This window comes from Arvicola amphibius, chromosome 5 (genome assembly GCF_903992535.2).
Source record: "Arvicola amphibius chromosome 5, mArvAmp1.2, whole genome shotgun sequence".
Lineage (NCBI taxonomy): Eukaryota > Metazoa > Chordata > Mammalia > Rodentia > Cricetidae > Arvicola > Arvicola amphibius.
The window spans coordinates 133528068-133600156 of NC_052051.1; the positions used below are offsets into that span (position 1 = coordinate 133528068).

At 41.6% G+C, this 72089-nt stretch overlaps 1 protein-coding gene across 1 annotated transcript; it reads left to right on the top strand.

The window, feature by feature from the left end:
- The first annotated feature begins 17246 nt into the window (after positions 1 to 17246).
- On the top strand, positions 17247 to 36552 carry Isoc1 (isochorismatase domain containing 1). The gene is made up of 5 exons (XM_038331035.1): positions 17247 to 17558; positions 26306 to 26425; positions 26549 to 26752; positions 28968 to 29084; positions 33877 to 36552. Exons 1-5 carry the CDS (start codon positions 17247 to 17249, stop codon positions 34021 to 34023), a joined length of 900 nt encoding a protein of 299 aa, XP_038186963.1. The 3' UTR covers positions 34024 to 36552.
- Positions 36553 to 72089: the final 35537 nt, after the last annotated feature.

Sequence of the window (72089 nt, forward strand, 5' to 3'; positions counted from 1 at the left end):
TAGCTTCAACATTATCTGCATACTGGGACAGCTGCCAGCTATCCCGTAACAGACCCAAGAAAACAAGTGGTTCCTAACAAAGTTTGGGAGGGAGAGGGATTTGTTTCTGCATAGCCACCTTAATTTCTCTGCTTTCCTTTCAGTCCCATGATGCTCTTGCACCTTCCTTATGGCTTGTACCTTCAGGGTCTGTCTGGGATGCTCATGCTAACTCTATTATTACTGCATTTTCTGTAGGCTTAACTTGATTAAGGTAGTTGGTGTTCAAGACACTTGTAGAATACACATGCTTGTGTTGGTGGGATTGGGTTTTGTTGCAATACATAGAATTAATTTATTGAACCTATAAGAGCTGTGTGGTACAACTGATTGAATTAAGAAGCTCAGTGGCTTTTAATGTAATTTTTTTGGTTTACTAAAAGAATTGTTTAAACTTTAATAATAGGAGAAACAGTTTTAGCAATATTAGAAAAAGGCAAAACTGTTGTCCTTACGCATGTTTTAAGAAGAAATTGCCTCCACTGTGGCAGTAAACTAAATATTTGAACCAGTTTTCCCAGCAAGAAGATTAGAGAGCCCGCATAAAACGCATTGCACATTTCATCATTCCTGGGTATATACCTGAAATAATCTAATCAGCAAACAAGGTGTCTCACACTTATTTTCATTGTGGTAGTATTCATAGGTGCCAAGGTATGGAATCACTTCCTGCCCATCAACAAAAGAAGAGATAAAGACATGTCATTTAAAAAAATATGGAACTAGATTACCACATTATGTGAAACAAAACAGTCTCACAAACATAAGTATTGTTTGTTTTTCCCATATAAAAATCCTATGCAAATACTTGGAATTAAAAGCAGGGCTATTTGAAAAGGGAAAGAGTACCAGTCAGAGAGGAGGTGGGACCAAGAGTGGGAAATGGGTGCAAATATGATTGAAGTTGATTGCACATGTGTATGAAGAGGTCATATAAAGCATTACTCTATTATTGTATACAAACTAAAATGTATTATGTATATTTAAAGAGGTCAGATTCTTAAAGTGATAAACATCTATTGGATAAAGTGAAAGAAATACCAAAAAATGAATCAATCAGGTGGGAGTGGTCTATGCCTTCAATTCTAGTACTCTGGAAGCAAAGGTAGGCGAATCTCTGTGAGTTCAAGGCCAGCCTGGTCTACAGAGTGAGTTCTAGGACAGCCAAGGCTTCACAGAGAAAAAACCCTGTCTCAACAAGCCAAAGATGATGATGATGATGATGGTGATGGTGATGGTGATGGTGATGGTGATGATGATCATGATGATGATAATAATAATAATAATTGACTCAAGCAGTGGAGGTTCTTCATGCCTGGGATCTTTGATAACACAAACATAGTGATAGGAAACCTGAGTAGCATTGCTGAAAGAATTCTTATTTATGATGCAGAAGCTGAGCTCCAGAATCGACCTATTTTGAAGATCCTCGAGAACCCACAATGCTTTAGGTCTGAAAAAAAATTATAGGATCAAGAGTGAACTGAAAGTGTATCAGTCTTGCAGAGACTGTAGGATAACTTAAGATGAGAAAACTCCATCTCTAGTACAAAGTGCATTTATAAACAAATGGCCGGCATTTGTTTATAAATAGTATTGCTATCATGTGATTCAGAATCTATAATCTTGCCCCTTGTTCTTAATATGTTCTGTGCCCTTTCTGTCCCTTTTCTACTTTTGCAGTTTTTTTTCCCCTCTTCTACTTCTCTTTGTTTGTTTGCTTTTGTTTTCAACTGCTTGTTGATGTATAATGCGCGATCAAACACATTTATACTTTTAAATGTATAATTTGATGTTTAAAAAGTTTACGTTAGTTAATCCCAGCACTCGGGAGGCAGAGGCAGGAGGATCTCTGAGTTCGAGGCCAGTCTGGTCTACAAGAGCTAGTTCCAGGACAGGCTCTAGAAACTACAGGGAAACCCTGTCTCGAAAAAAACCAAAAAAAAAAAAAAAGTTTATGTTAGGGTTGAAGAGATGACTGAGCAGTTGAGAGAACCTGCTGGTTAATCATGAGAACCAGGGTTTGGAAATCATGAACCAGGATTTAAACCTTAGCATCTATGGCATGCAGCTCACAAACACCTGTGATTCCAGTGTCAAGGGATTCAACACCTTCTTCTGGCAGCGTAGTCTCTATCTATCTATCTATCTATCTATCTATCTATCTATCTATCTATCTATCTATCATCTATCTATCTTCCCTGTCCCAATTTCTTCCCATTCCCTTCACCCTTTTATAACCTAATTCCCACTTTCAAATTCTGTGGTGCTGACTGTTTTCATTCTATGTGAGGTCATGCAGCATTTGTTCTCATGTATCTAGATTATTCCACACAGCATCCTGCCTCTCAATTCCCCCCATGTTCGCTGTACTAATGTACTTACCCTCCAACAGTGTAGAAGGGTTTTCTTTCCTGTGCATCCCATTGAATGCTTGTTATCTGTCTTGTTCTGTTACAACTACTCTAACAGCCAGGAGATCGCTTCTCATGGTTTTAGTTTGAATTGTTCTAGTGCTTAAGGACATCATACATTATACTGTGTATTTCAGTTCTGTGTACATCTTCTTTTGAGAACTGTCTGTATTGATTCTTTAGCTGTTTTCTTGCTACGGAGTTGTTTGAATGGAGATTTAGTAAATTTCTGGACCTAGGTTCTCAGCACTTTCCAAATGGCACACGGGTCACACTTGGAGACTCTTGTCTCATTTCTGTTTAAAAGTTCCTTTAGCATTTTTCTTTTTAACTGCTTATTCTCTTTGGTGTATACTCTCCTGTGCCACAGCTTACTGCATTATTTTCCAATATTATTTGTTATCAAATAGTCTTTTTGTACACTGTGAAGATGTGTTGCTCTCACTGGTTTAATAAAGAGCAAATGGTAAATAGCTAGGCAGGAAGAGGTAGGGTGGGAATTGCAGACAGGAAAAGGGGGAGATATAAGGGTGGAATCACCAGCCAGAGGCAGAAAAAGCAAGATGTGTAGAAAATGAGTTAACAAGCCATAAGCTGCGTGGCAACACATAAATTAACAAATATGGGTTAGTTTGAGTTATGAGAGCTAGTAAGTAAGAAGCCTAAGCTATTGGCTGAGCATTTATTATTAGTAATAAGTCTCTGTGTGGTTATTTGGGAGCTGGCTGGTGGGACAGAAACGTCTGTCAACAATTATTTCTCCTAAAGTATAATCTACATATTGAAAGATCTCCATCCATGTGCTCTCATTTAGAATCATTTTTGAGCAGTTGTGTTATTAGTTACCGAAAAAAGTTGTGGCATTTTCTTTCAACCAAAGTTTTCTATCTTTGTGAAAACTCCCTTTCTCTTTGTAGAACTATTTCTGTAACGAGAATTTCCAGCTGGTGTAAAACACATAGATGTCAGAATCACAGGTAACAAATTCCAGCCCAGATAGTCAGGAAGAAACCGTGGTGGGATGAGGAGAGAGATGCATTAAGTGAAGAAATCCTAGTGTTCAAGAAGTTAAATCTGAGCCGGGCGGCGGTGGCGCACGCCTTTAATCCCAGCACTCGGGAGGCAGAGGCAGGCGGATCTCTGTGAGTTCGAGACCAGCCTGGTCTACAAGAGCTAGTTCCAGGACAGGCTCCAAAGCTACAGAGAAACCCTGTCTCGAAAAACCAAAAAAAAAAAAAAGAAGTTAAATCTGTGATGGGGTTCGATTTTGCAAACTTTCTCACCAACAAACAAGGGTATGATAAATGTTAATGCTGTCCTATTCTACTGATAAATAGATGTTACATGGACTATTAACTTCATCAGGCTAGTTTGGCACTTGAAGAGAGTACTGTTGTGTCAGCCTTTTCTAGGTAGAACCAAAATGTAATTTAGGATGAATGGAATGCCAGGCTGTCTCCAGATCCTACTCATTAGTGAGGCAACAGGAGAACAGACAGCAGCAACAAAGCTTAAACCATTTTTGACCATTCTTAAATTCTTGAGATGGACTCTTATTTCTGTTAGAACTTTTCTTTTCTTGTTGTTGTTAGATCTCCATGTCAGGAGTAGCATTAACAAAACTGAGAAAGTTGTGAATTTAGCACAGTGGTTCGATGTATTAAGCTTTCTGCCACGACTTGGATTCTGGGGTCATCCTCCTTGGAATGAGGAAAGATACTTCTGTGCATGATAGTGAGAGTGTAGACCTACTGAACCGATCTGTTGTGACAGTAATGATGTTTGGTGCCACTGTACTGCTTTCTAAATATGTTCAGTTCATCTCTTTCCTTTAATATCATTAAAGGTTTGCATTTTTAAATCCTCTTAAAATTATAGGTGGATGTACAATTTGCTTTGATCAAGCAAGTAACAAGCATGCATTTAATACTCCTTTACTTCCAAATATCTGTATTGGGTAAGAGTGTCTTAAGACCTGGGCTGAATATATAATATAACCAATCAAAAATGTTGAGTTACTATTTGGGACACTTAGAACTATTATTATTGATTCTATTTTATTACAATGTAACCTCCTAGGTCTCTATATGTCCAGTCTTTTGTGACTCCCTGTTTGTTACCTACCTTACCTCCTTCAAGCTGTGGTGTGTGTTTGAGTCTATGTCTATGCCTCAGGCTTGTGAATAGGTGAATAGGCTTCAGAGCTCCTAAGTAATCAACACATAAATAACCACTGCTATCTATTCTTAAGATCAACTCTGATAGATGTCATGGCACTCAAAGAGAATTCATAGTGACAATATGAATCATCTCTGTGTCATTTGGGAATGACTCATATTAGCTAATGACTGGCCTTCCAAGTACCGGCCATATGTTTTCGTTGTAAATACTATTAGCTGATGAACTAAAGAGATTATCTGAATGAGCAGATGTTTAAGCCTAGATGAGCGGTATGAAGGCTGAACAGCTGGCAGCATGTGGCCTTCAGCTGCAGGGAAGGTGAACTGTCAGAGGCTCGGTGGCTTCTCATTCTTTGATTAGCAGAATAGATATTTTCTCCTGGAAATCCCTTTGGAGAGTCCCATGTATTATTCACAAAAAACATTATCTAGGAAAAGATTAGTATTTCCCATCAGAATTACTAAATATTAGCTTGGGTTTTTTTTTACTTGTTATGCAATATATCAAAATAGACAGTAGCATAATGCCTGAGGATATACATAAATGTAAGAATGGCTTTCTCTGGGACATCGGATGGGATCTTAAAAAGGATTCCAAGTTTGTCATTAATATTCCATTATTTTAAGAAAGCTTTAAGTAACAGAATGAAGGTAAGGGGAAAACAGTAAAATAATCACTTGTTTCAAAACTAGAAACAAAAGGAGGAAGACCACAAATGGCTGCTCAGATTTTTGTATAGAACAAGTTAACCTTATATTCTTTATATCTTCCCTGTGTTTTAAACTTGTATTTGGGAAATGCTTCCCAAAGTATTGTATGAATTCAGTGCTTCAATGGCCGTTGCATGTTCTAGTGAATGTGTGAGTCTCCACCAGATACCTTGACAGACTTGAACTGAAAGATAAAATGACTACTAACATCTTAAGAGTCCCGGTCTATGAAGGCCAGAGGGCAGTCCAGCCCAAGGCACCCTGTCTCCCTGAAGTCTATGTTCTCTTGGTACTGGGTCTATAACTTTTTCTGTTATATCATAATCTATATATTATAAGCATACAGAATTTTCAGGCTCATTTCTTTTGAAGATCTGACTGCACAGACAGTAATAAATCAAAGATCCATTCTTATTGTGGACATATAACTAGACTTATTCCAAGGTCCTCTTCTTAGTCTAGTTAGGTATGTGATGTTTTCTCACCACTGGCCTCTGAGTGCTCACTTGTGGACAAAAGTGTTGAGCATGGCTTCATCTGTGCTTTTCCTCCTTTGCTTTACCAGATGTAAATGAAGAGGAGGACATAGTAAACCCTGTATTTAAACCAGCACATTAGAAAATCCTCCTTATCAGTTCTGTTTCATAGTGAGAAATAAAGGTCTATTGTGTTTAGATATTTGGGTTTAAATATCTACAACTCTTTAGCCTAGACAGACCTGCACCATAGAGCTCATAGTTAAATATTATAGATGTTTTTAAAGATTCCTGCTATATCATTCCAGGTTACTTTTTGTAAAGACTATGTATATATCTTTACATTATCACCAGAAATATATGAGAGCGTGTCTGATTCATTCATTAACGTAAGGTCTTAAGCTGGTTTGGTATTTGATATTGTGTTGTTATCTGAACATATCCCTACAGCATTTTTAACATCAAATCTGAGCAAAGTAGAGAATGGATTTGAGGAGTGAAGGAGAATGTGGTTCAGCACAAATAACATCAATCCAGGGAACGCTGTCAGCTCAAAGCTGTCAGCAACCCCCCCCCCAACACACACACACACACAGGCTGTGGTGACAGACACAGACTGTTTGATGAAATAGTCTGGCCTTAGCAAGAAGTCAGATGCAGTGGGCAAAGGCTGGAGGGAATGGATGGTTCAGGGCTCCTTAACTTAAAAGATGTGAACTTGCTGGTAAGAATTCTAGAAGTTTGGGGTCATAGACCACGTAGTTTAGAAACCCCTTTTCAGGATCTAGGGTTGGCGAAAGAATCATTGAGTGTGCCGACTATTGGGATACAAGAATCTACCAACCTCTTCTAGAAGGTTTGTGTTTATAAGCAAAAGCTAATAGGAAATAGCTGCAAAGGCTCATTCACTGCCTGTTGCCAACTCAAGCATGGCATCCTTTTGATGGATGGGTTAAAAGTCCATTAAGTTCAGCAAACACCTCAAGCACACACAGTTTATACAACACACGCTTTCCCTGGATTACTCCAAAAGCCCTGCACTTACAATGATTCTGTATATAAATCAGGGTAGGACATGAAGTCCTACAAACAACGGGAAAGTAGCGGAATTCCATGCCCTCAGAGGATGGTTTAAAGAAGAAATTCTTTTCAGTTGACTTCTATATTGGTGCACTGTATGGGTCTTCTTCTATAGAAACTAATGTGTTTTTTTTTCATGTACCCACCCCCCATGTGGCAGGTGGCTTTGAAGTTCAGAGTTTCTGAGCTCAGATACAGGCACCGCTGTTTACCAGTCATGGTCCCGAGTGAGTTGTATGATGATGCTCTGTATCACTTTCCTCTTCAGCAGATAGGAATAATCACGTCTTACAGAAGAGGTCAAGCTCCAGGTGGAGAAAATGATGAGGGAAGCAATTTTCTTGGTGTTGTTACCCAGATAGCAGTGATATGTTACAATGATACAAAACTAATACTAACACGTGGAGTCATGCCAGCAAACTCTTCAGTGTTTGTTTTATTTCACTAAAGTGGTCAGAATTTGACACCCTTAAACACTGAGAACTAGACAAACTCATGGACTATGGACTGTATTTCCAGGGGACTTAGCCACGGAAACATAGGAAAGTGTCCCAGATAGAAGCTTATTGTGATAAGAGACGTGAAGGGAACACGCATGTCAATGTGATATTCCATCTTCCATTGGCAGGGGTTTCCACCAGAACAAGCGACGTCGAAGGACCACTGCGGTGCTAGAGGGTCACAGACGCCGCTAAGTCCTTCTCCTCCTGCTTAATTAAGGAGTATGATTTATATGCCAAACAATATACTTCCTGGTTAGGTCTTGTAAGACATTCATGGAAACCTTGGAAACAGCAGCCCTAAACAGTGTTTAGAATTAATTTTGACCTCCCAAAGCCTAGAGCGTGCATGGAAGAGATGATAGTCCACAGCAGTGACCAACAGCCTTTGGAATCAAGTACAATGATTCCCTAGGGAGTGTCTCAAAAGCACTTCTATTTATATAACTCCAAGTGGGCCATGGGACATTCTTAGCTTCAATCAATCTCCTTCCTCCCCTCCCCCTGCCTCTGTGTATGTGTGTATGTGTACACACAGATGCATTTAAGATGCCATCATTGCCTCAGTTTACCATATAAATCAAATTGAGTCATTCATAGAGGTACTTAGACTTGGGCCTCCTTCCCAGTAGTCAATAGAGAACATCTCAAAAAGATGACGCTAAAGTGCTGAGTTAATTAGAGGCAGTGGTTTGAAGGCCAAGGAACGCACAGATTTTGTGTACAATGTGTTCTATTGGGTTTGCTGTTTGCCCCAGCTACTAATACTGTTTGCTCTTTAAAAATAAGGTTTAGGGCATTGTGTGATTGGCATGACAGGGTTGAGTTGATTTTATGAAAAGAAAAATGATGAAGAATTAGGATGTTCCCATCAATTTTTAATAAGCTTCATTCAATCTGGATAAAAAAAAATCTTGCTTATGAAAGTAAATGTCGGCATCAAAAACATACTAACAAAGAAACTTTATTTTGCCAAGTTTAAACATAGAAAGGGAATTATCAAAAACCACTTAAACTCTTCATGGCACAATTTTAACATTTAGTGCATGTGACAGATTAACTATAAAGGGGGCGCCCACAGAGACCATGTGGCACTAGTCCTCCACTACTTCTAAGAAATAGGGTGAACATGTGACCTGCTTCTGGCAATGACACATCGGGGAAAGTGTGCCAAGAGGTTTATGGAAGAGATGTTCTCAATTTAGTGACGATGAAGAAAGGGTTCTTCCTATGTGCTTCCCTGCCTTCGGTCATAGAGCACATTGTGTGCTGCTTGGAGCTTTAGTGGGTACTGTGGGTCTCAGAGAAAGAGTCACAGTATTGGAGAGCTGGTGATCTGGAAGTAAGACATTGCTGAGCTGCTACTTTCCCCCCTCCCCAGGACACCTCGCTCTTCTGGATTCCTAATTAGAAGTAAAATAACAAAATTTCACTCACCAGAAATTCTGTTTTTGACAAACAAAAGTATGTACAATTGATTCAGTATATGCCGCGCACCGCGGCCCCGGTCTGCACTCTATGCGTTAGACTCCAGTTCCCGAGCTTCTGGAAAGGGGCTGGAGGTTAAGAATACACGTGCAATGCCGGGCGGGGGGGCACACGCCTTTAATCCCAGCACTCGGGAGGCAGAGGCAGGCGGATCTCTGTGAGTTCGAGACCAGCCTGGTCTACAAGAGCTAGTTCCAGGACAGGCTCCAAAGTCACAGAGAAACCCTGTCTCGAAAAACCAAAAAAAAAAAAAAGAATACATGTGCAGAGACAGACCAACACACAAACCCTCCAACACTGGTACCAAAAGCCCATCTTTAATAGCACCATGGAGGCTTAAATACACTGCAGTCAATGGCCAACAGGTGAAAATCCCATTCTCTCATCCTCTAGGCAAAGCACAGCTTTTAGAAACTTCAATTAGAAGGCTCTAGACAGGGAAGAGAAGGCTTCTAGAAGAGAAGCTGAAGGCCAGGACTGAATTAGTCCCAAGAAATATATACAAATAAACTCATCAATAAAGTACGTTTACATAGATGATGGTAAGATATAACTATATCACCACCCTGTTTTATAGAACTAAATATTATTTCATATGACTCAAACCAGAAATTTAAAATGCTTGAAGTCAAAAGAAAAATTAATTGACTTTACACATAAATTCATTTGTTCAGGGAGTATTTGTTAGGTTCTCATGGTTTTACAGGCATGGGCTGCTGAATACTTGGTTGCAAGACTTGGATTAGTTTTCCATCCTATCCTGTGTACACATAAATAAACTCATGATAAGAAGTTGAATAGTGAATAGCAAACAGAAAATAAGCATAATAGTTTTTAATGAAAGAAATCTACTCCAGACAGACCTAAAAACTGAGAAGGTGCCCAGCATAAGAAAATCTTGTCGAATGCCTTCTTAGAAGAGCAAGCACAGGGCTTTGGAATGCCGCAGCTCTTCAGGAATCCACTGTGGCTCAGCAATGTAAAAGAAGGAGTGGAAGAGGGAGAAGAGGGTACGTGCATCTGTACCTAAATCACACTGCAGGACCAAGACAAGGCAGCCGATTGCTTTCCATTTTAAAGATACTCGGAAGCAAAGGAGGGACTTAAAGTAGAGAAGCAAGATTCTCTCATTTAAGCTTTCAACAGCTCGCACTGTTGTGCTGAGTGTGGATTAAGAGACAGGAGCTCAGAGAGAAAACGACTCAACAGTAATCCAGAGAGCGTAGATAACTCTTGAGGACGGCGGCTGCAATGGGTTGAGAAAAAGCAATACCTGAGGAAACCTGTTAGGAAACAAGGGAGTTGGCTGATGTGAAAGGCATAAATGAAGGCTGACTCAGCAGCTTCCAGCTGCATCACGCGTTATAGGTGGCAGTACCTTCTAATGTGGGGGAAGCCTTTGGTGATAAACGTCCACCGCTCTACTTTGAACACAGTACATCTGAGAAGTTCTGGAGCGATCTGAGAGAGGGTGAAGGGTGAAGTTGGACATGTGAGGATGCGTGGTTGCTGTGGCTGGTGAGTTACGGGGCTCAATCGTGTCACGTAAGTTTAGCGGGTGAAGGAAGGGGACAAGCTTCACTGGTGCTGTCAGTGTTGACATTTAAGGTAGATAATGCAAGACCAGTGAGGTAAACAAGAAGAAAAAAAAAGTGAAGATAATGAGATAGAAACTCAGGAAGCTACCGTGCAATGGCAGCTGTGGCGTAGTCCTTTCGCAAAGCATGAGTGACAGGAGATGTCCTGGATACACAGGAAACCTTAGGAAGCTGGGTAGACAGATGGCAGTCAACCATGGTCTTGACGCTGAGCTTTGCAACTAACTTGAGTACCGGTTACTACCGTGAGTGATGCAAGTGACCCGAGGAAGGCAGGAGCTGGGCTGGAGTGAGGTGAGCAGCAGCAAGTGGAAAAAGAAGCTGAGTCACTTTCTGAAAGTTTGTAGCTCTAGTAGACCAGGCTGGTCTCGAACTCACAGAGATTCACCTGCCTCTGTCTCCCGAGTGCTGGGATTAAAGGCGTGCGCCACCACTGCCCGGCTTGAAAGTTTGTCTTTGAGGAGCATAGAAAGACGTTGAGACTTGGGGGCCAAGAGGGCAAGATGCATGATCCCCTTAAAAAGAGGTGCTTGGTGAGGTAAATCCAGTGGCGAATGAGACCGTTGGGTGCAAAGGTGCACAGTGCGGTGAGTGTAGCACAAAGGCTGTGGGGAGGTGGTGTGATGGTTGTAGTGGTGGGGGTGACTGTGGCAGTGGGGGGGCAATAACGGTGGTGGTAGTACTGATAGTACTGATGGTGTAATAGTGGTGGTGGTGATGGTGGTGATGGTGGTGGGGTGATGGTCACAGTAGTGGTGGTGGTGGTGGTGGTGGCGGTGGTGGTGGTGGTGGTGATGGAGGTGTTGGTGATGGTGGTGGTGATTGATGTGGTATTTCCCTCTGTATGCTGTGACTACCATTAATGAATAAGGAAAATGCTTTGGACCTATAGCAGGGCAGAACTTAGGTAGGTGGAGAAAACTAAACTGAATGCTGGGAGAAAGAAAAATGGAGTTGGAGAGAAGCTATGGAGCTGCCGGAGACAGATGCTGGGAACTTTAGCTAGTAAGCCACAGCCACGTGGCAATACACAGATGAATAGAAATGGGTTAAATTAGTATGAAAGAGCAAAAAAGAAGCTAGAGCTAATGGGCCAAGCAGTGATTCAATTAATACAGTTTCTGTGTGATTATTTTGGGGAGAAGTGGCCAGGAAACTAGCGGCCCTCCTCCAATGGGTGGTGGGGAGTGATGATGGTGGTGGTGATGGTGGTGGTGGTGGTGGTGATGGTGGTGGTGGTGGTGGTAGTGGTGGTGATGGTGGTGGTGGTGGAAGGATCCACAGTCCAAATGAATCCTCTGATAGCATCAAGGTTGTTTTCTTCAATCTCTCAGGCAGGAAAATAAGAACACAGTGTCCACATCGGGGCTGTGCTGACTTCAAAGGCTCTGCCAATCTTAAATGACATTCACAAAATGCATTTTATCAAAGGTGGTATGCCCACCTACATCTGAGCAAGAACACAGTGACTCAGAATTGCACACAAGTAACAGCTGAAGTAGCAAAGGAAAGTCAGACCTAATGATTGAGTGGAGGAGTCGTTAAACTGCCTGGAGATGGGTGATTTCAAGATCTTAAGATAAATCTCATAGACAATAACACGTTCCAGTTTAGGAAAGCGTTTATAAATTCTCTTTTTTTCCTCCCCATTCCAGGAATCCATTTATTGAAAAATAAACCCGACCAGCGCTGAACAGAAACATCCTGACACAATACATGGAAATGCTGAAATTCAAAACACAATAAATTACAAACATCTTTCTCTCCTCTCAAAGGATGGGCAGGGAGAAGTGAATGTACTAAAATAGAAATGTGTCTCTGAAAGCAAATTCTTTGAAAAGAAAATATGACAGCTAGGAATAGCAGAACAGGTCAGAATTACAGCTGCCTGAACACAGTGACGGATGACTATGGCACCCTGAGACAGGAAGGCAGTGAACCCTTCAGATTAGTATACAGTCATGTGTCACTGAAGGATATTATTAAGTCAACGAACTCCTGTGCTTTCTGATTTTAAGATCAGTAACCTGCTTGTATCTTTATGCACACCCTATTAGTTACTTTTCTGTTGCTGGGACAAAGAAAGCACTGAGGTTACTCATTTGCAGACCTCCTGCAAGTCTGCAGTGGTGACCCCTTCTCCTGTGTTGTACCCATTAGCATGAGCTCAACGAGGTTCTGGGTTGCAGTGGTAGGTGAGAGAGCTCCATCTTATCCCAGCTTCACTGTCCATGTATCTATGTGTCTGTCCCTTCTTCATTCCCTCTCTGCCTCTAGCCAGGGTACCAGGATCCAAAGGGAGCATGACTCGGCATTTACTGTTTTGTCTTCTGTTTCTAATGACTGAGAAGGAAAACCCTTTGTGCCTTTAATTTGCACCTTTCAGACACCTAGTGGTGTTAACCACTTTTTTCTGTGCTTTTTGGACATTTCTTTCTTTAGTCAAGTGTCTGAATCTTTTCTCTAGTTTCAGTGGTATAGTTTGCCTCTACTATTGAGTTACAGGAGTTACTCATATACTCTGATTTTTCTCTGGGTATGGTTCGCTTTCTTTAGTAGTTTCTCTCTGAGGATCACCACTATGAAATATAAAAATAGTTGCTGTGCATTGTGCTCATTCCCATGTGTGCATTCCCATGCCTCTGTTGCAGGTCTTCTTGATTCCTTATCTGTTCTTGGGTCTGACTAGTTGGGCAAGCCATTTATGCACCTCATATTCTCAGCTCAGGAAACTTCTTTCCCCATGAACTATATGACCAGGTCACAACCCAAAGTTTTGCCTACTGGGAGGGATGCCTCTATTCCTATCTTCAAGACTTACGTAAACATACTGAGCCAATATGTTTGTAAACCATGTGCTATGTTTCCCATGCATCCCTTTGGGACCTTCGGATGGGACAGAAGGGGATGGCATGAATGTCTGGGTTTCCTCTTCATATGCTGCATATGTAGTTTATTTTTTTTTTTCTTGTGCTGAATGTCAAATATACAATTTCTTCTTTTTCATGGCCTAGTTTACTTCATATCTTCTTGGTGCATCTGATGAAATCATCTCATGATAGATGATATTATTTTTTTGTCATTCGATGGCCTATCCCCTCCATATAAATCCCCTCTGAGGATTGATGTCATGTTGTCATGTTCCAGTTTCAAAACTAGTGGTACTGGATTGTGATTCATGCTTAGACTTGCCATAGATGTAATGATCTAGCAATAGCACTCTTGGTTAAATACTGAAGAGATTAAAATCAGCATACCACAGAGATAGTTGCACATCCACATCTATTGCTACAATATTCATCATAGCCAAGCTATTATAGGCAACCAAGACGTTTTAACTCAAGAGATGAGCTAATATCTTACAGGCATACATAAAATGTGGGGAGAGTGTGTGTGCACGCACACATACATGTACACACACACATACTCACACTCCACACCACACATTGAGAATATATTCAGTTATAAAAAAAAATGAAGTTCTGACACCTGTAGGAAAACATATGAAACTTCAGATCACTATGTTCAGAGAAATAAACAGGCTCAGGAAGACAATTATTAAGTGTTTTCTCTTATATGTGAAATCTAGAATTAATTTATATAAACATCTGTGTGCACATATACATACATATGTGGCAACGGAAAGAGAAAGGGGACTATGGGGGAGGGTCTGAACTTTAGAATCTAAAGGATGGGGAGAACAAGAAAGGTGAATGAAATAGGTGAGACGTGAAAGAAGAAGGCAGGACTGTTTGGAAGAAGGGAGACCAGCAAGGATGGAGAAAGAAGACACAGTGTGTGTGTGTGTGTGTGTGTATAGGGGTGAATAAAAACTACGTGCAATGATACACAGAGATGAAAATGTCCCAGTGAAATCTGACAACTTGTATGCTAATCACACAGAATAATAAAACAGAAAGCAAAGTGGGGAGGAGGTGGAGCTGGGATGCAGCTCAGTAGTACAATTCTTACCTAAAGTGTAAAACCTTAGGTTAGATCCCCAATACAGGCAAAAATAAGCCCACTTATAGTAAGAAGTATTTACTCTTTGAAGCTCTGCTACTAGCTGAATTGCTGAGTTCTGGCCGTCATTCTCAGTTTCTTGTCTTCCCACAGTAGGGACTTAAGACTCTTAATGCTGTCGACAAAGGCCTCTGACTCTTAGACTCCACTTCTAATTACCCATTTTCTTTTTTTCCTAATGCACCAGTCAAGCGTTGATATTGTCACTCCATTCCTTTATTCTTATGATTACTTGCTCCATATTTTTCAGTGCTTGGTACAGCTGCCACTGCATTCATTCCTGCTAATATAATCCCAGGTCCCTGTTGATAAAAGTGTGAACAGTGCTGGGGGCTGCTGGCTGTTCCACGGACATTGGCTGCGGTCATCATCTTCCCCCGAGACCCCACTGCAGGAAAAGTGGCATGCGGAACACTTACTAGAAAACACTATTTGTCATTCTCTCTGCTGCAGTCTTGTGAGCTCCAGTGACAGATGGTAAAGGATTTCACGTTTCCTCATAAGTGACCTAAAATGCCTTTATACACTTTACCCTCTGCTTGTCACTTTGGATAATTTCTACTAATCTTTTGCTATGGGGGTGATCCTCTTTCTGCAGCCTACACCAGACTTATGTCCAGACTATCCAGGGGCATTTCATTCAGACAGGGTTTTTGTTATCTTATTTTTTTTTAACTCATTCTTGCTCTTCCTTTGTTGCTATCACTTTCCTCGTGATCAACCTCTCCTCCAATTTCCTAAATTTGCTTATAACTTCTTAAAGTTCTGCTCTCTTAATTTCATCATCTGCATTTCTGCAGGTCCACATCTGTGTACGAGAGGGTTTTCATCCATAGTGTGTGCAAGCAGAGGAAATGTAGTAACTGACAGAAATGGAGCCACACAAGCCAAAGATCATCACCACTTGTGTCAGAAAAAGATGATGGTGGTTTGGTCTCGGCCAGTAGCACTGGTAGGGATGCAGTCTTGGGATTTGGAGCATCAGGTCTCACTGAAGAGGTTAGGGGAGAGAAACAAGACAATGCTAAACAACAACCTATAATTATACTCTGAATAAAATAAATTGCTATTTATTTAGCTATAACAGGGGAAGGCAAATGTTTAAGAGGAAGTAAAATCAAGAGTTCTTTCTGCCCATCATGTTCCGTGTGAGATTATCTATTCCAATCCCAACCCAAGATGTTCAACAGATACTTTCCCGTGAGCTGGAATTCAAGACAGGGGCCTGTGTGATACCATTTTAAAGTGGTGGGTCTTGACTCCCTTGGGGTCACATAACAGATATTTAAATTATGATTCATAACGGTAGCAGAATGAGTTATGAAGTAATAATGAAAATAATCTTGTGGTTGGGGGGGTCACTATAGCATGAGGAACTGCATTAAAGGGCTGCAGTATTAGGAAGGTTGAGAACCACTGGGTTAGCATTTTAAGCAATAAGAGGAACATAGTTGGAGGGGGAAATATGAAAACTATGGTATGTAAGAGACTAAGATTATGATTGCAAAGAAAAGAGTAATCAGGGTCTCAAGTGTTGCTGATTAATAGAAAAAGCAAGAATCAAACAGTTCATGTATTAATTCACTGAGGGGGTTGTTTTGGAAGTATATTAACATTTTAATCAATGCTGCATAATCTAATTTCTTGAATGGCTCAGAATTTAAATTCTGATAAAGTGTTTAATTTTTAATCAGCTGTGTTCCCGAGAGTCTATCTGAGATCAATGTGAGCATTTCCATAATAATGGTTTTGTCAGTTAGGATAATTAATTGTATGCTATGCGTCACTTGAATGTCCATTTAGGGGTTCCTATTCATTGGCTCCCTCCAAAACCATTTATTTAAGTAGATTTAATTACTACTCTAAAGATAAGATTATTGAGAATAATTTACCACTGAAATGGGCATTCATGTTCTTTTTCTACTACAGCAAGGTGAGGTTGCTTGCTTCCCATTGCTGCACCTCCCTGAATGTGACTGTGCCCAGCAAATATGGTGTTATTTATGTTATTTGATACGCTATTGCTACGGAGACTGAATCACTACATCAAGCTGCCAAAAGCTAGACTCGGAACAATGCATACGAAAATTGATTTCCTTAGGGGGATAAAAAAACAGAAGAAATGAAAAAAACAAACAAAAGATACCTTATACATTTTATAAATACACTTTATGCATTTTTATAAATACACTTGCTTCCTGAACAAACATCAGTTCCAACTCAACAGTTGCAGCCGACAAATCTTGTCTAAACAAAGCAAACTCATTATTGTATAAGGATTACTATCTCAAATCTAATTATAGGCTTTTATCCAGCAGCACTTCATGCCTAGGATCTGAGGTCAAGGAGCTCCAAAGCTTGTGAATTGCGGCATCTTGTAGTGTCTATTGTGAAGGTGATGATTTGCACCTCCTTAAACAGGAAAACCTTCCCTTTCAGTAAGTTCCGATTCTGCCCTTCTGTTCCCATTCTCCGAACACTAGCACCAGATAACCCGATCTCGACCGCAGGTCAGAAGACGGTAATTTGCAGCCTGGTCTGGTCCTCCGCGGAGGCCTGCCACTGCTCTCCCGGTTGCACCGGGCCGTACCCGGCTGCTGTCCCCTCGCACTGCGCGCCACAGGTGACGGTGGCAGCGGCTGCAGGAGCAGCCCCGGGGCGGCGCGGGCGGGTCTCCGGCGTCCAGGGCCCGCCCCTCGGCCTGGCGCGCGGAGGCGGCGCGCACGCGCGGGGGAACATGGCGGCGGCGGAGCCCTCGGTGGCCGCGCTGGCCGGCGGCGGTGTGGGCGCGGGGGCGCCGTCGGGGGGCGGCGGGGTGCCGGTGCTCTTCTGCTTCTCGGTGTTCGCGCGGCCCGCGTCGGTGCCGCACGGCGCCGGCTACGACGTGCTCATCCAGAAGTTCCTGAGCCTCTATGGCGACCAGCTCGACATGCACCGCAAATTCGTGGTGCAGCTCTTCGCCGAGGAGTGGGGTCAGTACGTGGACCTGCCCAAGGGCTTCGCGGTGAGCGAGCGCTGCAAGCTGCGCCTGGTGCCGCTGCAGATCCAGGTGGGTCCCGCCCCCGTCCGCCAGCCCTGCCGGGTCTCCGCGGGCCGCTCACGCCCCCACGTGTGTGGTCCCCAGCGCCCCACGGTTTGGTGCCGCAGCCTCCTGGGTAGCCGTGCAGCCGCCGCTGCTCCCGTGTTCACGGGTGATGTAGATCGCGGGGCGTGTTAGCTTCGGGGCTGGTTCCGGGAGTTGTGGTAACCAGTTGCAGACATGCAAACTTTGCCGGCGCTCCTCCTTTCCTTTCATTTTGGTGACAGTCGGGGTGTCTCCATAGGCAGGGAACCGCAGTCGCCTCTTAAATAGCCCTCCTAACGTTAGCCTGTGAGCCCTAGACTGAAGAAGTAAGAAGTTATACCTAAGATTTAGAGTTTATTAATTTTTATATTGCTAAAAGCCGTGTAATGCAGAGCAGTCTCTTGTCCTAAGATCCGAGGAATTCTCTGGCGAGGTAGGTGTGACTTAGGACCCACACCAACCATAGTGTTTTTTTTTTTTTTTTTTTTTAAATCTACGTGTAGAATTATTAAGTCCTTTCTCTGGAAGGCGAACTGAGATGTGTGGCCTTTGAGGTTAGAATGAATTTTCATATCCAAGTGCCATTTTGAGAAGCATATCCCTAATTTTCGTTTATTATCTGTAGTCAGAGACGGACTGGATGGTGCTGCCCCTTCCCCCACATCTATGGATCCAAAGGGAGTACTTAGCTTGATTAAAGTTCATATGCTCGGAGGACAGAGTTCATGGGCTAACTGCCAGAGCACTGGAGTGGGTGGAGTGGCCTGCCCTGCTGCTGATGGAGAGCTGCATTCTTCAGTGGTTAAGATTCTCCATTTTTTGTATCTCTTTAAGAGTTCTAGATGACAGCTCTCTGCAGCCTTCCAAACGTCCGTCCGTTTACATTACCCATGCCAAACATTCAATATGTTGGATGCATCTTTGACAAATCCATTATAAGGCCAGAATAAAATACCCAGTGGGTCTGGACCTATATTGAAGATACAGACTTCTTTGTCAACCATTTTCTGTTTTTTCCTGGGAGAGTGAGGGGCTCCATACTGCTGTACTAAAAAACTAGGCTTTTTGTTGTTGTTTTGTTTTGTTTTTTCGAGACAGGCTTCCACTGTTTAAGTTTGTTTTTGTTCTGTGTGCTACAGTAGGAATTGTTATATTATGAAAATTTCAAGACATGATGCAACTCTTAGATTAAGGGATCTAAAATTGAGTGTGTGTGTGTGTGTGTGTGTGTGTGAGAGAGAGAGAGAGAGAGACAGAGACAGACAGAGAGAAAGACAGAGACAGAGAGAGAGAGAGGACAGACAGAGACATTCATGCTGAAAAGACAATGTATAATTCAGGTCACTCTGGCTTTTGAAATATTTTATATATAATTGATTTTTCGTAATGATGTTTAAAACAATCATTCTAGCAGTAGCAGTATTCTTTTCTATCTACTAACAAATAGTATCTTTTTCCTCACTAAATAACCCAAGAATTCTTTCCCTTATCATATGTATATGTCTATGTTTTGAAGTACTTACAAATACTTGGATATTCTCACTTGAGTAATTATCATACTTTCCTTCAGTCATGTGCTTTTCCCAGCATAGTTGTAGATTCTATGAAATAATATTTTACATAGGATATGACATATTATACACACACGTGTATTTATGTACATGGATGTATTTTCCGAAAAGATAACTTCTCTCATTGCTACTCTGTTTTTCTGGTATATACCTGTATTACCTTACTGACATGGGTGTTTTACGTGCAGAAGAGGTCATTCCACACTGAAGTGACGTCTTTGAGTGCGCATCATGGTGGATGCAAGCCTGGGTTCAGTTGTTGTTGGAGTAGTAATGACGTTTATTTCTCTGAAGAGCAGAGCATTGAGAGGTGGGTAGGTTAGCCAATTTCCCTGGGTGACATGGTTACAATGGCCGAGCTAGCAAAGCGTCAGGAAGTCTCCACTGAATGTCTGGATATCTGCCACAGTGTGGCTCTTTTCGTGCTGGGTGAGAATGTGGAGCCGTCTGGAAAGCAAGTCAGGCTTGAGCTTCTGTTTGTTTATTTCTCTTGATACTGCTCCCTGTTCTTTTCCAATGAACACCTGTCTCTTGGGCACACTCAAGGTGGCTTCTGGGGAGGTGGGAGCGATGGGAGTGGTAGGCCCCATTCCCATTGACTCAGAGGCAGGGACTGCTAGTTCCGTGTGCTGTTCTCTGTGTGGGCAATGACCTTGTGCAATAGTAGGTGGATGCGCCACATTGCCCCAGTGGTTGGCAGCAGTTCTTTGGGAGCTGATCTTGAAGATCTCTATTGCCAGCACTAGAGTGTGATAACTTTTTAGGGACTCCTTTTTAAAAATACCCTGTCAGTGACTAAATGTCTGCTTGACAGCGCAGGTAGCTGAAGACACAGCTCATGTTTCCTTCATGGTTTGTGTGTCTGGAGTCTGATGGATTTAGAGACTTTGGAGAGGGGATGTGAATGAAGGGATGGTGGAGTAGAAGTTTAGGTCTTTTCTGATGACTCACTTTCCAAATCTGCATGATGCAGATGTGGAATACTGGAGACGCACACAAAGCCAGGCATCATCTCACGCTCTCACACTTTGTCCAGGGCAGGAAGAGCCCAAGCAGAGGACGACGGGAAGAAATGGATGCTGTCAGGAAGATACAGGCCAGACAGGAGGGAAGGTTTTGGCAGCTCTTGAGAGCAGGAGATAGGAGCTGCTCTGGGCAGGTTATTCTGACATGTTCCTAGGGTGGTTAACTAGGAGAGGATCTGGGTCCGGCTTTCATGTTCTAGTAAGATTTTTATTTTGAGGGTGGGGCTTAGACATCTTACCAGAAGAGACAGTCAAGGAGGAAAGGCAGAAATACAAAGAAGAAGGAACAAAATATGGCCTGCTGGTGGCTCGCTGGTGGAAGGTATAGATGCTGATTCTAGGACCTTTGCTTTAGCTTGTTGGGGCGTCACAGGAAAAACACAGGGATAACCTCACTCTCAGACCCAGTGGGGAAACTGGCAGGGTATATCTGGGGGGCAGTGTGCTTAAGGGGACACTGAGAAGAGGTGCCTGGGTCCTAACTTTAGGGTGTTATCTCCAGACTATTGGTTTGATAGAGGGCGTTATGGGATATGATTATCGAGGTATATGGGGGGGCTTAAAAACTTGCGGTATTGCCAAGTAATACCCAAACATCGTATCCCTTTGTTCTTTGTGAGTAAATTAGCTGACACCTATAAATAAACTGCCTTGGAGAGTGGGAGCTGCATGTGACCTGCATTTGATTGGTTTTTCCTTTTTCTTTCTTACGTTTAGTTAGTCAAGGGGAATCTTAATGTAGATTTAAATGTCAGTGTGCTCTTGCATTGGCCCAGCTACGGCTTTCATCCCTTTGAGGCACAGTCTCAGGAGATCCCTCAGGTCTCGGCTCTCAGTGGGTAAGCACAGCTGGCCTTCCTTGGGGAGTCAGAGAGCTCAGACTTTATTATAAGTTGCAGGTGTAATATTATACCAGGGACATCAGTGCCCAGAGTAGGTATGTATGTTCTAAAAGCTACAGTGAAATATTCCCTTGCCATCTAAATGAAAAGACTCAGAATCTGTTTTGCCAGAAATAAATCATCCGATGATGAGCCTTTTGGTGGTGTCTGGAAATACACTTTTATGAATGAGTTTCCTAATTCTGCACACTAAATTAGTACAGTGATTTTTCTAGAGCGATCTTGATGATAAATCATCTTTAATCTCATTAGAGAGCTTCCTATCCCAGCCTGTGCTGACTCAAATGTTTGTTTTGCAGAATATCACCACAGCAGAAGAAAAATACTGTTTTTCTTAACTGTGTTAAAGATAAGGACATTATATTGGAAGATGTTAATGGTTTACCTATAATTATATAACTAAACATAGTGAAACAGAGATTTGGACTCAGATTCTGGCCTGGGCTGTGTCTGAAGGCTGCGTGTGTGGGGGGTGGGGAAACCTCTGTCTTAAATGAGTAGATACTGGGTCAGAGCCTTACCGAAGCTATGCAGTTGGATTGGAAACAGGACTTCAGTGCTGATCCCTCGATCTCCGTCAGACTTTTACTCAAGTAGATCATGTTTATCTTGTGACTGTCATAGGTTGCCGATGTTAGAAGGCAAATCACCTGTCTCACCACACTTCCCATCCCTAAACACGGTGGCACAGGGACTATCTTAGGCACTGCTAGCTTGAGGGACTGAAATAACACAGAAAAACAACACAGACATTCTCAGGTTTCTAGGGGCTACAGCCCAAGGGTGTGGGCGGGAATGCTTCCTTCTGAGGGGCTGAGAAGAAGAACGACCTTCTCCACCTCCTGTTTGTGGAATATCACTGCTTAGAGATAACATCACTCCAGTCCCTGCTTTCTTGGCCAAGGCAGTCTTGCTAGTGTCTGTCCATCTCTCTGTAGAAGCATCTCCTTTGCATACAGTCCTTGGCAGTTACTTACACACCTTACTTCAACGGGTGGGATGACTTTATCTCAGATCAAGTTAGTTATCTGCAGTGACTCTAGCTCCCTGGAAGGTCCTTCTCTCCTGTGCTGGGTTAGGAATTTCAAGAATGACTTTGCAGGGGGTGGGGAAACACTGTTCAACACTGTATCTTACTTCCATTTCAGGAACTGGTATATATCAGCGAGCATGTGTGTGTGTGTGTGTGTGTGTGTGTGTGTGTGTGTGTGTGTGTGTGTGTATGTATGTATGTGTGTGTGTGTGTTGCTGAGTGGCCCGTGACCATTTTGTAAAATGGTCAGAGCACATGGCATGGCCAAGGTAATATCAGACTTCTCTGTGGCAAGTCTGTACGTGTTCTCCTGTTCTACTCAGTCTGAAATCTAAGGTCCATGCCACACTATGGCAGGTCTAAAGGAAGTGGACAATGAGTTTTCCACTTAAATTCTACCTCTCAGACTCTTGTTTCAGGAAGCTATTGGTTAAGATAATCAAACTTTTATATTTAAATATGTCTAGGCATGTATTTGTAGGTGATTTGCTTTTTGAATCCGCACTGATCTCCAGTGCTCCATTGCTGCTTGTGAAGATGCTCGGTCAGATCGGCTTTCATCACGGCAACGCTGGTCATCTTCCAGGTGGAAAACGTATATTTTGGGCTATTGGCAATACTTTTAGGTACCTGCCATTTAGATTTATGTTCCTTTTGTGACTTGGTGGATCTGAGGTTATTTCCACAAACAAACCTTATCTCCAACTACCATGGCCCAGGGAAGCCAATATTTGTATTTTAAAGAAGACTTGCATTTTGGAAGTGTTTTGTTTTAGAGTTATGCTGCAGTTGCTTAGAAAGTACATACTTTCTGTATTCCTCTGTCCCACCAATTCCTCTGTTGTTAATATTGTACTTTTTGGTGGTTCGTTTGTCACAACCAATGGACTAGCTTGATGACTTACTATGAACTTAGCTGCCCAATGGATTTTTTAAATTGTTTTTTATTATTTTAATTTTTTAGTACATATGTGTATCTGTGTGAGTGTATTAGTCAGGGTTCTCTAGAGTTGCAGAACGTATGGAATGAATCTCTCTATATATGTGAATTTATTGGAATGACTTACAGGCTGCAGCCCAACAGTGGCTGGCTGTGAATAGAAAGTCCAGGAATCTAATGTTGCTCAGCCCCACATGGCTGGGTGTCTCAGCTGGTCTGCAGTATCTGCTGGAATCACGAAGAAGTAGGTTCCAATGCCAGTGAAGGGATGGATACGCTGGCAAGGCGAGGGCAAGCAGGTCAAAAAGAAGAAAACCTTTCTTCTTCCATTGCCTTTATATCGACATCCAGCAAAGTGTGGCCTACATTAAAGGTGAATCTTCTTACCTCAGGGTCTGGATTAAAGGCATATGTCATCCCACCTCAAGATCTGGGTCAGAGGCTGTGTCTTCTAGACTCAAGATCAGATCACAGGTGTGCCCTCCATTTCCGGATTGTAGTTCCTCCAGATACGGTCATGTTGACAACCAGGAATAACCGCTAAACAGTGGGTGTGTGCACGTGAGTGCAGGTGCGCGTGTAGCTCAGAAGAGGGCAGCAACCTGCATCTTGAGTTACAGGCAGTTGTGAGCTGCCCAGAGCATGCTGGGAACTAAGCCTGGGTCCTCTGGAAGAACAGAATGTGAATGCTTTTGAGCAACCGGTGAGCCATCTCTACAGCCCCTCCACACTAGTTTTTAGTAGCTTTTTCTTCTTGTCTTTCCTCTGGTTTGTATTTCAGGATGATCTTATCCACAGTCCAGGTCAGGATACAGTTAGATCCACATGCTTACTAACCTTGTGTCCTCCGAGCTATGATACTTTCTTTGATTATGATTGTTATGAATGGCCTTGACAGTGTTGAAAAGCACTAGTCAGGTGTTTGGGTGGGGTGTCCTCAGTCTTCACGTGCATAGTGTTTTTCTTAGGGGTAAACTGAGATTGTGGGACCCTGAGGACCCATGAAGTCCATTCTCCCATTAAGTACAATAGTGTGTTGGTGTGATATTATGGAGTGCAGAAGGCTCGCCTAGCTCATTGGTTTGTCACACTCTACGTAGGGCAGGCTTTTTGCCAAGGGCAGCCACATTCAAGGGTCCAGGGAAATATTTGTGGCTCGCACAATCAGAAAACCCATCTTTACAGTCAAGCATGTCACCACTCACTGCAGCATCTTTCTTTGTTTACAGAACAGGGTTCTGTGGGGTGAGGATGACTTTAGGGCTGCTTTTCCTTCTGACCTCAGACCATACGTTCAGATTTCTGACTAGGTAAGGATTTATTCAAATATAACTTAGTATCTCGACAAGTAATTTAACAAAATAGCTTAATATTTTGACCATTTTTCTCTTGTGGCTCCTCTAAAATAGTGTATTATTTGACATATTCTCCCCCTCCCTTTTTTTGACATTCTAAATGAATACTGGAATGACATTTTCCTAATTTAGAACAATGTGTTACTACCTCGCCAGACGCCAGTGGAACTAAGTTTGGCTTGCTTTTCTTGTATTTTGGATCTTTTTTTTTTTTTTGCCATCTCCTCTGTCAGTTCCTGCCACTGTTAATTTGTCTGCCTCCAGCACCATATTGCTAATTGTCTGTAACTCCCTTACTTTCTGTGAATTTAGAATATAGACTGCCAGACTCCTACGGGACCTACCGTGTTAGAGTATGTAGACTGAGTTGGTATGGAAGAGCTGGGGTGGGGAGCCTGTGTGACTGTATGTGTGGATAGTTGAGTGTGTATGAACTGTGAGCATGTCAGGGCTTGACTCTCAGCAAGCTTATGTACTTGCCAGAGGTTTCCTGGGCAAACTTGCTGGCTTGTGGAACGGCGAGTTTGGTTAAGTTGTATTGCCATAATTTCAAAGAGGCCACTTTTATAAGTAAATTGTTTCCTAGCATATACCTTAATCACAGTGGTGCTGTGATACTTCCTGTTCAAATTTATGAAGGAGATAGATGTTGAGCACAGTTTACTGGGATAAAAACGTGTAAGTCATTTGTAGTTTTTGCTTTTAAAAATAATATCCTGAATACACTAAAGTTGGTCTTCCTGGCCTCTGTGTGTAGGTCATGTTTCCTGCTTTGGAAATGGCTAAACTACAGGCATTAGGCAGGCACTCGGGCTCAGCTGATTAAGGCTCTGTCACCAAGCTTGATGACCTGAGGTCCTAACCCCGGAGGCCATGATGCAGGAGTAAGAAGAGTCTCTGGACTTGCTGCCCGGCTTCCCAGTGTAAATCCTAGAGCTTGCATGTACACAGACACACATATACTAGATAAATATACATAAACAAATAAACAGGTAAGAGGTATAATTTGAAAAGAGAGAGGAAACAGCCAAAGCACGTGAGCACTTACTTTACTAATAATGCTTTATTGGTAAAGTTGGGGTCTCTCCATAGTGATGACTGACAGGTGGTTCTAGATCGCCCATGGTGGCTGAGTGTGCACGCCGTAGCCTCAGCTGCAGTGGGAGATGAAAGTCCTAGAGTCTCCTGCCAGAGCACAGGCAAAAGCAATCACAGAGCAGTTAGCATGGCCTCGGCACTGGGCATAAGACATTTGCTTCCGAGGCCCCAATAATCCACGGAGGACTTGTCTCCTCTTGAGTCGGCTGTATGCAGGGATGGTCAGGTCTGGAGCTGAGCTGCTGCCAAAGCTACAGCCATGCAATTGGTACATAGGCCTCTCCAGGAAATTATTAATAATTGTTATCTATGGGTAATTTAGGGTAATTAGAGGGGGTGTTAGTGGGTGACTAAGAGTACTGACATCCGTTTCTTCTGGACCAAACACTTTCTTTGTCTTGCAAAGTGGAAAGTAAAGCACCTTGGGCTTCCAAGTCTCTAGTGAAGTTGAATTCCTGTGTTCAGTGTGAGTTTTACAGTTAGCAGCTCCTCACGGACCCTGACTGTTGGAGTGGGTTCCCTGCAGCAGATCTGAATCTTGAAAATATGATTCCCGGTTTCCTTCCTAATTCATTAATGTTCCCACTCGTTGAACTCACAGAGATCTGCCTGTCTCTGCCTCCCTAGTGCTGGGATTAAAGGCTTGGGCCACCAGCCGCCTGGCTTCGATGCTTTCTTGTGGTATTGGTTGTGTTAAGTTTGCTTTTTGAGAGAGACCATAGGAACATTTTCTTCTCGCACTGACCTCCTCTGGCCTTAAATGTCATTGTAATACAAACCCGAGAACATCCTTGTCTTCTTTCCTCAGCTTACGACCCTTGGAAACCTCACGCCTCCCAGCACTGTGTTTTTCTGCTGTGACATGCAGGAAAGATTCCGACCAGCCATCAAGTATTTTGGAGACATTATTAGTGTGGGACAGAGACTGGTATGTTTGTTTATCTGTCTGTCTGTCTGTCTGTCTGTTCCAATCTGCTGAGGCACAATATGCATTGATACCACTACTCAACACATTTTTTTTTTACAGTTTTGTTTGGTACGTTTCTTTCAGTTACAAGGAGCTCGGATATTAGGAATTCCGGTTATCATAACAGAACAGTACCCCAAAGGCCTTGGCAGCACCGTGCAAGAAATCGACTTAACAGGTGTCAAACTGGTTCTTCCCAAGACCAAGTTTTCTATGGTGTTACCGGAAGTGGAAGCGGCCTTAGCCGAGATTCCTGGCGTCCGAAGTGTTGTACTGTTTGGAGTAGAAGTAAGCACCGTCTTGGGTTTTGTAGTGTGAAGCGGCGGGCTGTGTCCCGCCACCCGGCTAGCTTTACCCAAAATAATTACACGGAAACTGTATTCTTTTAAAACACTGCCTGGCCCATAGTTTCAGCCTCTTATTGGTTAATTCTCACATCTTCCTTTAACCCATATTTAGTAATCTGGGTAGCACCACGAGGTGTGGCTTACCAGGAGAGATCTTAACCTGTGTCCATCTCGGAGAGGAGCAGCATGGAGCCTCCTCTGGAGACTGCCTGAAGCGTCTCCCCCACTCTACTTCCTTGTTCCCACAATTCTGTTCTGTCTACTCCACCTACCTAATTTTCTGTCTCTTAAAGGGCCAAGGCAGTTTTCTTTATTAATTAACCAATGAAAGAAACATAGACAGATAACTCTCCTCCATCATTGGGGATGTAAGGTCTTGTTTACAGGGCGTTAGTAGGTGAGTGGCCCTGAGGGGAAGTGGCCACCACTTGTTACACATGCTTCACTTTCATGGTCCTGATTTGAATGCCTTGTGGCTGTTCCCACCTTGAACTTGCACAACCCTGTGAACTGTGTACCCTTGGTCTGCCAGGATCACAGGCGAGAAACAAAAGTATTGCCATGTCGGTGCCTTGGCGATGGTCAGCCAGCCAGTGAGGAGGCAGCATTTGAGTCTGGGCCAGTGATCCTCAGCTGTCCTGAGAACCGCCTGCGTTTTTTCTAAAGGCATTAATTATTTCATTTTTGTGTTAGTGGGCTTCACTGGGGGCACCTTTTGTGCTGCACCCCACCTCACCCCATTTCCAAGCTTATATAGTTCACCAAGTAGGTTAGTAAGCCTGCTCTTATGAAGAAAAAAAAAAATACTCATGGGCTCCTAGTGCCAATTTCAGTTGATTTATTACTTTTTATTTTATTTATTTTTTTGAGATAGGACCTTGCTAAGTAGCATGGAACTCATAATGTAACCTAGGCTGGCATTGAAGTTATAGCAATCCTCCTGCGTCTGCCTCCTGCGTGCAGAAATTGCAGAATGGTGCCTCCATACTCAGATTATCTCTATCTTTTTAAACAACTGTTGTACTGAAATTTTAAAATTTATGAACATAATTGTTAACAAAGTGCAATAAAATAGCACAAACTTAGCATGGTTATATTTTGATAATAAGGTTTTATCATAATAGATTTTCAAAGCAGAAAAAAAATGTAATCTTAAGTTAGATGCCCATTAAGTATTTTTTTATATTTGCAGTTCAGCCATGAAATTAGAGAGGAAGCGTGTGTGTGCAAATACGTAGTACAAATGCGGTGGCTTTTGCACATTTTTTTTTTTTTTTTGCTCATCATACTTAGCTCTCATGCTCAAGTGAAATACTTTCTGAGCAGCAGTGGAGTGCTTTGGGACTATCTGCCTGAGATAGTAGCTGGTTGTTCACCGGAGCTTTCTAGTCATTTGAGGACAGTCGGCACTGGGCATGGTGGCACTACCGAAAACATAACAAAACATAACTCTCACTGATTATGTGACGTAGTTACCGTTAGAGGGAGATTTTGCTTTGTTTCCTCTAAGGCAAGGCTACAAGTCAATGCCTGCGAAGACAGGGTTTGTACAGTAATGGTAATAGATACTGAGTAAATCCTTATTTTCACATGAATAAGCCAAAGCTAGATAATGCTGATTTATGCTCAAAACTACCTGGCCTACTGGAGCCTAAACTAAATGGGGAAAGGGCCATTTGATTTTCAGTCCTTTCTGTTCTGCCCTAATGTATATTTACAAAATGTTTTTATGGGCTTTGGCCTGCCTTGTAAATTATTTGCTTTCGCCTGTCTTTACTTCTGCATGACTGAGTTTCCTCAGTACTTTCTCAGTCCTGCAGCTCATCCTCTTATGTACTTGATATGAATGTAGACATAAATGCAAATGCCCTGCAGAGGAGTGAGAATAGTGAGCTTTCTCAAGGCCACTCCTAGGGCTTAGCTGAGAGTCATTGGAAGCTGCACAGAATTCTGCGAGTACATTCAGTGTGACCTTGAGAAACATTGATAAAGCCAGCTCCTGGTCTGGAGAAATGCTCACGTGTGTTAGCCTAGCTCAAGAGAGCCTAAACAGTGCTGTTAAATATTACAGTGACCTCTTGCATCCTTTTTGAACTCATATAAAGCACCGACAGTTTCCTGCGTTCTTACATGTGATAACTTTGCTTTCCTGCTAGACGCACGTGTGTATCCAGCAAACTGCCCTGGAGCTGGTTGGCCGAGGCATTGAGGTTCACATCGTTGCTGATGCCACCTCCTCAAGAAGCATGATGGACAGGATGTTTGCTCTTGAGGTACTTGCTCTATTTTAAAAATGAGTTCTTCATCGAGTTTTCTGAGTAATTACAAGACTTGGATATTTAGCAGTCTCTAATAATTTGCCTTTTAGACAAATAGCTTGGTCTTGGCATATCAAGGCCATTACTTTTCAGAGAACAACTGTGCACTAACTGGCCTTTCAGGTACCCACCTTGCTATTCTACAGTTTTTCCTTGGGATTAAATTTCTAGAGATGCCAAAAATTCCGTGATAGTTTTATGATCACTTTACTGTAGCGTTCAAGTAGCCGGGACTGAATTTTATAGAATCGCAAAGTAGAAACAATTCAGGCAGGTCAACTCAAGCAACATCTAGCCCCAGATTCTGGCAGAATGGATCTAAGCCTGAGCAGCCTTTTGTAAGTGACTGCTTCCTGGCGGACACTGGATCAGCTGTTCTTTATCAGTGCTGCCTAATCACCATCTGAACTAAGCCCCTTCTGTTCCAGGACTGTTGAGGCTAGCACTTAATCCTGGGGAGGTGTTCACTCCGGAAGGTGTGTGTGTCTCCCTCTCATACTTAATTCTAATTCACCAATAAGTTTGAATGTATATATGGATCTAATTTCAAACTACTTATTTTTTTTTTATTAAGATTGATAAATGCAGGGCTAACAAGATGACTCAGATGGTAAAAGAGCTTGGCGAAGAAACCTGATGACCTGAGTTCAATTCCCAAATCCCACAGTGAAAGGGGAGAAATCTTGAATGTTACCCACTGACCTCTCCATGCACACCGAACAATGTGTGGACATGTTCATGCACACACACACACACACACACACACACACACACACACTAATAAGTAAAATACAAACTCGAAAAGCAATTTTAAATAAATGCCGAAGGGTTTGTTGTTGTTGCGAGATCATGCAGTACTCTGGGTACAGACTGACTTATGCATTGTTCTCTGTTGGAACTACGTCAGCTCTGTAGCCCAGAGTGCCATCAAGCATGCAAAAGGAATGGACAGAAGAGGAAAGGCCTCGGGGAACAGACCGTAGGTAGCAACAACTGGTCAGCCTCCCTTCTTGGTTTTCCCCTAGAGAGTGAAATCCCTGTTGTTATTACGGATAAAAGTTTGCTGTTTATTTATTGCAGTATTTATACTTATTTGAGCATTTCGTGCAATGTTTTTGGAGCATATTCAATTCTCTCCAGCGTCCCCCCACTTGCCACTCTTTCCATTTTCGAATCTCTTCCCATCCAAGTTTGAGATTACTTTTTTTTTTGTTAAGTCCTTTCCCTGTCAAGCTCAGTTTGTGTGGCTCAGCTGGTCTTGGGTTCAGCCCTGCAGTGTGATCTCAAACTCACCTTTCTCCTGGTAACTATCAAATGCCAGTGGCTCCTCAGCCAGTTGTGGAATTGTGTGTTCACCTTCCCCTCTGTATGCTGGGATTTTATCTGCCCAGGGCTTACGCAGGTCTCGTGTGTGGTATTAAAATCACTGTTAGCTCACTTGTGCATTTGCCCTGTGTTCCTAGAAAATACTGCGTCCTCGATGCCGTCCACTACTTCCCACTCTTCCAGCCTTTCCATCCTTCCTCCTCAGAGACCCCAGAGCCTAGGGGTGAGGAGCCTGAAACCGTTGTCCGATAGGTAGAAGTTTAGTTTGTTAAACTGTCCCCATGCAGATGGGAAATACTGGTTTTTCTGGCTTTTAGTAAATGGTGCTGCTTCTCCTGGCAGCAAAGATCTGTAAGCTCTCCTTCAGGCGTGAGTTCATTAGGACCCACTTTTCAGGCTTTCTCATTAAGCTGAGGTTTTGCAGCTGCTGTCAAGCCCATCTCTCAGCCGGCAGCTGTCTTCAGCTACCTGCACAGGGGAAACTGTATTGTCATGGTAATGCTCGCTCAGACTTTGAAGTATTTCAGAGCCTTGCAAACTAAACAAAGCCTTGTTTGCTGTGAAGATATTTCCAGGACTTTCCTCCTACATTCATGTGCATTTTATTTATGTCTTTATTCTTCTCTCATACATTACATTCTGACCAGTGTTTCCCCACCCTCTATTCCTCCCAGGCCCTCCCCCCACTCCCCCAGACCCACTGCTCTTCCTATTTCCTTTCAGAAAAGAGCTGGCTTCCCAGGGATATCAGCTGAATGCAGCGTAATGAGTAAGAGTAGGCCCACGCCCTCATGTCGAGGCTGGTTGAGACAGCCTAGCAGGAAGAAAAGGGTCCTACAGAAGGCAAAAGAATCAGAGACACTCCCACTCCCACTATTAGGAGTCCAACAAAAGCCCTGAGCTAAACGACCACGGCATGTAGGCAGAGGGCCTAGTGCAGACCCTGGCAGGCTCTGGTTGCTGCTTCAGTCTCTGTCATGAGCCCTGCTCTGTTGATTCTGTGACTCTGAGACTTCTACAAAGGGACAAAAAAATCCTGCAGGTGAGGTCAGGTGATGTGCGCAGTACCTGACAGTTTGTTGGCTGCTCCCCTTCATTGTCTCTTGCTATAGAGGACACGCAGTTTGTCTCTACAGTTTTGGGGGAAATGCTTTTTTATTCTGTGAACTGAAAGTTAACAGCAACATGGCCAGCGCCTCTTCCTCTTTATTTCCTCAGAGCAGAACTACTCCAGACAATCCTTATCCATATTGCCTGTTACATTCATTTCCCTTGCAAGATAAATAATTAGTAAGCATAAGGCCTGTGGCCTGGACTTTATTTACTGGGTGTTTCTTCGTATATACTCATCATCTGTTGGGGAGTGTCACCTTGGAGTAAATAATGTTCATAATCGCATGATAGATTTCTGTACCACCATACACTTACCTGATTTTGTCAGATCACAGAAGAACTGCAGAATGAATGGAGTAAATCCTCTCTTGAACTAGATACCCCTGTAGTTTGGAGGTTTGCTTGAATATGAAGTAGGCTGGATACTCCATTCCTGACCTAGACAGTTTTACGTGTGTACATGAAGAAGCCTTTATCATTGTCCCAGTTGGACTGCCTGTGCAAGCGTAAGGAGGGATCCTCCATAGCCTAATGGCCAGTTTTAGCTCTGGAGAGAAAGCCTAGGCAGGACACCAGAAGCTGTTGCTACTGTCTGCTTAGGCTCCTCCCAGGTTGGGGAGGGCAAGCTCTGTGCACACACCCAGGATCCTGTTCTAAAAACTTTGCATTTTCTGTACCACACCTTGCTTCTCATGTGGGTTCTTTGCTTAGTTATTTTTAAACCCTCAGTCTGTAAGGAGCACTGTCTACCTCAGTGTGACCAGCTTCCTGCACCACCAAAGATCACTAGGGTAGACAGACAAGATTATGGTCTGTACAACACTAGAAAAGGCCAGGCCCTCTTCTAAGGTTCCCACAGCAGATGCTTCTGTGATAGCATTTGCCCTTTACCCCCAGTGTCTGACTACTGATTACTACAGAGAGTGGACCTCTGCCATGGAATTATCCCCATCCCTTCCTATCCCCTCCTTCGCCTCCTTGAGTTCCTATGGTTCTGCTGGAAAAGTCATCCTGTCAGGAACAGTTCTGGTGGGCAACTTTACATAGTTATTGATTTTATAACCTTGTTTAATCATTCTAAAAAGTTCATATCACAGAAGAGGTGGTGGTTCTATTATTCCCTGGGGCAGATTCTCAAACCTCTCTTATGGCCCTTCACTTTTGACAATCATTCCTAAACCTTAATTATGTCAAGTCCTTAGGTGCTGTTTTTAGTCAGAAAAGAAGAATTCAAGAGCCCTTATTTTATTAATGTAATTAAACTTCTATTTTACGTAGTTGGATAGCAAAGTAGTAATAAAATAGTCTGGATAGCTATAATTATATCCATAGTAGAGATTATTTTTTAAATAAATAGGTACCAAATAACTCCTGTTTGGATTACACTGCACGGGGTAAATGGAGATGCAGTCCCTTTTTCGTTCTTGGTGTTAGAAATAAGAAAACAAAACAACAACAACAACAACAAAAAAAAAACAAAACCACAAGAGATTATCAAAGCTGAAAGCCAAAAGATGTCCGCATTTGAGAGAGTGAACAGAGGTGAAGTGTTCTAGCCCTGAGAAGTGTGCACATGTGGAGTGCTGGATCCTGTGGATCCTGAGAAGTGTGCACATGTGGAGTGCTGGATCCTAACTCGGTTTCTGTTGCTGTGATAAACACCACGACCAGAGCAAAATGGGGAGGAAAGGGTTGATTTCATCTTAACTCCACAGTTATCACTAGCAAGAACTCAAGTCAGGAGCCCAGAGGCAGAAACTGGAGCAGAGGCCACTGAGGAACATTGTTTACTGGCTTACATAGTTTGTCTTTAACATAACTTAGGGCCACCTGATTCAGGTGGCACCCACGGTGCAGTGGCCTTCCAACATCAACCATTAATCAAGAAAATGCCTCAGAGACTTGCCTAGAGACCAGTCGGATGGAGACACTTTCTTAATTAAGTTTTCCTCTTCCCAGAAGCCCCCAGCTTGAGTATCAAGTTGACAGAAATTGCTGGCACAGGTGGGGATATGACTTCTACCAGTGTCCTCTCTCCTTGCTCATGTTTACATCATTAGCCTGGTAATCTAGTACCTAAAAATCTTGGCGCTGGCTCCCTTTACTGATGTCTAACCCATTACTAATACGAAGAAATACCCATGATGGATTCATGATACATCTGGTTTTGAAACCTTCCTCCATCACTGGATTTATTGCTATGGCAGAGCACCATTGTTATAGATGACGACCCTAGTTATTGTCCAGTGGTTCTGCTGTTTGTAAATCACCTCCATTTTCAAGCTCACGTCTTGTTTCTGTTTTCTAGCGTCTTGCTCGAACTGGGATCATTGTGACCACCAGTGAGGCCGTTCTGCTACAGCTGGTGGCTGACAAAGACCACCCGAAATTCAAGGAAATTCAGAACCTAATTAAGGCGAGTGCCCCTGAGTCTGGTCTGCTCTCCAAAGTATAGGATACTTGAAGATCGGGATCCCCGACAGGACGGCAAGGCAGACAAGCGCTTGTCTCTGCTAAAACTAAAATGTTAAGTCAACAGCAGCTCCTCCTTTGCAGCTCTTAGTAACACTTAACTGGCTAGACCATTGGGTACAAGCATTTAGTTCCGATGTCAAGGCTTCAGGTGCTGCTTATCTTCTTTGTTTCTTAATGGGCTTTTATTTATTAATCAAATTACAATGGAGGTGCCTGTTTTGTCTACACCATATACTCTGACCATATCTTTCCAAAGTGCTCCCTCTGGTGAAGTTTTCTTAAACTGTGTACTTTACAGAAATAAAACACGTCTGTCGTAATGATCTGACTTTTCTATAGTTGTGAAACATCTCTTGTAATGTCAGCGTAGACACAGTGTTTTCACTTCCCAGGCTGCCTGGCAACCGATTCCTGGATGAGAACTGACAAACAGGACAATGGAATTGTCACCTACATCTCTCACAGTGTAGAGTTGTTGCCTGAGTGAGGTGCATTGATTTAACAAGAGCAAATTATCTTCACTGTTGCGTATCCGTCTTGACTGTGCTGCTCTTCTTATTCCTGTAGGCATCTTTGTGGATTTCCTTCCTCTGGCTAATTAGTGGTCTGTGCTAATGTTCTTCTTCCACTGGACGTTTTCCATGCTCGCTGGTTATTTTAATTTTGTGAACAGGTGGGAGTGATTTGCAGTGCTGGATAACTGGCAGGGTTCCCCTAACACAAATCCTTTACGGTCTTTCTGAGTGCATCTTTTGGTACACACGGGAGTTAGTGGAGAAGTAAACACTACGTAAAATGTAGTTTTAAAATGTCCGTGTTTCCCTTTGTGTTTTCTCTACCTGCCATTCAAACCTTGTTACTGCTGACGTCATCAACAGTGACTTGGTAGGGATACTACTACGGTCATTGTTAGCCTATTGTACGTTTATTTTCACTTAATACTTACTAGTGCTTAAAAACTTTTTAAAGTGTGTTGTGATATTTGGATCATTACTCTCTTTGTATTAAATTAGAGAAAATATATTACATGAGTGAAATTGTTTTGTTCCCCGTGACTCCATGAGTACTAGTCAAGGAATTCTAGTGACTTTTCAGAGATAGCAGATTTAATATTTATAATCATTCAACTCATGGGACCTTTCAAAGGAGGAGAATCCTTTGCAGTCCCAGACTGGTGGAGTTGTTACAGGACCTTCCTGTTGGAGCTGTAGGAACGTGTTTTGTTCTTTGAGCCTTTTAAGACACCACAGACTAGTGTTCTTGGTATGCTCAGATGTTTGCTTTAGAATAATGGCTCTCAACCTCTGGGTCACCATGCCTTTGGGGATCTAACGATCGATCCTTTTATAGGGTTCGTTTATCAGATACTCTGCGTATCAGGTATTTACATTACAATTCATGACTAGCAAAGTTATAGTTATGAAGTAATGATGAAATAATTTTACGGATGGGGTCTTCACAACATGAGGAACTGTACTAAAGGGTCTGTTGCAGCATTAGGAAGATTGAGAACCGCTGCTCTAGAAAATGAGAAAGAAACATCATAGAGTTATCTACCTTTTAAAATAATTTCTAATAAATGTGATGTAGTGCTTTTCATACTTTTATTATCTGGAGAGCTTGTTAAAATACTGATTTTAGCTTTTTTCTTCATTTAAATTAAAAAACAAAAATGGCGTTGCCACTGGCGAAGCAAGGTTTTAATTTAGAATGGTTTGCTTCCTTTGTACCCACGCCTCTCCCATTTCAGTGAGACACCATGGCAGTGGAGCCTCATCACAGCTGAAGCCAGCTATGTGACCCTGGATTACTGTCCTTTGGAAACCATGTCTGAGAACAACAGACTGTTTTCTTCTCAACTCTAGAGAGGTGTGGGGCTCACTGTGCTGAGATCAAAGCTGGTCTGGCAAAGCTGTGATCTTTCTGGAGCCTGGAAAGGGCATGATCAAGATTCAGCAGCTCCATGCTTCTAGAATCCACTTGGGTTTTTGTTTTTGATTTTGGTTTTGTTTTGTTTGTTTTTCCCATTACTGCCATCTTCTCAGGCAGCAAGTGTGGGTCTAGTCCCAGGTCCCTTCTGACTTTTCTTCCTCCTCCTGCCTGGCCTAAGATCTCCTGTGATTCGAGGTCCCTGATTAGCAACCTGTTCCACCTGCAGCCTTAACACCCTTTGGGCATGTAGCACGGTTCCAGGCTCCAGGGATAAAGACATGAGTATCTTCAAAGGCCATTGTCATCACACATTTATCAACTAGTAAATGTGAATTGAATTAATTCAACTGTATCAGGTCCAGGAATGTAAATACGCAGAGGCTCAGAACAGATGTGAACTTTGCCTTCTCCTGTTTTGTGAACCATGCCAAGAAGGTGGCAAGGCTTTTACTTTATGATTATAGGAAAACTGAACTGATTGTAATACATTAAGCTTTGGAACAGAAGTGTCCATAACTCTGTAGGATGGTGAAATCCTTTTTATTGACATAAATAAAGAACTTAAGGATGCAAGCAAGAAGGGTCTGGTGTATTGAATCTCAAGGGGCCTGGGAACAGCATGAGGTTCCTTATGGAAATACTCAATGTCTGTGCAAACTTAATCTAAAATTAAGCTGGTAACTTACTCCCACCAGGAGACCAAATACTCTGTTATGTTCACCGAAATAGCACATTTCTCTATTAAAGTGGGTTACTTTCTCTTTTAAAATTGATAATTGGGCTAGTATGACTTTATAGCTGAGGAGAATGATGAAGACCCCACTCAAAGGTTCATTTTGGTTCTGTAACTGCAGATTTTAGGGACACAGTGTTTAAACCACAGCAGTGGCTTTTCCAAATGTGTACAGTACAAGGAGAACCAGCTACATGTCTCCAGCCTGTGCTTTTCACTTCATCAGTGATACTAGGAGGTCATCAGAGTGGAGGAACAACAGATGAGCCCAGGAGAGGCCCATGCTCATCTTGTACCCTCCTTCTGTTTTGATGAGCCAAGCTCCTGGGCTGTGCTTGTCCTCTGGCAGCTTTGGGCAAGTGGGGGGAGGGGTGCTCTTCCTCTAATGCTGTTTCTGTGCTATGTACTCAACAGTCTCTCTTCTTGATAGCTTTCTCTAAAGCTTATCTTCCTAAATAACTTGAAGAAAAGAATAGCAAACAGTATGAAAATAGTAATTATTTTAATCATCAAATAATCCTAAATAGATTTCTCCATAAAGGAAACTGGAATGACTGGTTTAGCTCTCGCTGAACACTGCTGTAGCTGTTAAACTTTTGATTTGAAAAACATCAACCCACCAATGATCACAATATATAGCAGTTATATATTGTGACTATATATACATATATATGTATATTATGTATAGACAGAATTAAGATGAATTTTTGCATACTTGGAATTGACTCCTAAAATTCTTACCTTTGTGTTATCTTTTACATCAGTTTCATTTACTGTATATGGCAAACAAGAAAATATCTTACGAAGAACATTTAATTTTAGGACACAAATGCTTGCAATTTGCCGAGAATTGCTCTTAAGTGAACTCACCACGTATCCAAATGTGAGAAATACTGGGCATTCTGTTTATTTTTCTTGCATGTATATTTTGTTGGCCATGGGGCAAAGACCCCAAGAACCACTTGCAAAATCAGAGTCCGAATTTGAGAGTTTATTCAGTCAGCTGGAGACTGCCTGGAGAGCGAACCATTCTCACAGAGGAGTCCCGGCTGCTTTCTGTAGGGAGCTTTTAAAGGCAAAAACCCTATCCTGGTGGCCAGTTGCAGGCAAGGAGAGCAAGCAAGCAGTTTAACAGAAGCTGAAAGCAGCAGTTAGCTGGGGCATCTTGACCTCATGTCTCTGGGATAGGGTTGGATAATATTTTGAGGGTCTTTCCCATAGGCGAGAGTAGGGGTAGGGGGTTCAGTTCTGAGTCAGACCTTAAATGACTGCAGCAGGAACAAGATGGAGGAACCTCATCCCATTACAGTGTCCGTGGTATGCGTGGCTGTGTAAATATATTCCAATATGTGGCCACGCATGTGTGGAAGAGTGTATGTTATTGTGTGTGCAGGTGTATGTGAAAGCCTGATGTTGATGTCTGCCGTTTTCCTCTTCCTTGGTCATTCTCTACTTTATTCTTTAAGGCAGATCCCCTCAGCTGTGCCCAGCCCTCACTGATTGAGCTCTTCTAGCTAGCCAGCTTACTCTTGGAATCCCACTCTGCCTTTCAAGAGCTGGAATTACAGGCCAGCCTCCATGTTCACCTAGAGTTTGCTTGGCTCAGAGGGCAAGCACTTTATCAACTGAACCGTCTCCCCAGACCTGATGATCAATCTATTAATAGCTTTGTGGTTTTATTGACAGTGTATACATTGGTAGGGGAGCATTAAATAAACCCTGCTTTTATTTGCCAACTGTATTTCGCAATTGGGAAAACTCAGCATGCATTCAGCATTCATATGCTGAAAGCTTCTTTTGACCTGAAGCGTCTAACTGATACATTGATCCATAGGAGAAAAATAATCCCAGTTTATTTGCTGTGGGGAACAGAATCCTGAATAGCCCTTAATTTTCCACGCCTGGTGTATAAGTACTTTCTCATGACTGCCAATATAGGTTACTAAATACAGCTGAGCTCATTAAGTTTAATGCAGAGCAGTTTAATGGACGGACTTTGCCTTGGTGGTGCTCTTCTGAGCCACTGGGACCTGGTTTCTTCAAAAGGAGCTGGCAGATTGTGTACTTCCATCTCTGGGGATTAGCCCAGTGAGCTCGCTTCATAGTCCCTTCCATGCATTCTCCACAACCCCCAAATCTTGTCCATATCTGTTGCCCCTGCCTAATCTGGCCACCCTTGCATATACCTCAGCTAATCCCTAGGAATCATCTAAGACCCATCCTGACTACCCTGACCCACACGCTCTTCTCATACCAAAGATCTATATACTCCAGCTTGGAGCAGGGTAAATATCCTGCACAGCGAGTCAGCCTTCTCTGTCCGTCTGACTTCATTCGACCTAAGTCATTTCCAGTCTCTAGAACTAACCCACCCACTGTTAGGCCCAGTTTCTGAAGTCCCCCCAAACCAACAAGGATACTTAGTCCTTAATGTAAAAGCAAAGACCCTTTATTCTTGTTCAAGTTTGAATTCGGAGTCTCAGTGGGTCCAACACATTAGAACGAACAGAGAGCCTTGAGCTCAGTTGGAGTGGGGGTTTTATAATAGCTGAGGTTGGGGTGAAGGATTTCTAAGATCCAGAACCCCTGATTGACTGACATTTGTCTAGGGATGTCCTGGTGAAATCAGGTGATACATTAATTGGAATGTTAGGATTTTCTTTTGGAATGTTAGGTACTTTCCCCTTAGAGGTTCATTCCAGGGTGGTGCCTGGGTGGTTCCAGTTTGTGGTCTTTCTTGAAACCAGGTAATCCCTTAGGGTAAACTACTGAGACTCAGGCCTCTACTGAGTTTATCATGGCTGGACCATACCACACATTCTCTTTTCTGCCCCATTCTCTGTCCATATCATACATACAACTAAGACGTTGGCATGCCCATATCTCATTGCCAAAATACAAACAGTATAAAAGATCAAGTCTGTTTCCTCCCTTCCCAAACCTAAAAGTCCCGTAGAAAGATTTGCCAGTGGGAATTCCCTAAATGAACCCCAGGACACAGAATTTAAAAGAACAACCATAAACTTCATCAAGGAATTGAACAAGTTTAAAGAAAACACATACAGCTTGGAGAAATTAATGAGAAAGACCTTACAGAGTATATATGTCTGAGAGATTCCAAGAAGATACAAGCATAATCCTGATGAAAATGATGAAGATAATATAGAACTTAAAGATAGAATTCAAGAAAGAAATAGAGACATAGAAGAGCTCAAGCTGAGATGAAGATGGAATTGAAAACCCAGTAAACCAACAAGAAAACTCAAAACAAAGCCTTATAAGTAGAAGAAATTAAGCCAAAGATAAATTATTAGAATCTATAAAATAAAGGATATAGACAAAATAATCAAGGAGTGTTAAAATTGTTCTAAAAACACAGAAAAGGAACATACAAGAATGGAAGGACAGCATAAGAAGACCAAACTTTGAATTATAGGGAGAAAAATCCCAAGTCAGTGGCTTAGACAAGATATTCAACAAGATCATGGGGTAAAATTTAGCAAAAAAGAAGCACAGGTGTTAAAAAAAAATACACAGAGCACCAAGCAGACAAGACCAGAAAACAAAATCCCAAAGGCATACAATAGTGAAAACACTTAAGTATACATAAAACAAAAAACAAAGTATATTGAAAGCTGAAAGAGGAAAAGGCACAAGTCACATATAAAGGAAAACCCATCAGAATAGCAGTTGACTTCTCAAAGGAAACTTGGAGAGCCTAGAACAATGCATTCAAACTCCTAAAAGACCATGAATATCAACCCATGTTGATGTGTGTGGCAAAACAATTCACCATAGTTGAAGAAGAAAGAAATTTTTTCCATGTTATAAAAAACCTAAAAATTTTATATCCAATAAACCAAACTTAAAGTAAACACAGGAAGCAACTATTAAGGACTGAAAAGTGTAATGAACACAGCCAAAAAACTGGAAGGAGATTGTGGGAGCCAGCCATGATAAGCTAAGTATGAGCAGGCCACCTAAAGGAAGTTCTTTACTTCCAACCATTATCACCTGCCAGAGTAGAACTCTAGCCATTGATAAATTTAATAAGAGGCCTGAGTCTCAGTAGTTTACCCTGAAGCAATATCTGGTAGCAGAAAAAAAGCATAAACTGAGATTACCCGACCTCCACCCAAGAACAGACCATTCAAAGGAAATGCCTAACATTCCAACTTCTGCCAGAACACACTCCAACAGGACACCCCTAGGCAAATGTCAGCCAATCAGCGGTCCTAAAACCTCCACCTTTACTGCTATAAAAACCCAATTCTAACTGAGCTTGGGCTCTCTGTTGATTCCAATACATTGGACATGTGGAGAGACCGAGCTTACAAACTTGCTTAAAATAAATTCTCTTTGCTTTTACGTATGGGACTCGGTCTCCTTGTTGGTCTTGCAGGAACTTTGTGGATTTGGGCATAACAGGAATATGGAACCATAATTACTAAAACACAAAGGGCCCCTGAGAGCACAACTCCAAATATCAACAACACAATTACCATAATTAACACACACACACACATACCACACAACCACATTTGTTTCTCTCTTTTTTTTAAGCTAACATATTTTTATTGATTATTTGAGAATTTCACATGAAGCAGTCTGATCACACTCCTAATCCTCTCAGGTCCACTCCCCACCCCTTGTGACCTCCCTCAAAAAGAGAGAGAGAGGGAGAGAGGGGGGGAGAGAGAGAGAGAGAGAGAGAGAGAGAGAGAGAGAGAGAGAGAGAGAGAGAGAGAGAGAGAGAGAGAGAGAGAGAGAGAAACAAAAACAAAAAATACCAAGTCCTTTTCATGTTACCCATATACTCATGGTCAAACTCCCAGTACCCAGCTCCTTAAAGAAAACTAAGTCCACCCCTGCCAGAAGCCATCAGCTGTGGAGAGATGCACTTTACTTCAGTATCCTTACCACAGTTTTAAATGGTTCTCTTCAATGGCTTCCTGTCTGGACTGTTTCTTTTTCAGGTGGATGGTGGCAGTTTGGGTGTGGGGGGAGGTTATTTTAGAAGCCTTCACATTCTCAACTATGAGTCTGCAGTCATCAATATCACTGCCAAAGAAGGTTCCTTCCCCTTTACAGTCTTTATACTCTTTATATTCTGCCTGACTATTGGCCAAATCAGCTTCTTTACTAACCAATGGTAATAAAACATATTCACGGCATTCAGAATGGCATCCACATCATTTGATTTATTGTCAATATTGTGATAGAAGCACAAACTAGAGCAATAAGGTAAAATGAAAAGAGAGAGAAATGGATATGAAATTTTTATAAAACTATCCCTATTTACAGATGATATATTACACATTAGATATCGCCACAATTTTACCAGACTTTTTTTTAACTTCTATAAAATGATAAATTCTTCAGTGTAGCAAGATACAAAATCAAATTGCACAAATCAGTCTTTTATATACACTACCAAAAACCAATAGAGAAAGAGATCATGGACATATTCTCATTCACAATAGCCTCAAAGAAAATAAAATATCTAGTAATAAACCTAACCAAGGAAGTGAAAGCCCTCTGCAGTGAAAATGTATAACCTCTAAAGAAAGGTGTGAGAAAATGGTAAGTTATTTCATGCTTATGGGTTGGTAGAATCAATATTGTCAAAAAGCTAAAAATAAATCTATGGTATGATCAGCTCTACCTTTCCTTGGTAAATGGGCATTGGACTCAACAACCTATTCCACAGGCACTTGCTCAGCCATCTCTGTGTTACTGCTCTAGTCACAATAGGTAGGAAATAGAAGCAACCTGACTGTCCTTCAGCTGATGAAAGGAGAATGACAATGTTGCACATACCCACCATGGAATACTGTTCCTTCAACAGTATTTTGCAGGTGGAATTTGCAGGTGGATGGATAGAACTTGAAGACACTGGACAAGGGAACCCAGACCCAGAAATGCATTCCGCTCATGTTCTCTGTCATCTGAGCCACCTGGCTCCAAATTTTTAGATGTGGTACATATTGTGAGGTTACTGCAGAAACCATGAAAGTAAAAAAAAAGTTGGGGCAGTAGGGGCTCAACTTAGAGGGGAATGCAGGGTGCACGTGATCTACCAGGGGAAATAGAGAAAATTGGTAGGGAAAAATCTCATTAAGGATAGGAAAGGGAGATAAATACAGAAGATGGGGGAGGAGGGTAAAATGACAGAATGTCTGTAAATGTCGTAAGGATTCATATTGTTAACTACTTAGAAATGTCCAAAAATACACACAAGTTGAGGTATATGTATACATACATGCTTTACCTGCTCTTTTGCCATTTGGGCTGACAGTGCTTCCTCCAAGAGCCAAAGATGACCTAACGGAAACCCTAACACCAGGCTTAAGAAGCTTCTTTTCACTTGTTTGTCAGGACTGTCCAAGAGACTGCCCAAACATTACAGGGTATTTCTATTGCTATTGCCCTTGGGGGCCCCCTAGAAGTGGAAGATAATTTCCTATTGTTGATCACACCATGTATTTCAGACACAGTGTCCAGTGTTTCCTGAGCCTCCTCCCCAATGACTAGCTTTCATGGTACCAGAAGGTGCCATTCAAGCTTTCAAAGAAGGGTAGGTATCAGCAGTCTTACCCAGCTGTGATGTCTCTGAAACACAGCAATGACCAACATAGCACAGTAACCCTAAGAGTGAAGTAATGGTACCCATACTTTGGCTCTATGAAACATTAATTATTCTTTATCAGTAAAAGTGCAATCAAATATTGGGGTAAGAGCCTGAAAGAGAAGCAGAGAAACCATCACTCTTCCTACCTGCTCTGTTCCTTTCTCCAAACAGTGCACACAATCGCTTTCCACTCCACCTTACTACTTCTTCTCCTATGTGTCCTCAGTCTTCCAAAACATATATAATTAATTTTCATTGGCTAGTGGTTCACTCTGCCCTCTGACTGCAAGCAAACTTTGTCAGAACACAAAGTATCACCCAACGGCTCTGACCATCAATTGGATCTGTGACCCACTCAACAGAGGGAATTCGTGCCTGGAATTCTGGCAACCTAGCCTACTAATCAGTGTTAGTGAAGTCAGGGGCCTTAGAGGAAGCCACCACTTTACTAACCAACACGATCCCTGCACTCTGAATATTTGTCCTTAGACCCACAGGTAAGTGTAGTTCTTGCCCTTCAGCAAGGAAACTTCTCTTTGCAACAGGTGGAGATTGTTACAGAAAACCACAACCAATTGAAATGCAGTGTTGAGGCACCCAGCCTCCATGGGTACATCTACAATACAATTCCCAAACCTAAGTTTCAGGGATCGTTGGGGAATAGGGGCTGTGGAAAGATTGTAAGAGCCAGAGGATCAGGGAATTTGCTGGTGTATTGTGACTCCTAGGACTATCAGAAGCTTTACCTATAAGGTCTCTCCAACACAACTGCCTAAACATGGAGAGAATAAGGACAATACGGATTACTACATGGATGGGGGAATCCCACAATCCATCCGCCTTATACAAAGAATTTTAGGCAACAAAAGAATGCTAAAAGTGGTAGAAATAAAGGCTTCCTCGGAGAAGAACACGCCAATTAATTATCCAACATCAAATTGTCAGTTTTGAAAACAAATATGTAACTTTATACTGATTTAGCAGGTTATACTTAATGTAATTAGGAATATGTATGTTATGTGTATAAAAGCAATTAATCAAGAAAAAGAGGCCATGAATTTTAAAGAGCAAGGGGGCATATATGGAAGGGCTTGGAGGGAGGAAACATAAAGACAAAATGATATAATTGTGATATAATTTCAAAAATTAAATAATTTTAAAAGGGAGCAGCTATGCTTTTCCTGACAGATGGAGTTAAAACATGAAACGGTTTCTACTATGAAAGAGAGTGTTGTGACTTTGACGATGGGAGAGGAAGAGCAAAATTGTGGCCCTTGGGTTTGGTGGCCCATGCCTTTAACCTTAACAGACACAGATAGATCTCCAAGTTTAAGATCAATCTGATCTACATAGTGAGTTCCAGAGCGAGGGGGGGAAATGTGGGTGGTTGTCGTGATGGGATAACAGCCTTCAAGGAAACAAGCTGCAAAGAACCTGAGACTTCCGTTGAACCCCACAGAATCTTTATTTACTTGAAGGAACTCAGGAGAAAGTTTATCCTCGGAGACAAGAAAGGAGGCAATTGCTTGGTACCTCCATTTCCCTTTCTGAGACCTGAGCAGATAATCCAGCCCTTATCGGTCAGATTCAGTTTGGGTTCTTAGGAAGATTTGGGATGATCTCTGAGTCAACCTTTATACACTAGCCCCGCTCTGAGGCCTTGTTCAATTCAGAAGACAAATGGCATAAAACCAGCAATGAATGGGAAGAGACTAGAGGGTAGGAAAGACTAAACAAGGTGGCCTTTTTCTATGTGGTTACAGAGAGACCCTTAACACTTAGGAAAAGAATTTTCAGGTGTAGCCTATTGGGGGAAAGTGAGCGTCCATACACCTGACCTGTGCTTTGTAATGAGGCTCAACAAACCCATTAGTTTGTTGTTTGTTAGTTTATTTTTTCCCCAAAGTGAACTTTAGATGGAATTGTGCCTCATTTTGTCATTGGGACTTCAGTAAAGGAGTAGACATTGCTTAGCTTCCCTCTGGGAAGGAATTTGAGCAGCAGTGGGTACGGACCCATGTGTATGCTGGTGTGCTGGTGCTAGGGGAGTCCAAAAGAGGGTGTGGCGTCCCTGGAGTGGAGCTCCAGGTGGGGATAAGCTGCCCCATAAGAGAACCAAGCTCAGGTCCTCCGTAAGAACATTATACGCTCTTAACCATGGCACTATCTCTCCGGCCCCTGAAAGGAAAGGTTTGTGGTTTTAGTTCTTCTTCAAGCATCTTGTATCTCATAATAGATATCGGCACTCTTTGCCAGCTGCACATTGATGTGCAGATTCCCCTGTGTTTACACCAGCCAGATTGTACGTTCGATAAACGCGTGTTCTTGGTTTATCCTGTGACAGCGACGTCTGCATTCTCCCGAGACCATCTGCCCTGCTAGCCGTGTGATTGTTAGCATAAAGAAAAGCCTCGTAGACAGGATGGTAACAGTGGGATTTTGATGTTTTTGTCATCATCCTAATAATAAAGAAAAGGAAGAAGGAAGCAAAACGCATGGTGTCAGCAGAAGAAAGTCAGATGGTCTCCTTGCAATTAACTACCAGTTAGTTTCCAGGCACCCCGCACCCTGTTCTGTTAATAATACAGCACTTTTGCCTGGTGGGCTAGCTTTCTGTAGTTTTCATCACATAAAACAGTCAGCTTGGAGCCCACCTGTCATAGATGAAGCTTCGTGTCTTGATGTAATTGTTAGTTGCACTGTATATTTTCCTGGCTTCGGATCTGTTCTTTGTTCTTGCAGCTGTTTCCTTGCTCAGCAGTTCCTCCCACCTCAGACAGCAAGTGCAAGAAATGAGGCGCTGTGTCTCAGAACCTATCGTTAATACACAGGCATCCATTGCTAATAAATATTGAATGTGTGCAGCTTTGAATTGAGTCTCTGTAAAAAGCAAATTTTGCTTTTGAAATAGTCCATTTGGCAGCCCCAACTGAAAATATGGCTTGCTCATGAATTAAAATATTGGAAATCTGGGGACTTTTTCCCTAAAAAATGAAAACCCTAGCTACATGAGATAGATTAATGAAGAATGCAAACATGTTTGCTATTATTCCATTTAGTACCTGTTGCATTATGTGTATACATATGTGTATGTATTGTATGTCTTCATCCTTTTGGATAATTTGATAAAACATGCAAGTACTCTTTGCCCTGTGAGGTCAGCAATTTATTCCTCCAGCTAGCCAGGGACATCTTAAATAGAAGACTGAGTAACAAACAGGAGTGTGTTTCAAAGGCGAGTGACACGGCCTATTCTATTCAAAAATAGAATCACCGGAGGGGGGGAGGAGAGAGAGAGAGAGAGAGAGAGAGAGAGAGAGGAGAGAGACAGAGAGAGAGACAGAGAGAGAGACAGAGAGAGAGACAGAGAGAGAGAGAGAGAGAGAGAGAGAGAGAGAGAGAGAGAGATATTTCTCTATTTCCCTTCTTGTGCTGGAGGAGATGCCAGAGGCCCTTTGAAGGATTTAAAGTGAAAGCATTAAACTTGCTGACCATTTTTAATAGCTTTTCACCCTTGGAAATTTCTTTTTCTATTGGAAATAATTTTTTTCATACAATATGTTCTGATTACCATTCCCCTCTGCCAGCTTCTCCCACATCTGTCTTGACTCAACTCCGTACCTACTCAAATCCACACCCTTTCATTCCCTCTCATTAGAATTCAACAGGTATCTAAAAAAATGAAAATAAGATAACGTAAAAACAAGCGAGGATATGATAAAGCAAGCAAACTCCTAGGATATCAGCAGTCAAAGAAAAAGTACCCCCCCCACGCACACATACATACCACATAGACACAGAGACACACACATTCACACAGATTAAAAAAAAAACATAAAACACTGGAAACTAGATATAAACACAAAAGATATGTAATGGAAGAAATGAATTAAATAGATAAAAAATAATTCCCAGACAAAGCATTATGAAACAAGAACTTCAAAATGCCATAGAGTTTATTTTTGTATTGGCCATCTACTGCTGGGCATAAGGTCTGTTTTTTTGTTTTGTTTTGTTTGTTTTGTTTTTGAGACAGGGTTTCTCTGTGGCTTTGGAGCCTGTCCTGGAACTAGCTCTTGTAGACCAGGCTGGTCTCGAACTCACAGAGATCCGCCCGTCTCTGCCTGCCGAGTGCTGGGATTAAAGGTGTGCGCCACCACCGCCGGACTGGGGTCTATTCTTAAGTGTGGTTTGTATAACCAGTGAGATTTCATTGGAGAAAACTAATTTTTTCTTGGTAAGTGCTTATCCAGTGGACATGGCTCTGGGTTAGGGATGGGGTTTGTGTCCTCTTTTCCTCCTGCACGGGATTTCATCTGACTTGAATTCACGCAGACCTTGTGCTTGCTGCCGTAGTCTCAGCGATTTCCACGGGTGTCGGTTCCGCTGGATTTGAAAGACCTTGCTTCTTTGGCCCAACCACCACTAGCTCATCCATCTCCTCTTCTGTAGGGTTCCCTGATCTCCGAGGGGAGGAATTTTATGGAAACCTCCCATTTAGGACTGAGTGTTACCCTTGGAAATTTCTTATCCTCAAATTGAAAATCCAGATTAAACTCTATCCCATTTAAATTCTAGTGTGGTTCTAATTCCCATGCATCAATTGTAAACAATAAAATTTGTTTTGACAGACGTCTAAGAAATGGCTCTCATATTAGGAAATGTTCCTTGGGGACCTGGCACTTAGTGAAAATGAACGTGGTGATTCGCACCCCATGGTAACCGAGGAACAAAGAGAGTGGATAACCTGCCCAGCGCCGGCCAGGTGGAAGTGGAAAGGTTAAAACATTAGCGGTAGACTTCCAGCTGGAATGTAGGCGGTGGCTCTGTAGTTACTGTTGCAGGATGCTATTTTCCTCCTGCCTGTCTGGGAGCCACACAGTTTGTCAGGCGTTAGGGGACCTCTGAGAGAGACTTGCTTTGCTCCTCAATCCGGGGGCGGAGGGGGGGGTGAAGTTGTGTGTCAGATGGATACCCACTGGGGAGAAGCAGGGATGGCAACATGGAAGCTCAATACTTCCAATATTTTTCTTGTTGTACTGGACAGAACTGTCTGTAATTTCAGATGAATTGTAGTTTGGTTGTTTTCTCCAGACTTACATTTTTTTTTTTTACATTCATTTCTTCAGCAAATTCATTGAGAAATTTGCAAAATGCTAAAGAAATATGTTAAATTCTAATTTTGTCACTATTTTTTTCTTTTAGAATTGCATTCAAACATGCAATTTTCTTCGCAAGAAACAGTGCCTCCAGCTCATCCAACCTGGAATTTCAGTTCTTCCAGTGATGGAAGCTCATTTTATCTGTGTTGAGTAGTCACTGACTTGGACAAATTACTTTATACATATTTTATCTTTTAATAGCTCCATGCTTATCTAAAACCGAAAGCCTTTAGTTCTTCCGAGTATTTGACTATATTATGTATTAGCTTAAGGTCAGCGAGCTTATTTAGTGACATACATGATTATGACCAAAATTAGAATGGATTTATTACTTAACAGTAGTGGAGTGTGTACTATGCCCCTTCCTTGCTCTCTTTCCATACCGAGCAGTGTGATTTGTTTCAAGTAATTAAAATAAAATCAGTCACTATAATGAATTTTCAGGATGAAATGAGACAATCCTGTCTGGGATTTAATTTCTCCTCTTTTGAAGTGATCACTTTACCTGCCACTGTTCTGTGGAGCTGACAGTAGACATGGCACTTCTGGATCAGAAACAAAGAACCTTGTTGCTCACGTCTCTGCAGGTACAATGGGCAGCTCTCTGCTGACTTCCTTTGCTCCCACATCCACTGGGGTGGAGTTGTGTGTCAGATGGGTGCCCCTTGGGGACAAGGTTGACACTGAGTTTTTCTACCAGACAATAAGTAAGCCTTCTCTATCCTCAAAGTTGTTGTTACCTCAACAGTCAAAGCCCCCTATCAGCCCTGAGAAACAGCCTGGGTAGAATATGTTCAGAGCCTTGAAGTCTTGGTACTTCTTTTAAGAGAAGCAGTAGCTCAGGAATTACAGAGGAGTGACTTCTGACAGACAGGGGTAGTATGCTGAAGCAGACAGAGTGGTGCCTGGCAGAAAGGAATAGGCAGTTTAAAAGGTGTATTTTTTAAATTTAGGGCCATTTTAGATGGGATGAATATTGAGATCATTTCCTTTTCATGAACTGAAGAACACATGATCATTACTTCTTAAAGTATAGTCTATAGATATTTTTTAAAAAAAGAATTGTAATTTCTGAGAAAATGTAAATTTTCTAAATTATACTATGTTTAGGTCAGCTTGATTGGCTGATAACTCTCAAAACTGTTTTATTGTTTCCTGTTTAACCCTGAAAATGTCAGCTATATTGAAAAACTTAATAAAGATACAAATAAGGGAGACTGGGGTGAGAAAAGCATTAGTAGCTAAAATGCAAACTATAGTTCTGAGAGAAGGAGAGAGAGAGACAGAGAGACAGAGAGACCCAATAAGCCTTCTGCCATTATTTGATAACATTTTGGTCCTAATATTATAATCTATTATGACTAACTGGAATGTGGAAATAATTAATTCATTTTAGAAATATTTATGTTTCCATTACCCTGTGCCACAAGATGATTTGTCATGGACAGGGTGTAGTAGGGTAGGTTGTAGAGGAGTTTTGGAGGTTGGGGAGACAACTCAGCAGTTAAGAAGTTGCGCCTCTTTTCTAGAAAACCCAAATTTGCTTCAGGCTTATGCTGGGACTGCACCACTCATGAACACCGCCTGCCCCTCTCCCCCGACACACAATACTGATAAAGAATTTTAGGACATAAGGGATAGAATCCAGAAGCATCATCCACTTAGGTTGTTTAGGATCAGTGTATGCTGTATATGGATCTGCTTGTTCACTTTCTCAGTACTGCTTAGGGCTTTGTGTTTGTCAGCATTCAGTCACTGTAACAAAATACCTGGTATTGTCACCTCAAAACAAGTGTTGGTTTTGTTTGGTTTCGGCTCATAGTTTTCAAGGTTTCAGTCTGTGGTTAAGTGGCTGCATTGAGTTTGGTCTCGTGGTGAGGCTGTGCATCATGACTGGAGTGCGGGGGGGAAGGAAGTACTCCCCTCAGAGCCATTATGTAGAAGAGGCTGAACATCCAAATCCCTTTGATATCGTTCCCTGAATGACCTTTGACTTCTAACCAGGACATGGGTGAAATTCAGCATGAACAAGACTTCAACAATGAGCTTTAGATGCTACATGACATCACAACTGTAGAAGGCTTTTTCCAGCTCAGCTCGTCTTTATTGTATTTGAATTTACTAGCTCAATAGATCAAATATTTCTTCTTTTCTTTGATAGGATAGAAGGTTCACTCTAAGTTTGCAGTTGTTTATTGCATTTATTTATTGGCTCCATGTCTATGTGTGTGTACACATGTGTGTGCATGCGTGTGGGAACACATACAATTGAGAGCATGGGGAGGTTAGAAGGTGACTTGCCCAAGTTGGCTCTCTCTTTCCACCACATAGGTTCCAAGGATCAAACTCAGGTCATCAGGCTTGGTGACAAATGTCTTTATCCATGGAGCTGCTATTTTAATGGGCCCACATTTATTGTTTTGAAGGAGTTTATAATATGGTGACATGAATAGCTACATAAGCACTGGGAAAGCCTAGCTTCTATGCAGGTGAAAGACATGGGTATAAAATGTTTACATACGGCATAAATCAGGCACCTGACTGTAGACTGGAAACTTTGACAAGTGTTCTTTCTCTTTTATCTGTTTTAGTTTGCATAACCTGTCAGAGAGTATTTTATCCTCAAACTCAGAGTTAAGTACCTGGCTTTATGTATGTGCTTGGACTTGCAGTATATAAATTCTGTTTTATGAGGGGCACGACTTAATGTCGGGCTTTGAAAACCACTCTCAGTTGTGAAGGGACCACCTACTATGCCAGAGAGGTGTCTAATGTCTGCTGGGAAGGCTGATTATTTGGTTTTTAGGCGCAGTCATTTTTGATGATTGACAACAGCCCTCATCATGCCAAGTGATGTGGAGTTCCTGTGCTCCTAGACACTGCTGAACCTAGAGCCCATAGGGCAATTTTAAAACACGAATGCATGAAATAGAACAGACCCTGCACAGCACAAAGGAGCATTCTTTTCCTGTGTGTCACCACTTGGATCCCCAGGTTGCCACAGCAAAATCTAGAACCATTTGGAGCACCAGATCCAAAGCAAATGAAAATCCTGCTTGGCAGGTCTGTGGTCCCTAAGACTACTGTGTAGATTCATTTATCAGCTGTAGGAGAGGTCTTGTTCTAATTCTTCCTCAATTACAGTTTGTCAGATAATCTTCAGTATTTCACTCTCTAAGCGCTCAGAGGCAGCAGCCAACTGTTTTGCTGTGTTTTAGAATCACCTGGAGAATTTTCTTTTTTTTTAATTCTAAAGCCCACAGTCTACATGCCTGAAACCCAAATCTCCATGCCTGACACCAGATATGCTTGGCCTATGTTTGTAAGTGCTTTGTGAATCTCGAGCCTTACCCTAGCACCTGGCTGACCAGGACAAGGGAAGACGCTTGGCTTGGGATGATAAGCCATGCTCGAGTTAGAGGCATGGTAGTGATTTGTCTTCATTATATAATTGAAAGGCATGCCTCATTTAAAAAGTGAAATACAGCAAACCTGCTGAAATTTAACACAGCCCTCAGACAATTGCCATGTTTAAGAAGCACGGCTTAATTCTCCAGTGATCTGGACAGCTAGTCCCGAGTTCTTAGGGTTGTGCTGCTGCTGGCTCAGATAGCTGTTTTATGTGTGTGACTGTGTGTGACTGTGGGACTGTACCCAACTTGTGTGAGTGTCTGTGGAGGTCAAAAGAGCACAATGGATCCCCTGGAGCTGGAGTTATAGGCAGTTGGAAGGTGTGTGATATGGCTACTGAGAACCCAATTCAGGTCCTCTGGAAGAGCAGCAAGTGCCCTTAGTCACTGAGACATCCCTTCAATCCAGACAGTGGTTGGTAACCACTGTTATACATTAGCATCACGAGAGCCCTTAACAATGTGTCCATCCCTAGGCCTACCCAAGATATCCTGATTTGACTGTGGCTTTCCCTTGACATGCATGCTTAAAAGAACTGTCCCAAAGGGAAATCTAGTATATAGGCAGGATTTTCACCGTGATCACTACTGGCTCAGTTTTTCTCATTCTATGTTCTTTGAACTTGTCTTCCTATTGGAAAAACTCACTGGAGGCAGAAAGCATGTTAGATCTTATCTTTAGTGATGCTCTCTGATCTATTCTGATTCACTCCAGCTACCCCTCTTTAAAGTGTACTTTACAAGGTAGTCAGTGCTTGTTGTTAAACAGGTCATCAATCCTTCGTTCTGGTTTTCAAGCTCGCTACACTACAGATCACCCGCAGTCCTGTTTTTAAACAAGATCAGACCAAACTAGGCTCTCTGCATGTGGGCCATGGTTGTGTAGCCTGGTCTGTTTGTGGGGCCCTTGGCAGCAGGACCAGGATCTATCTCTGGTGCATGAGCTGGTTTTTTGGAGCCTATTCCCTATGGTGGGATGCCTTGCTCAGCTTTGATGTAGGGGGGAGGGACTTGATCCTGCCTCAACTTGATGTGTCAGGCTGTGTTGACTCCTCATAGGAGGCTTTACCCTTTCTGAGGAGTGGAAAGTGGGGAGGTTGGGGGAATTGGGAAGAGGGGTGGAAGGGGTAACTGTGGTTGGTATGTAAAATGAATAAAAAATTTAAAATAAAAAAATAGAATAGAATGAGGTCAGGATACAGACACCAACACTGGCCAAGAGACAATTCTGATTAAGTGAAGGGATCCACTGTTTCTTCCCTCAGGTTATAGAAATGTCTGTTAGCAAGTGTCTCAAAGGGACCTTTACTGGGCCTAGGGACCTTAGAAAAGGGCAAAATAAATCACCCTTTATAAATTAGTTCTAAAACTCCAGCTTCTTTTATGCTGTAGATAACTCTTGATGAGTTCACAGAATGCTTATAAATGTGGAGAACTGTATCCATTCTCCATCATCACCTTAATCTCGGAAGATACATCTCTCCCGGGGGAGGATAGTATTTTCACATGGTGTATGCCAAAGGTCTCGGGCTCCCTTCAGTTCAAATCTAGCCAAATTGCAAAGGTTTATTGTTTTTATTTTAAATAGTGCATTATTTTTAGTCACATATATGAAGGAAAAAGAGAAAGAGAGAGGGGGAGGAAGAGGGGAAAGGAGAAAGGGAGGGTGAGGGGAAGGGAAAGGGGGAGGGAGAGAGGGAAGGGAAAGGGAGAAGGGGAGGGAGAGGGGAAAAGAAAGGGGAAGGGAGGCCCATCTCTGTGAAATTAGCCTGGCATATAATAAGAACCAGAGAGTCTCTCCTCTGTACAAACCCAGTGATCCTCACCATTATGAAAGTTCAGGTTGGTTTGTTTCTCTCCCCAACAGTTACATACTTCCGTTTCTCAGCTTTGTGATACATCCCAGAAAGCCAGCTCATGTGTTATAATGTACATAGTAGATTCATGTGAAGGCTCTTTTGTCATGTAAGCCAAGAAATCACTCCTAGCTCTGGCCTTAGCCGTGTGTTTGCCTATCAGATGCTACATGTAGTTTCTAAGCTTTTTGCCACAGCAGTGATTTAAAAAAAAAAAAAAGTAAAAGCTAACAGTTCTGGAAGACTCTTTGGAATAGACACAAGCAGGTCCAGGAGAGTTCCAATGTCTGGTACCCAGAAAAACTAACATCTCAGTATAATCGCGTCTATCCTGATGTACTTACAGTCTATTCCCAGACCACTGTCCCTGGGAGATCTATGACGCCCCCTCTGGGCATGCTGTGGGAATAAGACTCTCAAGCTGCCGTCAGACATAGCCCCTTGTGGTTGTTTATAAACAACCCCATAGGAAAATTTAGAGCTAATTATGTAATGCAGTATGATAATTTCATACTGAATTTATGTTTTATTATCTTCCATATAAATTTTTATTTTCAGAGAAGTGCCTTCCCATAGGGTACTTACATGTAAGCACGATCTCGGCTTTCGTCTTATAAAAATGGATTGCATGGCTTGGGAACCGTTTGAAAATAATGACAACAAGCCTAGAACAGTTCTGCCATCTGTAGTTTATTTAATGTTAGATCATTATAAGTGTTTATTCCCAGTTTTCTGTTATTATACTGTTCCTAAGTTTCTTAGAGAACACATTAGTTACTGAGCTATATTGACTTGTTGTACATGTTAGTTAGGAATCTACACAAAATTTCACTACTGAATGAAGCTTTCTAAGTTACAATCTCACTTGTTTTAATGGGATACAGACTTATAGAGTAAACCTGAATCTCTTCGGATTCTCTTCTAGTTTTAAGATGATAACATTTGGTAATAGAATCTGTAAGTTCTCACAACCTCTATCTAGTAAAAAAAAAAGAGCCAGGACAACACAGGAAATGAAGATTCACTATTTGTTATTTATAAAAATGTGGATTATAATCAGGATTATTTGCTTATTTTTAATAGGAAATTTATATTCTAACCACAATTACCCCTCTTTCAGCTCCTCCTATATCCTCCCCACTTCTTCCTCTCACCCAACTCCATGCCTTTTCTTTACCTCTCTCTTTAGAAAACCAACATACAAGCAAACAGTAAACCTCAACCAACCAAACCAACCAACAAAACCCCCAAACAGACAAACAAAAAACACAGCAACATACACACATACCCACGAAAACACACAATTATAAACCATAATATTCATGCAAAAGACCAATAAGACAAAAAGTGTACAAAAATATCCTTGAGTTAATTTTATATTGGCCATTTACTACTAGGCATGGGTCTTACCGTTAAGTGTGGTTAATATACCAGTGATACACCATTGGAGAAAATTAATTTTTCCTTTGCAGACAGGTTCCAATTAGAGAGAACTTCTTTTTTAATATTTATTTATTTATTATGTATACAATATTCTGTCTGTGTGTATGCCTGAAGGCCAGAAGAGGGCACCAGACCTCATTACAGATGGTTGTGAGCCACCATGTGGTTGCTGGGAATTGAACTCAGGACCTTTGGAAGAGCAGGCAATGCTCTTAACCTCTGAGCCATCTCTCCAGCCCTACAGATAACTTCTTGGTCAGTGGTGGGAGATCTTGCCTGCTTCCCCCTCTCATACTGGAACTCCATCTGGATTAAACCTGTGCAGGACCTGTGTGTCATGCCATAATCTCTGGGAATTTAATGTTTATCAGTATTGTTGGGTCTGAAAGACAGTTTCCATAGAGTCATCTGTCACCTCTGCCTCTTACAATTTCTCACCCTCCTCTTCCATATAGCTCCCTGAGCCCTGAGGGCATTCTGTTTTAGGCTGAATGTTCTTAAATCTCTTGGTCACCACACATTTGACAGTTGCAGTTTTCCGTGTTAGCTCCCATCTACCACAAGAGGAAGTTTCTCTGATGAAGGATGAAGAAGACATTGATCGATAGGTATAGCATAATGCTGTTAGGGGTCATTTTTTTGCTACATGTCTTTACCAGAACAATAGTGTTTACTTTCCCTTAGGCCCATGACTTATCCAGTCTCAGGTTATTGGCCACCCGATCAGTGTCAGGCATGAGATCCATCTCATAATGAACCTTAACTCCAATCAAAGTGGTTGGTTACTCCCACAGCATTTATGCCATTATGACACCAACATATCCTTTGGGCAGGTCACCATTACAGATCACAGGGTTTGTAGATGAGTTGATGGTTACCTTTCTCCTCTGGTAGCATGCACAATACCTTCTATTACCATGAACACTGGTTAGTAGGGGGTGAAAGTTCTAGCTAGGCACCAGTTCAGCTTCTCCATGTCCAATGAAATGTGTAAGTGTTGTTCAACAATAGGTCCTTACCCTATGTTTGTGGAGATGTTTGGAGTTCTCCATGGGGTCCCTTTGGCCAATGACTCAACTAGATATGACCTGTTCCTGGCACTGGAGGCTTTACTTTGTGTCAAGAGATACCTAGATGAAGCATTGTCTCTTCCATTATTTGATGACCCCATTTATATTTATTTCATATATGTATATTTAGGAATCTTCTAGAGTAGGTTTGCATATGGGTCCTCAAAGAGCCCTTAGTGTTAGTTGTCCCTTTCCCTACTCTCTTCTTTACCTCTCTCTTCTATTCGCCTCTGCATTTAACCCTCCCACTCCCTTCTACCCAACTCCTGTCTCCCAATAATTATATATTTTATTTCCTCTTCTTTGGAAGATCGTCCCCTCCCTCCTAGTTCCTTACTAGGCACCTAATCTCTGTCATTATATGGATTCTAAAATGGATATCACACAGACTAATAGCTTAAAAACTAACCTCGATAAGCATCCTTTTCTTTATATTGTGAATATTTTCATGTATAATTTTACTAAAATATTTCCTGTGCCTTTTACCTGGGTTTCTTCTCCTTTCTCTATATCTACTATTAATAGATTTAGTGTTTTCATAGTTTCAGGTTTACTAGACATTTTGTGCCTAAAGTTTTTTAGATTTAACATTTTTTGACTGAGCTATCTATTTCTTCTACTTTGTCTTCAAGACCAAAACTTATTTCTTCTATGTTTTTTTTTTTTTTTTCATTAGTTGGTGAGGGTTACCTTTGTGGTCTTTGTTTGACTTCCTGAGTTTTTCACTTCCAGTTTTACTTCAGTTTGGGTTTTCTTTAGTGGTTTTGTTCCTTTTTTAAAATTCAAGTTTTATGTCTTGAATTGTTTTCATTGTTTCATTCAACTTTTGTTTTTTTACAATCTTCAGAAGGTCCTTATTTGTATACTTTTAAAGGTCTTTGAATATATTTATAATTGCTATTTTGATGTCCTTGTCTTGTGCTTCATTTAGCTAAATTGCTTTTCTCAAAGCACATTGCAATAGGGTTTCTGACTTCTGGAGGAGACATATTGTCTTTGTTTTTTCATGTTTGTGCTTTTCCCTGGGGTTATGACATTTGAAGTGTTTCTTGATATAGACATCTTGTCCTGTCTTTGTTGGGTAGGTGTTCTATTCTTTGGTTACCCTTTTCCACTCTAGGTCCAAGCCAAATGTGGTGGCTGTGGTGTCCCTGTTTCCCAGCCAGGCGTGGTACACTTGAGATCCCTGGTAGAGAGAGTAATGTTTAGCGCCAGCCAAGTGTTGTGGGGTGAGGTCCCTGGTAAGAGCTCTTCTGCAGATGGGCAGGGAGTCGCAAAGGAAAGAAGATGGGCTAAAATGGTTTGCAGAGCGATTGAGCTGGAAGAACTAGGGGATCTTTGAATCTGACCAAGAGGCTGAGTCCCTAGAGGATGGGTGTGAACTATGAGAAGGAACTCCTGCCGGTGGTCCACAGCAGGACTAATGGTAAATCTGGCAAATCTGGAGAAACCAGAACAAAGGACAGGAAAGAGGATGAAGGTCCGCTACGTGAGTTCCAACCTGTGTGGCAGCTATGGGTCCTTAGTTGGAAGATGTTCTGTGGGTCAGTGGAATCACAGAGAACTGGACATGGGCTAGAAAGAAATACTGCAAGTGCTGCTGGGAAGAACTGGTGGCTCTCTGGGGCTTCACTAAGAGGCCAAGTACAGGAAGGATAGGATTAGGTTTGGAGCAGAGGACCAAGCAGCTAGGCTGCAGCAGAACTAAGAATAAATCTACAATATGATTCATATGTGCACAAGCTTATAGATTATTGATTTGCAGTATTACTTGACTCAAATCTACTATTATATTGTATATTTTTAGAAATTATTAAAATGTTTTCTCAAATAGAGACAGTTTAGAAAGTAAACAAAGTTATTAAGAGGAGAAATAAATGTTTAGACACTTTTATATGACAGAACTAATAATATTTATTATTACTGTATTGCATGACTCATAGGGCAATTTCAGAATACAAACTGGCAGTTTCAAAAGTCTATGTAACTAGACAATACACACAAGAATTAATTAGAGAGATAGGATGATGAATATAGTTGCGATAATACATTTTATTGAATAATATTTTGGTATTGTAAGATCTGTTATAATGTGAATTATGGGAAAACTTACCAGCAGGTGGTAGCACCAGTTAACAAATATGCCTCCAGTTCACCAAGCAAGCAGTTCCGAAGGGGTTACTGGCTGCAAGAGCACTAACATTCTGCTCTGTCAGAACCCTGAACTGGAACTTGACGGCCTGATTCTTGACCCCAGCTCTGTTACATATAGTCCTCATGATTTCAGAAAGAGTCTGTAATCATATAATGCTTAGATATAAGTAAACTTTAGACAGGAACTCTTGCTTTACTTTAAGGGTAGGAAGCACAGATTGTTGTTAGATAGTATGAGAAAGGGATAGTGCTATCTAGGGCAGGCTATTTCCTCCCTCTTCTTGCCCTCTCCCCAGCCTATTTATGTCTTAGTATTTAGTCATATATTTTCATATAGATTCCCAGTAGGACAATGTGATCATCTTGCTGCCTTTTAAAGAGTGTACTCAGAAATGTCAAATGATTTTTTTATTGCTCACCTAGTAACATTTTTTGAGTATTTTTCAATTCTGTTTCTTTCCAGATGTAAGCTGTTAAGAACTCTGGTATCATTTGGTCTGAGGAAAAGCAGTTCCATGTTCTCAGAGCTTTATGTTGTAACCATTTTCGCCTAAGGCTTACATATTTATATACTAAAGCGGAAAATCTTCAGTATGCAGGACAGGAATTCAAATGCTATCCTTAAGGAATTTTGCAGAGGAAAACACCATCTCCGTGCACCTCCAGGTCTGCAGGATAGGACGATAGCGAACCTGCACACTGACTTATGTTTGCTGAATATTTACTCAGTGAGAAGAAGTGGATGACTGGCCAGAGAATTGAAAACCATCAATATCCGCGTCTCCTGAAAATGAGGGACGTTATTCTTCATTCAACAGATTTTACTGATCACATACAATAGACCGAGCATTCTGCTAGGGGGACAAGGCAGGCAGGACACACATCATTTTCAGAGCTGTGCTTTAACAGCTGATCTATAGGCAGAAGTGAAATGCGAATAAAACATCAGGCCAGAAAAGGGAGCCTTGAGACAAAATGAATGAATAGGAGGCTGTTTGGATTATACCTCAGCTGAAAGAAGTTGTGTGACTAGCAGAGAGGAACGAAGAGTGTCTAGTCGAGGAAATAGACCGGCAGAGAAGATTTGAAGTTGAGGTGTTTAGGCAGAAGGCTGTACTGAAGGATCTAGGTTTTGCATAACCATTGGCAAGTGACTTCGATTTGCTTTGCTTCTTGATTGCCTTATCTGGCCATTGAAAATGATGGCAATCTACTTTTTAAGAGTTATACGGAGAACTAAGTGTGCAATTTAGTGCACAGCAAACTCTTAATAAAGGCAACAACGAGCCGATTTCGCTGAGATATGTGTGCGATACAGCAGAGCGGTTTTAGGACACCCGAGTTTGGATGTTGTATCTTGGGTTTATTAGGGCAGAAATGGGAAGTGCAGAGTCTCACAGAGAGGGGTCAGTAAAAAGATACATCGGTGGTGTCGAACGTAGCAGCTGTTCCCAGGCTGTTTCAAAACACAGTGAATGGAGGCATGCGCAGGATGATATCTCAAGAGGACAGCTATGAGGTAATGTGAGCCTGGGCTCGGGTAAGGGATTTGGAAGGACTTGACTATAAATTGGATGGGAACAAGACGGAGGGAAGATGAAAGTTCCTTTAGCGACATGAGCCTAGCGAACTAGGAGGAAGGCTGTACCTTCGGCAAAAGGCTTTCGTTTTGTGTTTGTTGTTTTTGTTACTTTTATTGTTATTAGTATGTATGAGGAAAGCAAATACATATATTTTATGGGGAAGAGCGGGCAAGAAAGCACAAAGCATCAGGCAGCAGGGTCCAAGACCAGGGCTGAACGTTTCTGTTGGGGATAATCTGCTGATTTTCATAGCGTTCATTGAAACCAGCTGTCTCTACTAAAGGTAGCAGGGGAAAGTAGAACATTAAAAAGGAGGGAAAAAAACATATAAAAAGATTCCGAGAAAGAATATCCTGAGGGCTGATAGGAACATTTGGGGAGTGAAACATTGCCAAGTGTCACAGCAAGCCAAACTCTGTGTCCATGAACTTGGAAGAGTAACTTCCTCTTCCTGTACAAAGATTTTTTTCCCACGTCCTTAAAGCCCCATCCTTATTTAAAATGTCACGGGTGGAATCAAAAGAAAATCCCTCTTGCCAGAATGTCATAAATTACTATCTGGCTGGAGATAGGTGGAGCAACGACAAATGCAGGCACCCCGCTTTCTGTTAAACAGAGTTTCTAATGTAAAATGAGTGGACTCTCTTTCCAGAACAAGTTGACCACCCATAAACCGTGGGGCAAAAAGGATTAGAAATCCTTCTCAGAGCCTCTGGGAAGACTTCCTGAGCTCCGAGAGTTACAGTGCTGGGGCAATATGCTATACTTATTTATATAACACGTTTGCACCATCACATTATATTTTCAGGCTGGGCTGTGATCCTTAAAGACTTTAAAGGCAATCATTATAAAGGCAGCATTACTAGGATATAAAGAACATATAACATTACCAATTTACCCAAATATGATTCTTTTAATAAATACTGTTATCACACTATAGAACATTTCCATGTCTATAAAAAGTTGCTTTCATTGCCTTTTTGCACCCCAACATTTTTCCCTTTTTCTGGTCTCTGGCAATTACCATCATCTTCATATTCAACTAAGTTAAACTTTTCTAGAACTTCATATCAATAATATTAGGCAGCCTGTGCCTGTTTTATTTGTTTATAATCTGCTCTTAAAATTCATTTGTGTGATTTATTACAGTAATGCCTGTATACCATCCTGGCGTTCAGTAGGCTGAGGTATGAGGATCATGATTTTGAAGGCAGTCTAAACTGCATAGTGAATGGAAACCAGCATGGTCTACATAGGGAGACGCAGGTGGAATTCCTACCCTCTTTTGATTAATCATCATACTTTATTCAGAATTCCAATACATCCCTGACATCTTTTTCCATGATCCATTCCAGGATGCTACACTGTGTTTAGCTGTTGTATCATTTTAATTTCCCACAGGCTGTAATTGTTTTTCGAACTTTTCTTGGTTTTGGTGACATAGAGGGAATTTGACAACAAATTTGGAGAATGCCTGGCAAGATTAATTCGCTAATAGTTTCCTCATAGTTTGATTGGCAATAAGGGTCTTTTAGAGTACTGTATATAGGATCTGAGTTAACTAGTTTTTTAAATCACTGGACCCTTACTAGAGGACTTGTTTAGCTCCTGATTTCCAAGGTGTCAGCCTTTATTTTCTTTTTGCTATGCACTTGGGTAGAAGATTATGGCTTGACTGTACATGGTCAAAGTTTTCACATCATGGCAAATAGGAAATAGAAAAGACATAGAGGCGGGGCTGAAACAAGATACGTCCAAATAATTCCAGCTCCCGTGCTTTACTTTTAAAACAGAAGCCCCACTTCCTGAAGTTCCCAGAGCTTTTGAAAGCAGTGCCCTCAGTAGGGGAGCAAACACTGCATACACACATACATTGACCTGTGGAGGACATTTCGTACACAAGTAGCGCCCTCAAGCCCTCGGCGCACAGCCTCATGCCCACCTAATACTGAAGTCTGCATGTGGTCCAAGAGTTCCCAACAACAGTTCCAGTGTTTTTCAAACACTCGAGTTCAAAGTCTTTTCTGAGGTGCAAGGCAAACTTGTGAGCCCCTGTAAAATCACCAAGTCACACACTTCCAAGACAGAAGGGGCCAGCATAGGCATACTCTGTCATCTGTCTAGATTACTGTTCTGGGTGGTCTTGAAAATGATGTGTCTTTTGTAGCTGTTGGAGGGAGTGTTATGTCATGTTGGTTAGGTCCAAGGAGCCTGCCAGGCAGTTTAACTCCGCTAGTGTTAAAAACCCTGGAGTGTTTTTCATCGCTGAAATAGGGGTTAAAGTCCCCAACTATGACTGCATTGAGGCTTTTATCCCACTTCATGTTTATCAGTGCTTTATATATTTGGGCATTCCAGTAATGCATACATACAAACTTAGAATCGTTTTTCATTCTTGACAAAGTGGCCATTTTTCCATTATATATTTTCTTCTCTGTCTTCTTTTGTAGCTCATTTTGTGCTTTTTTTCATAATATCCCTTAAGTATTATTTATTTGTAACCTTGTGTTTTCATCCCTTGCCTTTTGGGTTTTTTAAAATGTAATTTTTATGCACATGGGTGTTTTGTCTACATGTATGTCTGGGCACTGTGTCCATACCCAGTGCCCTTTGAGGCAAGAAGAGTGTGTCCGAGCTCCTGGAATTGGAGTTACAGTTGTGAGCTGCCACATAGTGCATGACATTGAACCTGAGTCCTCTGGAAGAACAGTACTCTTAGCTACCAAGCCATCTTTCCAGCCTCTTTTCTGTTTTTGTATGCATGTTTTCTGAATGTTTTGTAGATAAAATTTGAGTTCATGAAGGAAATAAAAAGTTCTTCCTATTATGGGAAGCTATTTTGAAATGATAGCAACTTCACATTGAATAGAAAGGTAGTGTAGGAAGCTACCTGATAAAAACACTCTCCAAGTGTACTCTATTCCCTTTCATATTTTATATTTTTTGCATCTTGTATATCTAGTGGTATTTTGTTTGTGTTTTTAACAAATAAAGCTTGTCTGAAGATCAGGGTACAGAGCTAAGCCACTGGAGGCCAGGTAGTGGTGGTTCACACCTGTAATACAAGAACTTGGGAGTCCCTTGCCTTTAATCCCAGCACTAGAGAGGTAGAGACAGGAAGGAATATGACTGGACGGAGAAAGGAATATAAGATGGGAGGAGACAGTCTGAGGTTGGTGTAGACAGTTGCAGTGTGAGGAAGAAGTCTGAGGAGACGGTCTGAAGACAGGTTGGCCCCTTGGGTCTGAGCATTCTTAGAGGTAAAAGGTCCCTCTAGTGGCTGGCGGTACTGCTTCTCTGATCCTTCAGCTTTCACTCCCTAATATCTGACTCTGGGTTTTATTTATTAAGACCAATTAGAATTTGTGCTACAGGTATATATGTACATTGGGTACATCTTAGCTTAGTAATATATTTTAGATTTTTATCCTCACATTAAGAATACAAGTGGCTACAGCAATTTGAAGCCTTTTGAATTTCTGTAGTTACTAGTGAGTATATAGAACATATTATCTTTCCTTTTTAAACAATATTTTTATTCTTTTTTTATTCCTTTTTTTTTTTGGTTTTTTTCGAGACAGGGTTTCTCTGCAGCTTTTTTAGAGCCTGTCCTGGAACTAGCTCTTGTAGACCAGGCTGGCCTCGAACTCAGAGATCCGCCTGCCTCTGCCTCCCGAGTGCTGGGATTAAAGGCGTGCGCCACCACCGCCCGGCTTTTATTCACCTTCCTCCCCAGGCTCTTCCCATATCCGCCATCTCTTTCTTTCCTTACTTCCAACCCAACTTTGAGTTTTTTTCTTTATTTTCCCCCATTAATTCTAATTTGTATTTCCAAATGGTCTTGAGAGTGGGGTCTGCTGTGTTGTGTAGTTGACCGGCCAGGAGTCATGCTGTTCAAGAGAAGTGACGTCCTCTCTCCCATCAGCTATCAAATGTCAATCAATATCTCCTCAGTTAGTAATGGGATTCCATGCCTCAGTCTCCTCTTTTGTGCTGGGCTTTTGTCTAGCTTGGGCTTTCATGGGCCTTGTGCACATTGTCGCATAACAGTAACTGCCCCATGATGTCCAGAAAACACTGTTTCCTTAATGTCACCCACCGCTGTTGGAGCTTGCAGTCATTCTTGCGACTATTACACCTGCGGACATATCTTCTCAGGCCAGCTGTTGTAATGTGCAGAGTTCACAGCTGGGTGGAAATGAGGATGGCTTTCCCCCTTCGATAGCATGTGTAGTACTTTCCAGCATCATGGGAGCAAGCCAGTGGGACTGAAGCTTCCAGTTCAGCACCAGCTTGATTTCTCCTTGTTCTGTGACTCGCTCATTTTGAGACAGATACTTTAATATTCAAGTCTGGGTGCTGGGTGAAATGCCTTCAACTGTCCCCAAGACCCTACAGGCAGGTACCAAGTGCTAAAGAATAAACAAGTAAGTGGAGGTAATTTTATGAATTTATGTAGAACAGTGACTGTATTGTTTACTCAATACCTTCAGTAAATGTTAATGTGGGTGCTGCCCAGGGGCTAATGTCTAGAGAAGTTTGTTCTCATTTCCCTGAAACCTAAAACAACAGAGATCTCCCAGGTTTAGTCAGCACATGGGCTTCCCAGTTTGATTCCAGTTCTTTCTGTAGCCTAGCTAGCTCCTCCATTTTCTGTTCTTCATCCTACTTCCTGACCTCTCTAAGTGCTGTATTTTCTAGGCTTCCCTTCCGGTCATTCTCTTTTGTACTCCTGCGTCTCCTTGCCTTGCTTCTTTGTGGCCAGATGAAAAGCTGCCTACACTAGAGTGCCTCTGAGTATAGAAACCGAGACCAGGCTGGTGCACACTTAGAACTCTTTTGACCTACTCTGCCAAGACTGGTCCAAGGGGCAAAACATGGCCAGAAAGCAAATGCTACTGAGCAAGAAAAGTAGCATGAGGCCACATACCACATCTTCGAATGTTGAGTTGGAAAGACCTCTAGAAATAATTTAGTCTAAGTAAGACTAAAACAAGATCCACTGAGGTGAAGCAGCCTGCTCAACACTTGTAGCACAAGGAATAAAAACCCAGAGACAGATATTGGAGTTCAAGCTGAAGATCAGAAAAGCAAAACATCCAAGCCGCTAGAGAAACTCTACCCAGGCTGGGCGACTGCAGACTGAGACCTAAGCCTCTGTCTCCTCCTGTCTTGTATTCATTCCCCTTTAGTGCTTGGATTAAAGGCATATGACTTCCTAGTACTGGGACTAAAGGTGTGTGACACCACTGCCTGGCCCATATAGCTGACTAGTATAGCTGTTTTGCATTCTGTTCTTCAGGCAAGTTTTATTTATTAAAATATCAATAAAATATCACTACAAACACTGCACACTGACCTCCTCTGCACAAGAAGTTTAAGATGGAGGGAGAAAAAAAAAATCCCAACTTTCTGCCATGCTGCTCAGTGCTTTAGAAATTAATCTTTGTTCCTATGGGTTCATGGTAAATGCCAAAAATGATATCCCAAATGCTGTGAGACAATGGGCTTGTACTCAATCACTTATATTGTATTGTTTTAATAAAATGCTGATTGGCCAGTAGCCAGGCAGGGAGTATAGGTGGAGCGATCAGGCAGGAAGTAGAGGCAGGACGATGAGAACAGGAGAATTTGGGGAAGAGGAAAGAGTCAGTTTGCAGTCATCACAGAGGAAGCTAGATGCAGAGGAAGCAAGATGAGAGTGTCTCGCTGATAAAAGGTACCAAGCCATGTGGCTAACACAAACAATTATGTGCTAATGCAGGATATAAGAGTTAATAAGATAGCAGAGTTAACAGGCCAACCAGTTTATGATTAGTGTAGACCTCTGTGTATTTCTTTGGGACTGAATGGCTGTGGGACTGGGTGGGACAGAAACCTCTGTCAACACCCAAGCCCCTTCCCTCATTTACTTGCTCCCTTCTTGAGTGCAGAGATCCCATAGCTGTCCTTGAAAGCTCAACTGCTTCTGCCAAGACATTGTTAAAATAATCTGCACCCCCACCCACACACACTCTCTATAACTCAAGGGGGAGCTAGTGAGTCCAACAAAGACAAAAGATGAGTCTAAGGTTTACAGCTAGTAACCACTTATGAGTGAGTACATACCATGTTCATCTTTCTGAGTCTGAGTTAACTCACTGAGGATGTTTTTTTTTTTCTAGTTCCAACCATTTGAATGCAAATTTCAAGGTGTCATTTTTTTTAACCACTAAGTAAATTGTGTAAATGTACCACATTTTCTTTATCCATTCTTCGGTTGAAGACTTGCAGTTTCTTAAGCTCCTCACTCTCCTCCTCTGCTGGACTTTTGCAGGTCACAGGCCTTGTGGGATATTTGGTTCCCAGTATGAGAATCTGGGGTCTCTGGAAATCTTGGTCACAGAATATCTGGAGGGTAACAGATCTCCAGTCCAAATCACAGACATTTACTTAGTTCCCCCAGATCCAGTTCACCTGTAAGTGCTGACCCAATTAGATAGAAAACAGAGAAACCAGATAACCTGGCTCTATACATTAAACTCTGTTCATGCTATTCAACTTGATGGATGGTTGATTCCTTCTTTCATCGCTTTTTATTGAAGGGTAGTCTTTGGGTAAATTCTTCTACTGTCTCTGAACTGAAAATCTAGTAATGCCTGATGGTAGAAGAAGTTCTATTATAGTTTTAAGACACAAGATCTTTACAAACACCTATGTCAGTCCAAGCCTGTCATCCTAACACTTCAGAAGCTGAAGCAGAAGGATCAATAGTTCATGTCCAGCCTGGACCGCATAGATAAAACAGAGGGAGGAAGGGAGGGGAAAGTCAGAGAGTCAATTGGTGAAAGGAGAGGGAGACAGAGAAGACGGAATTGACTTTGAAGTAGAATAAGGTAGAAAATACCATTTATTAGATACTGATTTATTGATTTATTTAGTGGTTTATTTAAAACACTGCTTGTACTACCTGTTTGCCAAGAGTGACTTCACTTGCTCCCTGGGTCAGAATGACCTGGAGAAATAGCTGAAACAATGTACTGTTGCCCTTAACAACCTGAGGACTTCCACACAGGATTCTGTAAAATCTCTCTTGCTTGCCCATTCTGCCTTGTAGCTTTAGAGACTAGAAAGAGAACGCTAAATCCAAAACTCAGGCCTTTCAGGAGCTGTCCTGGCTTCGGTTCATGGGGTGGGGGGCATCCTTCTCTTTTAGTCTCGCTGGTGTCAGAGGGCCTATTCCAGAATGATTCCTACAACAGTTTTCTTGGGCAGGAATAAGCCTGTCAGTTTTCGTAACTGCTTAAAATGAGTTCTCCTATCTGTAACGCTGAAAGAAATTAATCACTATTCATTTACTGACTTTTCCTTCAGGACAGAATCTGGCTATGAAGACTTGGCTAGATTGAACTTGCTGCGTAGCCCAGGTTTGCTTCAAACTTGAAGTAATTTTACTGATTCAGCTTTCTGGGTTCTGGAATTGCAGGCTCGTACCACCGTATCCAACAATGAATCTACTTATTAAAAATAAATAAATCTGTTTGCTTTATAAGTAAGCAATGCTTTAAAAAAAACATATATAAGTACAACTTATCTGTATATAAACTGTTTTAAGAGAAAACTATGTAACTTTTTTTCTATTTGTCATAGACTAGGATTCTAAAATCATAATATCAGGCTATAGCTTATTGTCTATAATATTTAGGAAGCTGTGTTTAGGCACTGGGTGTAATTGAAGATATTTATAACCCCAGCACTTGGGAGACTGAGACAGTAGGACCATAAATGGGAGGCTCGAGTAGGTCTTATAGTAAGATCCTATTTTAATCAATAGATGTGAGGATCAGTGACATGGTCCAGCTGGTAAAAGCATTTACTGCACATGCCTGACAACCTGAGTTCAAACCCCAGAACTCAGAGTGGGTGGAGAAAACTGACTCCCACCAATTGTCCCCAGACCTACACACACACACATACACACACACATACACACACATACACACACACACACTTGCACACACATGTGAACACACACACACACCAAAAATAAATTATTAATTTTTAAAATTTATCTTAAAGTTAAACATGATAGTGTAAACCTTTGACCCCAGCACTTGGAGACAGAAGTAGTTTGATCTCTGTGAGTTTAAGGACATCCTGGTCTACATAGTGAGTTCCTCCAGAACAGCTAGAGTTACAGAACGGAACCCTGTCTCAGAAAAAAAAAAAAAACAAATGGATAAATAAAGTCACATTAGTATTTAATTTCATTGAGAATTATTTTTATTTATTTTATAAAATAAAATATTATAGTACCAATATTAAAAATGCTATATTTAAGGCTGAGAATGTAGCTCAGAGGTAGAGTGCTTGCTTAGCATTCACAGACTCTAAGCTGAATCCAAAACTCTGCAAAAAGAAAAGAAAGGTTTTATTTAAAGTTGCTCATGTAGCTTCAAAAAGCAGTGCTAAACAAGCCTATGGGAAGAGAAAAATTGTAGATACCACAAGGACACATCCGGTTTTATCTAAGATACTAGACATATTCTTCATTTTTTTTTTTTTTTGAGAGAGGGTACTCTGTAGCCCAGGATGGCCTCAAAATCACTATGTAGCTAAGGTTAGCTTTGAATCCCTAATCCTCTTGACTCAATCTCCCAAATCCTGTGATTTGTCCTATCACACCCAGCTGGATTATATTCTTACAAAATATAACTTACTTTATGTTACTTTCAATTTTCAGACTTTCTTATCTTTTTGGATTTATTACCATACAGACAAAAATAATTAAGGTTAAATTTCTTTCCTCTGATCACCATCAAATTTACTCGAAATCGCCAGTGTTTGAATCTTTTCATCTTACTCCCCAGTTGTCTTCTAAACAAGAACACTATGTGAACACTGGGAGAGACCCCAACCAGCAAGGATGCGGGCAAGAAACTTACAAATCTCACCCTCCTCAATCAGCAGATGATGTCTGTCAGGGGTTCGAGTGTGGAAGGCTTCAGCCTGCAACTACTCTGTTGCTTGAATATACCACAGACCCTGGCTATTCAGTTTCCTTGGGGCATGAACTGAATCCTCACTCTGGCATTGGTGGTGGGCTCCATCGAGAGCACCAAGCACTTCAGCTCGCCAGTTGCACCAGACTCCAGTCACCACAATGCATGACTTATACTGGGCCTCCACAGAATTGACCTGGGCATGACATTCCTTACATCTCAGCCTTCTTTAAGTCCTACTTTGATTTGGCCCAGCGTCCAGGCATAATGGCAACTGATGGGTTACCACTCTGTGTCCTCAGTGCATCAGTGGCCTTCTCCATGATGAAGTTCAAACACAACTGTAACCCAATGCAAATAAGAACAATGAAGACATAAAGGAGTGGAGAAAGCTTTGTTACCCTCAGCAAGCAAGGAGAACACAGGAGTCATTTCCAAGACTGCACTCTTTTTAAACAAAGGAAGCACACGGGGTCATATTTAGGCATATCCATATAGGATGGGCCCATTCGTAAGTATGCTCAGGTAAAGAGTATTTTCCTGAGTATGTTCAGTTTCAAAGAAAAAATAGTAGACACATCTTGGAATGTGCTTAGCTGTACTGAAGGTATATTGAAGGATGCGAGAGAGAAAACACAATTCATATATAAAGAAAAACCTGTCAGAATAACAGCCCATTTCTTGTTGGAAGCTTTAAAAGCATGAAGAGCCTGGAGCAATTCATTCAAAGTCTTAACAGACCATGAGAACCAATTTAGAGTGAAATACTCAGCAAGATAATCTACCATAATTGAAAGAGAAGAACAAACTTCCTGTGATTAAAAACAGAGTAGTATTTATATCCAACAAACCAAACCTAAAGAAAATGCAGGAAACAATATTTCAGCTTGAAGTGAGGAATGAGCAAAGCCAAGAGACTGTGGGAAAAAGTCGTTAATTACTACAACACAAAGTGCCACAGCGAAAACAAACAATCAAACAAAAACGTCAACAACACAATGACTACAATCAAAACACACATAACAATAAAACTTTAACTATTGGTGGCCTCAATTCTTCAATCAAAAGACACAGACTGAGTGAATAGATTACAAAACAAAATCCACTTGTCTGTTGTCCACAAGAAACACTTACACCTTTAACTTGAGTTAAAGGGTGGATAAACATATTCCAATTAAATGAGACTAGGATGTAAGCAGGCATCCCTATCCCAATAGCTGACAAAATAAGCTTCAAATTAAAACTAATCATAGGGGGACAGTTAACAATAAAGATATTGCTATTCTATACACAGACACACCAAACTCTGGTGTGCCCAACTGTATATAAAAATATGTACTACTGGCTTTAAAGACAGATTAACATTAACCCACTAATAGTAGATGATGTCAATACATACGCTTTCTCCAATAGGCAGGTCATCTGGACAAAATAATAAGCAAAAAAGCATTAGAATTAAATGACATAATGAAATACATCCAATAGACGTAACAGATATCTCCAGAATATCCCATGCAAATACCAAAAAATACACATTCTACTGAAACAAAACCACATTCTGGGGCATGAAACAAATCTTTACATAACTCTTTGTGTCTTATTTGACTACATTGCAATAAAACTTAAAATCTCTCATAAGTATACAAATTCATAGAAATCAAACAACTCATTACTTAATAAGGAATTGGTCAAAGAAGAAATCAAGAAAGAAATAAAAAACGGCAACAAAATGAAAACAAAAAACACAACACAGCACAGACTTTGGGACACATCGAAAGCAACCATACCATGAAAATATTAGTTCTAAGTGCCTGTATTAAGAAATCAGAAGGAGCAAAAATAAATGATTTTAGTAACGCAACTCAAAAATTTGGAAAACTACACACCAGATTATCTAGCATCTTTAAAGGGAGGTATACTGACATTCATTTGTGGAGCAAATAAAACAAGTTAACTGTGTGTATGTGTGTAAAAAGAGTATATACAAATACGTACTTATATGTGTGTACCTATACACATACATATACATGTTTATAAAGCTGTATTAATATATGCAATATTTATACTGTGATATACAGTTTTATGGGTACCAATAATTATTATTCAATTACATTAATTCAGAAAGAGAATTGAAAATATGGTCATGTGATACCAGCACCCTTAGGACAGTACCTCCAGGTTGCTTTTATCATGTGCACATAATAGTTGGTATGTGTGGGGTTAACCTGACATTTAACTTTTTATCTTAGACTTGCTTAACTACCTCTGGTCTTGGTAAATTGACAGCAGGTGAAGATAATCTACATTTTGAAATTCCTGTCTTGTTCAACCAAAGTTGGCTGCAAAGCTCACGGCTTAGGGAATTTCTCTTTCTTTCTTTCTTTCTTTCTTTCTTTCTTTCTTTCTTTCTTTCTTTCTTTCTTTCTTTTCTCTTTCTTTGTTTGTTTCTTTCTTTCTCTTTCTCTCTCTCTTCCTCCCTTCCTTCTTCCCTCCTCTCCCCCCCCACTCTCTCTCTCTTTCTCTCTCTCTCTCTCTCTCTCTCCATGAGTCATGCCATGAATAACGTTTAGAAATGACTCTTCTGGGAAGTGACATAAAGTGCTTACTTATTGGAGTGATCATTCCTGTCCTTTTCATGCCTGTGCTGGAAACTGTACTGTAGCACACTTCCTTTCTCTACAGTGACGGTTAAAACAAGCACTGGTTTTGTTGCTCTTGCTTGGGTTGAATATATGAGTGAAGTCTTTAATTTTAGGAGAGCTTGGCATTTTTGGCTTCTCATCCATCAACCTCTTGGAAGGACTTTGTTTGGTAGATTGAAATATGGTGCTTCTCCTCAGTGAATAGTTTTAGTCTCCTCTCCTCATGGGAAACATTGTCTTGAGTTCACCAATGAGAGCCATCTGTGAGGGAAGCAGATGGTTTTGAGAAGCACTGAGCTGAGCACAAAGCCTGCAGAATTTGAGAAGGAAAATACTCTTCTTTAAGTGCTAGGGTTTTCATTTTATTTTTATAAAATAGTCATCGTTTCTCTCTGTTGTTTATGGTTTGTTTTGATGGTAGCTTTGGTTAAAATTGTTTAAATGTCTTT

Coding starts and splice junctions, on each gene's coding strand:
- Isoc1 (XM_038331035.1), top strand. CDS start 17,247: ATGGCGGCGGCGGAGCCCTCGGTGGCCGCGCTGGCCGGCGGCGGTGTG. Junction 17,559..26,305: donor TGGTGCCGCTGCAGATCCAG/GTGGGTCCCGCC, acceptor TTCTTTCCTCAG/CTTACGACCCTTGGAAACCT. Junction 29,085..33,876: donor ACAGGATGTTTGCTCTTGAG/GTACTTGCTCTA, acceptor TCTGTTTTCTAG/CGTCTTGCTCGAACTGGGAT.